The 72,089-nt window shown below is 38.0% G+C and overlaps 3 protein-coding genes across 3 annotated transcripts; 1 reads left to right on the forward strand and 2 right to left on the reverse strand.

The window, feature by feature from the left end:
* Nucleotides 1–1,991: 1,991 nt before the first annotated feature.
* On the reverse strand, nucleotides 1,992–2,951 carry LOC142438243 (olfactory receptor 6K3-like). The gene has a single exon (XM_075540775.1). It carries the CDS (start codon nucleotides 2,949–2,951, stop codon nucleotides 1,992–1,994), a length of 960 nt encoding a protein of 319 aa, XP_075396890.1.
* A 34,233-nt stretch (nucleotides 2,952–37,184) lies between these two features.
* On the reverse strand, nucleotides 37,185–38,135 carry LOC142437132 (olfactory receptor 6K3-like). The gene has a single exon (XM_075540421.1). The coding sequence runs from the start codon at nucleotides 38,130–38,132 to the stop codon at nucleotides 37,185–37,187; it is 948 nt and encodes a 315-aa protein (XP_075396536.1). The 5' UTR covers nucleotides 38,133–38,135.
* A 17,395-nt stretch (nucleotides 38,136–55,530) lies between these two features.
* On the forward strand, nucleotides 55,531–56,490 carry OR6K6 (olfactory receptor family 6 subfamily K member 6). The gene has a single exon (XM_075540422.1). It carries the CDS (start codon nucleotides 55,531–55,533, stop codon nucleotides 56,488–56,490), a length of 960 nt encoding a protein of 319 aa, XP_075396537.1.
* Nucleotides 56,491–72,089: the final 15,599 nt, after the last annotated feature.

Here is a 72,089-nt window from a genome sequence, read left to right on the forward strand (position 1 = left end):
TCAAGCATGTATTAAGTCCCCTTTTATTTTATGCCTTTTGTTCCATGACTCCTAGAAATTATTCAAATGTTATCTATTTAAGTATTTCTCAGAAAGGACCCAAACATACTTCTTTGTTTTTTGAGACAAATTAGGATCTTAAATATCACTAAGAATTACTTTTGGTGTTATTTAGTTGCATTAATATATTTATAAGACCCCTGATGAATGGTTGTTCGTTGCTCTTGAAGTGATTCTAACTCGTGGCAACCCCGTGAATGCAGAATAATACTGTTGTGCTGAGATCCACATGGCTGGCAGTTCCAAGCCACCAGCATCTCTGGGAGAAAGCCTGGGCTTTCTACTCTCATTAAGTGTTACAGTCTCACAAACCCACCGGGCATTGTGATGAGTCAGCCTTGACTCAATGGCAGTGAGTTTGGAGGGTGTACTTGTGGTATAGAGTCTTCTAGGTGGTGAATTTTAGAAGCCAACAGTCATGCCTGCCATCTGCCTGCTCCTAGCAAGCCTATAGGACAGGGTAGAACTGCCCCTTAAGTTCCACGAGTTCTCCAGCTTGTTGCTTTCATTTATTTTGAATTCCTTTGTATGAATGCAGTCTGCATACCAGAGCCCCTGTGACTTGTAAAATTTCACAGGTTCTTTAATCCATTCCCTCCACCCAGAGTTTTCAGTGGATATTGGATCTTAGCATCTGTTTCTCCATGATTTGAATAATTTCTTACACTTTTTTTCTAGATGTTCAACTTAATTCTTAGGCTAGCAGCTCCTCGCTCTTTGGCCAATATCTGGGTGCTCAGTACATCCTTCAGTTAGATATCGTCTATAATCACACATGAGGAAATGTTTAAAATTGTGGAATCTATTTTGGGCCCTCTTTTTTATCCCTTTACCCACTCCACAACTAGGTTTAGTGATATTTTGGTGCTATTTTATTTTGTTTTACTTTTCCTTCATCAGGGTATTGATTCCTCCTTTGTTTAACATATAATTTTGATCATAGAATGATGACCTGTAGACAAAACTAGTGCTCTAGTTGCTGCAGCCAGAAAGGCATTTTTACTTTTGCTTTTCTTTAAATGAATAAGCTATGTGATAATTCACAGTATTAAAGTGAAATATTAATTTATCATGAATAACTTTGGCAAACATATGTATAGTTGACTCTATATATTATAGCTTTAAACTTCTAACAATGTAGACATATGAGTATAAAAGTTTATCAAATCTAGATTCAATTATTTATTTTAAATGTGTGATGGGCAAAAATTTTAAATACACGGGTTTAAGTTATTGTCTTAATACAAAAGGCTAAGTGTGCATTGTAGAATATAACCTTTGACAACTTGGCAAAGAACATATTTTATAGGAGACAAAAATGAAGGCAATGAATTGTGGCTCAAAAGTATAATTAAGCTGTTCTAAGTGTGTGTGTGTGTGTTTAAATATGTTACTCTTTATTATAGCATTACTGAAAAGCATACATAGCAAAATACTACTAATTCGTAACAAATAATGAGAACACTTGTTTTACACTTGTTCTACTATATATTATCTTAAGGAGTGACATAATTTTCATAATCATAATCAGTCCTAATAAAATTTATTGCATGTTCATGTTTTTATAGATGATAGAAAAAGGATACAGAGAGGTTAGTTAACATCTCAATCTTAAAAACAAGTATATGGTAGCATTGAAAAACTAACCTTGACTGAATCTACAGATTTTACACTTTAACCATTATATTTTAATATATAATTATCAGTACTAGTTATTATGATAATAGACTTAATTTTCATACAATGTAATGGCTTAAACATTGTTTCACAGATAATCCTTCCTATTCTAATGGGATATGTATAAACAAAGCCATGTGCACTCTTACGCATAGGAAGAAATAGAATATTAGTTACAAAATATCATTGTAACAATGGATGAGTTATATGTGGATTTTATGGTTCATTGTGTAAGTGTGAGAGGTCCCTATGAGCTAACAGAAACTTGCAGATGCACTAGACACCTTCTGAGGCCAGAGAAGCTTCTTAATCGCAATCTTCATGTCCTTGTTTCTCAAGCTATAAATGATAGGGTTGAAAAAAGGAGCAAGGACGGCAAACATCAGTGCAATGGCTGTATCCAGCATTGGTGGGAACGTGGCAGAGAAGCGCAGGTACATGAGTGACACACTGCCATAGAACATCAGGAAGACACCAAGATGGGCAGCACAGGTAGAAAAGGCTTTCCGACGGCCCTCGAGAGAGGGAATCCTCAAGATCACAGTGATGATTCTGACATAAGAAAGAGCAATGATCAGGACTGCGAAAATTATGGCAATAGCATGGATCACATCTTCAATCAGAATCATGGAAGTGCTTGTACAGGCCAAGCGCAGTACAGGTTCAAAGTCACAGAAGATCTGATGGATTTGATTGGGGCCACAGAAGGGCAGTGTGGAAATCCATACAATCTCTGGGAGCAGCACAATGAAGCCAAAGATACAGGAGCCTGCAGAAAGCTGAGCACACAGCCGGGGGGTCATGATGGTCGGGTAACGGAGAGGGTTACAGATGGCAACATACCTGTCGATGGCCATGGTAGTCAACAAGATCCCTTCTGAATTACCAAGTGAATGGAAAAAGTACATCTGCAAGAGGCAGCCAATCAAGGAGATAGTCCTCTGCTCACTAAGGATGTTTGAGAGCATCTTTGGGATGGTGGCTGTGGTGTACCAGATCTCCAAAAATGAGAAGATGCTTATGAAATTGTACATAGGATTGTGGAGATGAACATCCAACCTGACTGCAAAAAACACAATGAGATTCCCAAGGACAATGAATACGTAGATGACAAATAAAGGGATGAAGAGAAGTAGACTGCTAGCTTTACCCTGAGGAAATCCAGAGAAGAGAAACTCCGTCACTGTCGAAGTGTGATTGCTTCTCAGGGTCATCTCAGCTGCTGTAGCAATCATGGGTGAAAAACAAGAGCATATCTTAGATAGAGTATCAGCAGTCAGTTCATTGGCTCATTTTAGACTCTAAGATGAGAGTCAAATGGAGAATACGCTTTAGATAGGTCAATTATCTCTGTTTATTCATTGACTAAACAAATTTCACGTAGTGCTTTCTATATGACAAGCCCTGTTGACCTGTTGGGTAAGCACTGGGCTACTAACCAAAAGGTTGACAGTTCAAACCCACTAGTGTCTCTATGGCAAATAAATAATGGGGCAATCTGCTCCCATAAAGATTTATAGCATTGGAGACGCTATACAGGGTCACTATGAATCTGCTCAATGGCAGTTAGTTTGATTTTGGTTTGATGTTCTAAGCACAGTTACCATCTTATTGAAGTCAGCACTGAGGAAATTAGACCTTACTTTAAAATTCTAATGAAAGTAACAAATAAAAAGCAAATAATATATTAGTAACACTATGTTTATAAACTATTAAGGAAATGAAGTAGAATAATAATGATAGCTTTTTATACACATTTTATAAATTGTTTAAAATCACTACATAAATTCTCTGAGAGTTCTTGGCTACCAATTAGAAAATGAAAATATTTAGTCCTCTTCCCCAACCTAAATAGTTATGAGATAAATTTATGCATCTTTCTGAATAGTTTCTGATTTCAAAGAGACTATTTAATCAGATCACAAAACTAATGAAAGTGTGGTTGGAGAAGAGAGCAATTTTGGCACAAATTCAATTAAACGCTTGATAGAAAAACAAATGAAAACAAAAGCAAAGAAACAAAAACCAAACCTCTATTTCCAAACAGAAATTCTAAAGTAATGCATTTTGTCCAACACAGAAAGAAGGAACCTATAGGAAAATTGAGCAGAAGACTTTCAGAAGTACCGAGAAGATTCAACAAGTGAACTGTGAGTTATAGCTTCAGAACCTGACTGGTGAAATCTTGTCAACCAGTCCTCTCAAGTATTAGTCTTATCATTATGTAAGTATGGAGAACAAGTAGAAATTATAGATAACTTCCAAATCGGCACTTATATTGTTTATACTCTAGTAAAGGTCACCAGGCAATGAGAAAATCTTAGAGATCTGAGGTTCCGTTACAGTTTAGGTTGTGCGTGCTACCAAATACCTTGGAATTGACATGAAGTATTAAGCTGCTATCTTTAAAAGTAATATGAGGGAAAAAAAAACAAACAAAAAAAGTAATATGAGGAAAGTCATTAGTACATAGGGATTATCAACAATCAATTAAGAAAACTAATCTAATGGTGAGACAAAAACTCAACTTAGGAGAAATATTTAGAAAGGGAAGGAAGTTTGATAAATAAATTCTTTTTTGAGATAACATGAAGTTATTACAATGAATTTCTCATTAATTCAAATTAAAACAATTGATTACTAAAAAAGTCAGCAAGTTGTAAGCACCTAGTAATAAAGCTCTTTAAAAATAATGCTAATAAAAACCAACACTTGATTGATTATATTGTATGCCAGTGGTTTTCTGTAAAACAGCAAAGTATTTCAGTTGAGCCAATACAATTTAATAATGTATCCATACACAAAGTTAATTTTTAAGTCCGTGGAGCTTGAAAGTGATGAGTGCTATTTGAAATTCCAAACTAAAACAAGTAACTATAAATATAGATGCAGCCAGTGAAATATTTGGCACATATCGTACTTTTGAGTGTTCTCATTACAAAAAACAAAGTACATACCTGGAAAGAACTCTATAATGAATATATTTATATGTTACGATTGCCTCATAGATAACTTCTGGAGAACCAAGAGTCCAAAGAGAATTGGATAATTAATTTTACACGTGTTAATCCTCAGGTCTTCATAAGAATATTATTACAACACAGAGAAATGCTATTGCTTCACCAATATTAATGTGTAACATATCAATGTGTATCTATTTATTTGCTGTTTACAGGACACTTGGGAAGAGATGTATCACAATTCTCTAACTGCTTGCTTTTTTGAATATTCTTTACCAGCACCACAATGCAAACACATGAATTCTTCTCTGGTCTTTCTTACTCCATGTCAGACTTTCACATCTCTACGGGGCAATTGAAAATACCATGGCTTAGGTGAAATGCACCTTAGTCCTCAAAGTAACATCTTTGTTTTTCAGTATTGTAAAGAGGTCTTGCACAGCATATTTGCCTTATGCAAAATGTCTTTTCATCTCTTGACTACTGCTTCCACGAACATTGATTGTAGATTCCTATCAAGACAAAATCCTGGGCAATTTCAATCTTTTCTTCATTTAGCGCGATGTTACATATTAGTGATTTGTGAGGATTTTGTTCTTCTTGACATGGAGTTGCAACCCATCCTGAAGACTTCGATCCTTGATCTTCATCAGCAAGTGCTTCAAATCCTCCTCGCTTTCAACAAAGTTTTAACATCTGCATATCTGTCTTCCTTAATCTTGATGCCACATTCTTTTTCATATAATCCAGCTACTCTGATGATTTGCTCAGCATATATATTGAATAAATATGGGAAGAGGAAACCACACTGCCGTACACCTTTTGTTATGTTAAACTGTGCAATATTCCCTCATTCTGTTAGCATAACTGCCTTTTGATCTATGTACAAGTTTCCTATGGGCACAGTGAAATGTTCTTGAATTCCCATTCTACTGAAAGGTATCTTCAGCTTGTTATGATCTACACAGTTGAATGCTTTGGCATAGCAAATAAAACACAAATAAACACCTTTCTTGTATCTCTACTTTGAGCCAAGCTCAGCAATTATATCCCTTGTTCCATATCCTTTTCAAATCTACCCTGAACCTCTGGCAGCTCCCTATCAATGTCCTGATGAAACTGTTGGTACACATCTTCAGCAAAATTTTACTTGTCCATGATATTAATGTGATGTTCTATCATTTGAGCAATCTGTTAAGTCACCTTTCTTTGGAATGGGTACAAATATGGATATTTTCCAATGAGTTGGCCACCTAGCTGTCTTCCAAATGTCCTGACATTGATGTGTGAGTGCTTCCAGTGCTTCATCCATCAATTAATGGAACTATGATTTTGGCTAATGTTTTCAGTGTAGCTTGAACTTCTTATTTGTTTCCAACTTCTGCATTCCAATAGACAATAATTATCAATACAATTTGATTGCACACTTTTTAAATTTCAGACTGAAAACATTGGTAGAATTATTCAATTTATTTATCACTAGCTTTGGTGCTTGGTTCATAAATTTGAATTATAGATGTATTGATTAGATTTTCTTAAAGGCAGATAGATAAAATCCTATCACAGACTGCATTATATTTTAGAATAGAATTTGGAATATCTTTTCTGAAATACAATGTCTTTCCTCTTGCTTGTGGTCATTCCCAGCATAGTAAATCATATAATTTTACGATTCAAACTGGCCAGTGGCTGTTCATTTCAGCTCCCTAACATCGAGGATATCAATCTTTATGCATTTCATTTCATTTTTGATGATTTTTCCTAGATTCACACTTTGTATATTCGATGTTCTTCCTCCATTCATTAGGCCATTAGTGTCTCTCAATGCTTTGTTTCTATGTGCAAGGCTTCCAGTGGCTACTTCCTCTGAAGTGGGTAGCTGATTCCTTCTGTACAGTCAGTTCTTAGCTTGGAAACTCTACCAAAACTTGTTTACTTTGGATGACTCTGCTGTCATTTGAGATACCAGTGACATAGCTTTCAGAATAACAGCAACACATAAATTACCCCAGTACAACAAGTTGGCAGACAAATAGTGTAATGAGCTATTAGAAGCAAAATAAAAAATAATAATATCTCCACAATAGCACCAGAAAAAATAATAAATATTTTATTAAATTTCAGAAGCATGTATAGAATGTATATGATAAAAACTTCAAAACACTGATGAAAAAAAACCTAAGAAAGATGAAGAGATATGGTGTACCTGATAAATCTGAACATCAACCTTACTGGTATTGAGTCTATCCCAACCTAAGGAGAGAGTAAAACCACTTCTTAGGGTTTCTTTGACTGTCTTTACTGGAGCCTCATCTTTTTCTCATAAACTGTCTGGTGGGTTTTAACCACTGATGTGGTGATTAGCAATGCAATTCATAACCCACTACACCACCACATCTCATAGTGAACATCAACACTCAAAAAGTTAAATTCATCACCACCTGGTTGATTCCAACTTATAATGACCCTATGCAAATAAATAAATAAAAACAAATTCACTGCCATGGAGTTGATTTCTCCTCATAGGGATAGAACGGAATAGAACAGGATAGAACCGCACCTGTGGATTTCAGAGGCTGTAATTCTTTATTGCACTAGGAAGCCTTATCTTTCACCATCAGAGTGCATACTGGTTTCAAACTGCCGACCTTATTGTTAGCAGTGCAACTTGTAAACACTATGCCACACGAGTTCCTCATATACATGGATAGGAAACCTAACATTGTGAAAATATCAGTTCCCTATAAATGATCTACATATTCATCCAATGTAATCTCAATAAAAATCCCAACAGGCTTTTCTTTTATTTAGATATCAACAAACTAATACTAAAATGCATATTAAAAGTCAAAAGTAAGAGAATACAAAGCACTCCTTAAAGGAGATCAAAGTGGTAGGATTCACACTAATTTTAAGACTCATTACATAACTAATCAAGACAGCTTGGTATTATCAAAATAGTAGACATGTAGATCATTGCAACCAAATAGAGGGTACAGAAATATTTGCTAGTTGCTAGTCCATCTTCAATGGACTTATAGATATCCCAAGACAACAGAATGAAATTTTGTCCCTTCTACACTATTCTCATGGTCAGATTCAGATTGAGATAAGGTATATTAAAAACAAAACAGCAAAACTGTTGTCAATCTAGATTATTTCAATTCATGATGAACTCAAGTATGCCAGTGTTCTAATGGTTGACTATTTAGAAGTAATTACCAGGCTTTTCTTCAAATACACAACATCTCAGTAACAGCCAAGAACACCAACTGCACCACGAAGGGAAGGACTCGGTAGGGTTCCAACACTTTCACATACATATGCATTCAGATGTCTTTGCCAACACCGTGATTCAAAGACAGTCTTCTTTGAATTCTTGGTTAATTCTTCTTCGGTCTTCTTGGTTAATTGTCATTAGAGACTGACAATCATTCTTTCTATTACTTGTTAATTCAGTGAAAATGAAAATCACAATGAGATACATCACATACCTCAATAAGAATGACTACGAATAATGAAAGGAAGTCCGATATTGGTGAGTTGTGAGGAGGATAGGGAACAATTGGATCACCCAGGTATGTATCTCTGGTGATGGGAATGCGAGTTTCTAGCCACTGTAGAAAAGCGTTTGATAGTTTCTAAAATTTTAAACATAACAGGGAAAGTTCAACTACAGGATACAGAAATGACATTCCTAAGTTATTTCCCCAGAGAAAGAAAAAAACTATGCTCGCTTAACCTTTGTATGCAAATATGTGTAACATCTTTATTTATAAAACTTGAATTTCATTTCATTTATAGCCTTCAACTGGTAAATTTATAAAGGTATTCTACTAAGCAGAATTTCCTGAATGTCAGTAGGTTGTTTTTGTTTTTTTGGTGGGGGGGGGGGTATGCAATAGGAATGAATGAACTTTAAATGAGTTGTGCAGTCACAATCAGTTCTAGTGCTCCCTCCTCACCCCCACCTTCATTAGTTACTCTGGAAATCCACTTTCCTCCCTATTGCCCACCCCCACCCCTGCATTCCCTACAACCCCTTGTATCAGTTATTCTCACTATGTGTCTGGATACAGCATCTTAAGTGTTAAAAGTTTGTATTCACCTAAGATTGTTAATAGGGTAACTATGTCTGAGAAAGAAGAATATCAAAGAAAATGGCTAAGGACATTTGAATTTAAGGATTCAAAAATCTGACATGGGGAGGCAAGAATGTGATAACTGCAGAGCATTGATAATTGTGTGAAAAGAAAGGCTGTAGAGAAAAGAATTTTATGTTTAATGAGGTATGTATTGAAGTGTAAAAATATTGACATGGAATAGATACCATATATCCAGGATTTAGAGTTAAGAAAGAATTGTATGGCATGGGAAAATGTATGACAATAGTAAAGAATTATGAGAAAAGACATTAGATGAGTCTATTACTATGGTCCTCTACTGACCTAATCACATATTACACTGGGGAAATCTGTTGCAAAGGCATCTTTAAAGTGCTGAAGAACAAGGATGCCATTTTTAAGACTAAGGTGAGCTTGACCCAAGTCATGGTGTTTGTGATGGCCTTATATCCATGGGAAAGTTGGACAATGAAGAAGGAAGGCTGCGGGAGAATTGGTACATTTGGATTGTAGTGTTGATGAATAGTATTGAAGGTCTGTGCACTACCAGAAGAACAAATAAATCTTTCTAAGCAACAACACTGCCAGATGTTCGTTACAAGTGAGGATGGCAAGACTTTGTTTCACGCACTTTGGGCATGTTACCAGGAGACAACGGTCCTTGGACTTGGACATCATGTTTCCTAAAATACAGGGTCAGCAGAAAAGGAAGGAAAGAAGGAAGGAAGGAAGCAAGGAAGGGAAGAAGGAAGGAAGGAAAAAAGGAAGGAATGAAGGAAAAAAATTAAGGATATGAATTGACAAAGTGTCTGCAGTAATTGGCTCAAATGCCATCACTGTGAGGATGGTCCACTGCCAAGCACTATTATGTTCTGTTGTATATAGAGTCATTAAGAGTCAGAAGTGACTCAATGACACCTAACAACAAATGGCTCAACCTGAGCTAAAAGGGAAATTCTGCTAGTCAGTTACCAAGGTAAAATATTTTAGGTATTAGCAGAGAGATTGGTTTTAGTTGGAAAGGCAGTAGAAATACCTGGAAGTATAGGAAAAGTTATTTTCCAGGTAAACAATGACCTCAGGGGATACATCATATACGAGAAAAGACAGTGAGGAATAGTATTACTTGATAATAATAAAACTATTGGAGAGTCTACTAGAGAGAACCTGTAACTTTTCTGTCAGTTTATTGTACTCTGGCAACTTGCCTGTAGCTGTGAGTTTGGAAGGTATAATACCAGCTTTTCAAATACAAGCAGGGCTCCCCATAGTCAATAGATTCAGCAAAGCTTCCAGACTAAAATCAGTGAGGGAAGGAAGAAGTTGTCTACTGTAGAGAGAATAGCCACTGAAACATCATGAATAGCTGTGGGGAAATTGTCTGAAATTTGGTACCAGAAATGAGCCCCTTAGGTTGGAAGGCACAAAACTACAACTAGGGAAGAGCTGCCACTTTAAAGTATAATTAACCTTAATGATTTAGATAAACAGAAGCTTTTAAGATTTAATTTACAGATAGGACACAATTCAAAATGAGAAGAAACAGCAACAAATATCCATTAATAATTGGAATGTGGAATAGATGAAGTTGTAATCTAGAAAAAATTGATCAATATCTTAGGCATTAGAGAGCTAATATGGTCTTTCTGAATTATTGAATGTGGACATTGTGAATTAGACAAACATGGTTTACTATGCTGGGGTTGAAAAATCCCAGGGTCACATTTATCATTGAAATAAATATTTCAAAAAATCCATCTTGATGTACAATGTCATAAGTGATAGGATAATGTTTGCATTCCTAAAAGGAAGGCCAGTTAATACTATGAGTACTCAAATTAACATACCGGCCAATGATGAAGAAATTGATTAATTCTGCCACCTTCTACAGTCTAAAATTGGTAAAACATGAAATCAAGATGCATTGATAAATACTGCTGATCAGGTTATGAAGTACAGACAGAACAATTGAGGGAGGAATAACAGTTGGGAAATAGAGCATTATTGACAGAAACAAATTTTGCAAGGAAATCTTCATAGCAAATACCTTTCTTTAATCACACAAACAGTTATCTTTATGTGGAACTCACAAGATGAAATACATAAGAATCAAATGGTCTACATATGTATCAAGAAACAGTAGAGAAGCCAACATAAGGCCAGAGATAACTTTACAATAAACCATCAATTGCTCATTTGAAATATCAAGTTGAAGATGAAGAAAATTAAAACAGGTCCACGCGAACCCCAAGACTACCTTGAATATTTGAATCTCATCTGAATTTAGAGACAGCTCAAGAACAGGTTTGATGCATTGAACATTAAAGACAGAAGGCCTGGCGGGTTGTGGGAGGATATCAAGAATGCAGTATATGAAGAAAACAAAATGCCGTTACAAAGACAGAAAAGAAAGAAAATATTAAAGTGGATGGCAGCAGAAGCTTTGAAACTTGCTCTTGAAATAGGGGACCTAAGCCGAGGGCAAGAAACATGAAAAAGTAATGCACAGAAGCATTTTAAGAGAAAGGCGTTGTAATGCATTATAAAACCACATATATGAAGGGTTTCATAGGATATTGTTGTTGATTTCATTTATTGAGATGGTCTTTGCAAATATGTATAGCGCTTTTCTTTTCTTAAAAAGTTACTCCAGCTTCCTTACACCTAAAACCTAAATTGTGGTTTGAGAGCCTTAAATTTTATTTTAAAAGAGGAGAAAAAATGAAATTGAAATGGACTTGGAGTCTCCAGTGACATAAAAATTCATCTCAAACAAACAAAAAGTAATAATGCATTGCACAAAGATCTGGAGTTAGGAAAAGCAAAAGCACCCTTCACATATATTCAAGCTGAATGAACTGAAGAAACATTCACATCTTGAGTTGGAGCACTGAAGGAGTCTATGGGCAAAATATTAACAAGACAAGAAACATTAAAAGAAGATGGAATGTACAGATTCATGCCACCACGAAGAATCAGTCAACGTTTAACAATTTCAAGAGGTAGTATATAATAAAGAATTAATGATATTGAAGGAATAAGTCCAAGTTGAAATCAAGGCATTGGTTAAAAAAAACCAAAATTTCAGAAATTGATGGAGAACCAGATGAAATATTTCAAAAAATCAATGCATCAAATTGATGCAGTGCACTCACTCCCTGGAAGACAATCACTTGGTCAAATGAGTGAAAGATATTTACATTTGTGCTCTTTACAAAGAAAGGTTACACAGCAGAATGCCAAAATCATTGAATAGTATCAGTAATATCACATGTAAGTAAAATTTTGCTGAAGGTTCAAAATGGCTGCAGTAGCACATTGTCAGGGAGCTGCCAGAAATTCAAACCAGGTTCAAAAGAGGGCGTAGAATGAGATATGGCTGAGAGCAGATGGAGCCTTGCTGAAAGCAGAAAGTCACAGAAAGACATTTTATTGACTATGTAAAGGCATTCAACTATGTGGACTGTAAAACATTATGCAAAGATCATAGCAAACATTATGAGGAATGGGGATGTGCTTTATGTGGAACCTTTACCTGGACCAAGTGTTAGCTGTTCAAACAGAACAAGTAGATACTACATAGTTTTAACTCAGGAAAGGTGTGCGTCAGGGTTGAATCTTTTAACCGTACTTATTCAATGAGTATTTTGAGTAATTTGAGAAACTGAACTATGGTATTAAAATAGAAATGAGGCTCGTTAACAACCTGCAATATGCAGCATTGCTTGCTAAAAACTATGACTTGAACCACTTGCTGATGAAGATTAAACACTGAAGTCTTCCATGTGGATTACAACCCAATGTAAAGAAAACAAATGTTCTTACAACTATGCCCACAGACAGTATAGGAAAGATTGAAGCTGCCCAGTGTTTCATTTCAATTGGATCCACAATCCACATTCATGGCAGCAGCAGTCAAGAAATCAATCGACAGGATTGCATTAGGCAAATCGGTTGCAAGTATTAAAGAGCAATTAGATGTTACTTTGGGGGCTAATGTAAGACTGACCCGAGGCATGGGTATTTCCAATAGTCACATATGCATGTGAAAGCTGGACAGTGAATAGGGTATTATAGTGCTGGAGATGCTTGTTGAAAGTGTCTTGGACTGCCAGAAGAACAAACAAGTCTGTCTCGGATGAAGGACAGTCATTTCAAACATATTAAGAATCAGGGCTGCCCTGAAATCCACAGAAATATCAGATTGGCCTAATGCTCCAGGGAAAAGAATCAGATTGTGGTGAATATTTGAATGAAAGAGAAAGAAAGGAAATAAAAGATTTGAAAAAGTTTTCAATAAAGGATGAGGATCAAGCTATTAATACATACTTTAAAATAAGTAAAGGAGCAGAAAACAACACCTTCCCAGTCCCTAATACACAAATAAATAAGAAGATATAAAGATAAGGGTCAAAGAAGATGAAAACTATATTTGTAGATCACTTTAAAAATAATTGCTACCTTTGTAGATCAATTTAAAGATAATTACTGAGAACTGAGACGTTTTGGACATCCAAGTCAGTCACAATTAGTTTCATGTTGAATATGTCCTATTTCCTCCCCCCACCCCAAAGTAACCATTGTGTATTTTTAAAAAATAGAATCTGGGTGCCAAAATCAGTATTCTACTCCACAGAGATTGAGACTCCAATGAATAATAAGCTGCTGTAAACTTTGAGATATATAGACTTTCTGAAAAGTATACATATAAATTTCATCAGGTATAGAACTTGTGTTCAATTTGATTTATTGCCCTGAAGTAAAATTTTCATTTAACAGGCTTCTCAGACATATTTGGTCTCTCTTTATTTATGACCTTATTTAGTATAGATTTCTTGGGCATGGCTCCATCAGGGACCACTGTATGGTAATTTACTTGATTCAAGTTAATTTAGAGAAATCAGAAGGTGTGAAAGTAAAGGAACAACATCATTAATGGGGAGAGGGATATATTCATTATTCAGTTCTTCACACCTCAGAGGGAACACATTTTCAATAATTTTTTGCCCTAGAAGCACATCTCTCCCCAAACCTCTGAGCCTGACAACATTCAGCCATCTATGTAATCTCAAATGTGTCCCCAAATAATATTTTTAAGTCAACAGGAGTGCACTAGCTAAGTGTCCTTTGCTTAGCAGGAAATTTACTTTCTGCTTGTCACAAGACAAGGGACAAAAAGAACATTCCAGAATGGAAAAGCAAGAACAAGTAAACAGGCATGACCTGCGGTAGGTCTTACCTCTGTGCATCTTCTTACAGAGGCAATGGAGCTCCTCTTTTCCAGTTCTTGGCGCTTAAGTTGCTTTCGTCTCGTAGGAAAGACTGTTATACCTGTCTCCAAAGATTTCTTGGGGAGATATTTCTACTGAGAGATTTCCATTTCCCCATGGGTTAATTAATGGAATTCTCCTCTGATTTTTTTCTTATTAGTCCTCTTTCATATTTTGGATTTTAATAAAATATAGATTTGATTAGAAATGGGTTTTATGGCTATGTTTATTTTTATTACATTTTATTGTGAAATAGGTGGAGGTTTTACATTTCAGCTCATCAAATTTATATTAAACGATTTGAACTGCTTAACAACAATGCCCCCCCCCCCGCCAAAAAAAAAAAAACCCTACCTTATACCTTTGATTTCTTATACCTTTGATTTCTCTTCTTGTCTTGTGAATTACTATCTCCCCCTTCACTCAGGTCAATACCTGTCAACCCTCTAAGGACTATACTTAGGGAGAACTACTTATAATAGGTCAGGAATTTATATATATTTTTATCCTACTATCCTCTGGAACCCTCATGGCACTGTCAGGTAAGCTTTGGACTAGTGAATGCAAGGTTGATAATTCAAACCTACCAGCGGCTCCATGATGGAAAGATGAAGTTATCACTCCTACAAAGGTGTGCAGCCTCTGAAATTTCTCTTAGGGTCGCTATGAGTAGGAACCAATTCTAGGCAAAGGTTACCACCTGAAACGTCAATGGAATTATTCAAGATATGCTTAATCTCTGTATTATATTATGAACCATAAATTTGACTCTGATCCATAGAATCTCCATGTATAAGAGAAAAGATAATGCCAAGTCTGGCTCTGTCTTTAGAATTATTGCAATGTTTAAGCCCATGCTGCCTTGTCTTACAGCACTAATATTTCCATTGTTGACATGGATATCTTCTTCCCTCACCTTTGGGCTGGACCCTTATCTTTATAATACCAAAGACAATTGTCCTGTGTATTTGGCTTTCTTACCACATGAAGTAAACAAAAATTTTCTTTTTCTTGAATCAATTTCCTCAGACTCCAAATTAATGATTAGTGACATAATTTTGTGTGTGTGGGGGGTGGGGGGAATGCAGGGACATTTAGTGACGTATGAGTTAGAATCAACACAATGGCAGGGAATTTGGGTTTATAATTATTGTAACATTGAAAGGGAAAAAAAAAGAACATTCCAGAATAGAAACGTAACAAGCACAAGTAAACAGGCATGACCAGTCGTAGGACTCTCACTTTGCACTAGTTTGGCAGAAACAATACTGAATTTTTGTTGCGTTTGGTGAGCCAATTGATACAATGGCACTTGTAATCAGGGCTAGACAGTCTCCTAGTGTGGAAATCACAAATGTACATTTCTTACACTCTTTTAAAAAAAATCATTTTATTGGGGGCTCTGACAGCTCTTATAACAATTCATATATCCATTGTGTAAAGCACATTTATACATATGTTGCCATCGTTATTTTCAAAACATTTTCTTTCTACTTGAACCCTTGATATCAGTTCCTCATTCCCTCAGCCCACTTTACCACCCTCATGAACCCTTGATAAATAATAAATCATTATTATCTTCATATCTTACACCATCCACGGTCTCCTTTCACCAATGTTTCTGATGTACATCACCCTGGGTCAGGGAGGGAGCTATAAATAGATCATAGTGATCATTCTTCCTTTCTCCCCACACCTTCCCTTACCCTCATCGCTACTCCCATTATTGCTCCTGAGTGAACAATAATGTCCTGGATTATTTATCTATACTGGATTCTGTGTGTGTAGAGCTCTTATCTGTAACTGTGTATGTACTCCGGTCTAGCCAGATTGGTAAGGTAGAACTGGGATCATGATAGTGGTGGGAAGGAAGCATTAAAGAACTAGAGGAATGTTGTGTGTTTCCTTGGTGCTAGACTGCACCCTGGCTCGCTCATCCCTTCCTTGTGACCCTTCTGTGAGGTAAGGGCCAATTGTCTACAGATGGGTTGTGGGTCTCCACTTCACCACCCCTCATTCAAATGGATATGACTGTTTGTTTTGGGTCTTCTGATACCTGATACTTACTTCTACTGATATCCTTGATCACACAGATTGGTGTGCTTCTTCCATGTGGGCTTTGTTGCTTCCCAGCTAGATGGCCATTTGTTCATCTTCAAGCCTTTAGGACCCCACCTTACTCCTTTTTTTAACACGCCTCTGCATAACAGTGTTTTCTAAGCATCCATACTAATGTTCATTCTGTCCATAAGTATAAAAAATTCTATGGAACTATACTTGTGATAGGTATTAATTTCATAAAAACTCATTATATGTTTCATTAAAATGCTACATTTTTATCCCCTTGCACTTGTAACTTCAGCAAACAAACATCTAACATAAAGAGAGAAAGTGCTGCAAAATCAGAGGGCGATAATATGTCATTCGTTTCCGCTTTGAGCTGTGTCCCAGAATTCCACAAGGTTTTATGAGAGAATTGAGCAATTCCTTAAAGTGTTCGAAGAGCTAAAATATTTTCAGAACAATTATTGCAAATTCAGCAGAAGTAGAAAGGGTTTTTCAGAGATGAACATAATATGTTTAAAGAACAGAAATTGCCTGTTTTTAGTATATCCAACAAAATGACTATTGCCTAATTGGGTTATCTCCAAAAATTTGTGATCCTACTCTTACAGTGAAAATATAATTAAGGATAAATCACACAGCAGATGATGTTTGGATAAAAACAAAGAATATTTCAAATAAGGCTCCCAATCAAGATGTAATATGGAAATATCTTAAATAATGGTTTTATTGCTTTCTGTCTGGTATTATTTAATAATTTTCATTAAATTCTAAAGTATTTCTTACAACACAATCTAGTGTTGTGTATCTCTTTTATTTTTCTTATTTAAGTATTTACATGAAATAATAAACTATCTTTTAGTATATCTTTTTTCTACTTAAAACAGTCATAGGGTAGCGAAGCAGCTATTAAATTATTTGAATTCCACCACTGAGCATAAATCTAGCATGGAAATTAAACATAGCAAAAAACAGTTTAATTTTAATAATAATGATTTTTTAAAAATTTAAGTGAATACAACTGTAACTATGAGTGGGCTCAAAATGTTCATGGAAAACATTTATTATGAAAGCATGAATTTTCACTTTTTGGCCCCTAAATAAACACACACTAGCTTGTGATAATAAGTTTGAATAGGATCTACTTTGAGGAATAGACGTTTGAAAAGAGCACCTATCAGAACAATATGAAGTCTGATAAAATTGAAGCAAGAATGAACACTGAATTATGGTGAAGCTTGGGTAGGAGAATGACAAATCATTGATCCATTATAAGAAATCAATGCTTCAAAAATTCAGAACTTTACAAGTGAATCACTCATTTTAAGCGATAGGAGAGACAATATCAAATGTGTAGCCTGCCCAGGCATCCCATCCACATAATGTTTCAAGGAAACAGTCTTGTTCATGCCCTAATTGAAGAAGATGAACAATTAATAACAGAAACAAGAGAAAATACCATAGACACCTCAACTTAAATAATTCTGACTGAAATATTAAAATTAAATAAACTTTCCAGTTGACAAGTGCCAAAATTGTTTTGCTCAGTCCTGCAGTAGACAAGAGTAGAACTTTAAAAGGAAATTTTAAACCAGTAAGATGAAGATGCTGAAGCATTTCTTCTAAGAGTTGTAACAGGAGATAAAATATGACCTTAGCAACACCATCCTGAATACAAAACACAAAGTTACAGCTACCAAAAGGTAGAAGTGGTCCAGTCAAAATAAGAGCTGGTCAGGGAAGAGTAAAGGTTATGGAAAGTTTCTTGGAATACTCAAGGAGGTTTTCTTGTTAAAATTATGGAGTACCAAAGAACGATAACATCTGCCTATTTTAAACATGTTTAGAGAAAGTTGGTCAAAGGTTTATCAGAAAGACACTCAGGAAATCTTCACCAGAGAGTCTTTCTCTATCACAATACTCCTCTTCATTCCCCTCATCTAACAAAGCAGTTTTTTTTAAAGAAATTAGATGGGGAACCATTCATTATGCATCCACTTTACAGTTTAGACTTAGCTTCTTCTGGCTCCCTCTCCCCACCTCCTAGTCTTAAAAAGAAAATATTTAAAGAGTGCCCACATTTCTTCTGTTTACAATGTAAAATAGACAACAATGACATGGCTGTAAATTCCTAGGACACTCATTTCCTTATAGATGGACGGAAACTGGTGGCATGGATGTGATGCGGCTTATGCTAAGCAACAGTTAGTTTATGTGTAGTTGACTGGTTCGAGACTACCCCATGCGCTAAGCATTGACGATACTTTCAACAGTACGTGTCCTCCTTTGGTAACCACTCAGACCAGCATTTAGATTTGGTGGAACAGGAGACTGGAGGGTTTCAATGGGTTTTCTTTCTTTTTTTTCCTTTTCTTTGTGGAGTGTGACTCACACGGGGACAAACATACCACAGTTGTGTGGCCCAACTCCTCAGAATAGTGCCCATGTATATGACCCTATCTTCATTTCCCTCTCTCTCTGCACATTCTCATCATAGCCTTCCCTGTCTGCTTCTTTTAGTACAAAACCATTTTGCTTAGTTTTTTTTTTCTTTCCTAATAATGGTATCATGAAGTATTTGTCTTTATGAGACAGACTGACTGTGCTGAGCATACTTTCTTCCGAATTCTCCAATGTCAAGGGACATTTGACATTATCATTTCCGTGATTTAGAAATGCATAATCTCTCTTTATATGTTCCAGAGTTTATTTATCCATTCTTCCCCAGAGAGATTTGTCATTTACGTCATCTTCTATTGTCATAGATAACACAGTAATGCACATTGATGTGCATATATCTGTTTGTAGTTAGTTGTGTAAAGTATACACTGAGTGGGGTCATATATTATATCTATACTCAATTGTTTAAGGAAACATCTTACTGTCTTCCATAGTGGCTGCACAACTCTACATTCCCACCAGCATGTATGAGTATCCAAAGCTCTAAACATCGTTTTTAGGATTTGTTGTTTTCTGTGTGATTTTTAATTTCAATTTAATTCTTGATACTAGTGTGAGATGGCATCTATATTAAATTAGAAAGACTGAAGAATCGATGCATTTGAACAATGGCGAAGCGAAAAATATTGGAACGACCACTGATTGCCAAAAGAACAAGCAAATCTATCTTGGAAGAAGTATAGCAAGAGTGGTGAACCGTTTGTCTCACATACTGTAGACATATTGCTAAGGAGCGAGCAGTCCCTGGAGAAGGGCATTATGCTTGTTAAAGTGGAAGGACAGTAAAACAGAGGAAGGGACTTGATGGTACGGATCAACACAGTGGCTGACACAATGGGCTCAAACACAAGAGCTATTGGGAGGATGACAGAGGACTGGGTGGGTTTTGTTCTGTTATAGGGTCACTGTGGCAACTCAGTGGCACCTAACAACAACAACAGCAACAACAATCTATTATTTTGTCTTCTGTAGTGTGGGTGTTTTTCCTTATGGTCCGTGTGCATTTTTATCTTGTGTTAAGACCTAAATGTTGTCCCTATTTTTCCAGTTGTGATCTTTACAGTTTCAGGGTTTATATTTCAGCCTTTAATCGATCTTGAATGTGTTTTTGTATATGGTGTGAGCTATGGGTCCTGTTTCATTGATGTGAAAATGAAGATACAATTTTTCAAGCACCATTTGTGCTGGGTTTTAGGTTAGAATTGCATTTAATTTATAGTGTCCTTTTGGTAATCTTTACATTTTCATGGGCTTTCTAATCCTATAAAGAATTACATTTTGTCTTTTGTTGCTGGGGTTTTTTTGCTTGTTTGCTTGATCTCTCTGTATGATTGTATTGTGTTTTATATGATCTTATGTATATGAAATTCAGGATAGGTAGATTTATAGATACAGTAACTCGATAGTGGCATAGCAGAGGAAGATGGGCAGAAATGTGGATCTAACAACAATGAATCCAAGCATAAAATGTTCTGAAATAGTTTTTTGTGAGGAGTTCACAAATATTCTTAATTTCACTTAATGACTACAATGTATGTTAGGTGAAATATATGCCAATAAGATAATTTAAAATTCAATAAATGAGTTAATTTTTTTCAGTTACTCTCAGAAACTCTCAGGGGCAGTTCTACTCGGTCCTAAGAAGATGCTATGGATTGTCATTCACTTGATGGTTGTGAATTTGGAGATTTGTTTTTGAAATCTTCCTATCCATGAACATGAGATATTCTTCCATTTATGTAAATCTCATTTTTAATAGAAGTATTGTGTAGTTTATTTTGTATAAGTCTTTATTTTTATTTTTGATTATATTTATTCTTAAGTATTTTATCTTTGGAGTACTTATTATAAATGGTACATAAAATTTAAATTTCCTTTTCAGAGTCTTTTTCCTTAATATGAGAGAATCTTATTGATTTCTGTATGTTGATCCTATAGCCTGCTACATCGTCAAATCTTTAAATGAGTTTTAGTATTTTTTAAACAAATTCTTTGGAGTTTTCTACATATAACATCATATTATTTGCAAATAGCAAGAATATTGCTTCATCTTAGCCAATTTGAATGCCATTACTTTCTTTTTTATAAACAGTTTTATCAGTTTATAATCCAAATATCATACAACTCAGTAGTTCAATCATATCAAGAAGTTTTGCACAATCATTGCCACAGTCAATTTTAGACCATTTCTTTTTGTTATTAGCCTCAACCTTATTTCCACCTAACTTCCTTTCCCATACCTGCCCCCCAACCAGGAATCTTCAAACCCATTACTGTCTTTATAGACTAATCCATCCTGGATATCATACACTGAAGCACCACAACCATGGTTTATGTTTAGAGAGAATTCACCAGAGCCTTCATCGACATGTATTTCCTCTTCAGCATTTATTTTATTTTTAACTTTTAGATGTGTCATAAAGGAGATCAAACCAGATGTTTCATTTTTAACAATTCATATCATTTGATGTCTAATAGCTTGTCCAGGATTATATTAAGTAAAAGTGATGATAAAGGGAAACTCTGTCTGATTCCAGTTGGGAACAAATATGCTTTCAGTGTCTCTCCATTAAGGGAAATGTTGGGCATTGGTTTTGCATGTATGGCTTTAATGTGGTTGAGTAATTTCCCTTCTATCCCAATTTTGTTTTACTTATAGAGAGAATAACAATGATTGTTTTCAGATATAGAGCCATCTTTTCATACCTGGTATAAATCTTACTTCATCAAAACTTTAAAAAAATGATTGGCTGTCTTTTGTCAGCTAGAATTGTTCAAAATGTTAGCATCAGTCTTCACATAAGAGAGATTGGTCTATAGTTTTCCAGAATACTGAGTGATGTCTTTACCTAGTTTTAGTATCAGGATCATACTTTTTTTATAAAATGAATTTGGTGGGGGAGATGGAAGAAGATGACATCTAGTTAGATTCACCTGCCTGGAGCTCCTTCTGCCAGACTAGAAAATTGGGAAATAAGGTGAAGGAGAAGGGAGGTGGAATCCTAAAATTAGAATTAGGGTACTAGTGTCTGTCCTGAACCCCACTTTTAAAAATTTATACTCATAAAGTGAACCAAGAACATGCTAAATCACTCTAGATTCAGTTTGCTGGGCTCATGGGTTCCAGCTGAGCAGCTACCAACACCCTAGTTTGGCAGCCAGAGCGATTTCCCCAGGCTAATACTCTGAGGGGGACATAATTTCAGACACAAGAAGAACCTCTGAAAGCTAGTCAGAGCTCCCCCACACTGTTAGCTGCCTTGAGCTCATAGCCTGGGGATCAGGGTTGGCAGGTAGCCATAGATTTGGAGCAATTGAAAAAGAAGTAAGAAATTTACCAGAGTCAAGTTGAGGTGTGGCAGAAAAATGAGGATATAGTCATAGCCCAGTTGCCCAAGAAGAAAACAACCTCTGATAAGCTGAATCTCCTCCTCTGGGGATCAGCATGACAGCCACCAAATCAGGGCACTCAATAAGCCCAGTATAAAAAAGAGAGAAAAAATATTTTCCATTAAAAATGGCAAATCCTGGGCTCATTGTTTAAATCCAAGGCAACTGAAAGAACAAGTCTTTTATCTTACATTAGCATAATAAGTGAGCCCTTGTTAAGGAAGGCCAGAAGTTAGCTTCAGAGCCCAGAGGCTGTCAACATAACAAAGACTCCTTGCAGCAAACCTCAGTTTCAGAATAACTTAAATCAATTCCAGCTGGCCAGGGGTCCTAAAATAAAACCTCTGAGCTATCAGAGCATCAGGGGTCCTGGCACAAGCTAGCACAATAAGACCAGCTCCTCTCTCAGTGCTCCTCCACAGAGTTGGGGAGGTCCTGTCTGTCCTGGGTCCCTGCACAGGGCTGAGGGAACACGTCCACGCTCTGCTGCAGCGCTGCAAACAGAACACGTCAGCTTTCCCAGTGAACTCCAGCGCTCAATACCAATGTGGGAACCACTGACTGGCCTCTGCTGTGATCTTCATTCGAAGGTAATTCTGCCCAGGGTCTATGGGACCCTATACCAAGCAGGGACACCACCCCACTACCTTGAGGCAGGGTTGGAACTCCTCCAGCCCCACGGTCAGGTGATCAGGCCTCAGTTATCTCCTTACTTATTACTTTTTTTTCTTTCTTTATTCTCTCCCCTTCCATCTTTCCCACCACAGTCGGTCTCAATGGGCCCAGTTTGTTTTTGTTTGTTTTTTTTTTCCTATATCCTTTCTTCTTTCTTCTCTTTCTCTCTTTTTCCTCTTCTTTCCCTCTTATTCCTTTTATATGCCACTGTTGGCTTCTGGGCCACTACCCTCCACCTAGGGCAACTCAACCCCAATAGCAGGGGACCTCCAGCCTGCCCTCTATGGGAATGCTGCACACCACACAAGGCAGCGGTGACAACCCTCTGCAGTGCTCTGTGCTGCTGAGGAAACCTCAGTCTGGCCTCTATGGTGACCTTACCAACCAGAGCAATTCCTCCCAGCACCGGTCACACCCTGCACTAAAAGGGCACATGAACCTGCCACCTTGAGGCAAGGTTTAAACCACTTTGGCCCCACATACAGATAATCAGGGATCAGCTATCTCTTTACTCATTTTTCCCCTCTCTTTTACTTCTTTTTCCCACCGCAGTCAATCTTCGCAATCACAGTTGTGGTTTTGTCTCCTTCTTTTTCTTTCTTTCTTGTTCCTTCTTTCTTCTCTATTTTTTTCCTCTTCTTTCTTTCTTCTTTTGTGTTTCTCTCCCCAGACACTCTTTCCATCCACATACCGTTGCTGGTTTCTAGCCCCTTAACCTCTGCGTAGGACAACTCAGCCCACCCAGTGGGGAGAACGCTAGCCTGCCCCCTGTGACAGTGCTGCACATGGCACGTGGCAGTACTACACATGTTCAACTATCTCTTTATCTGATTTTCTTCTCTTTTTTTTTCATTTCTTATTCTTTTGCTTTTTCTTCATTATCCCCCTTCTTATTTCTCCTCTCTCTTTGCCATGACATCATAGCAGATTCAGTTTTCCTTTTTTATGGTTTAATTTTTGGGGCTGTGTTTACTTTTGCTTTGTCTTTGCATTTTTGTGTGGCTGTGCCCATGTTAGTTTTTAAAATTTTTATTCTTGTATTTGTTTCTCCTTTCTCTCTCTTTTTCTTCTCTTTCCTTTCATGAGCCACTACCAGCATCCAGGCCACACTCCTCTGCCTAGTGCAACTCTGACGGCCCAGTTGAGAGAACTCCTGTCCACACTTGTTGGCTTTACATGCATCTGGGGATATAAAGCCCATCCTCCACCATACCCCAAGTGTCTGGCTGATCTCCCCTTCAAATGACTGGAGGAACTCTGGCCTACAACCCAACACCCTACAAGTAACTGGGGAAACTCCTGGCCACCATCTGTGGTGCTCCACACTACTATGGGAACGTCAGTCCAACCTTCATGGTAATCTTTCTGACTATTGGTAATTCTGCCTGTCATTTATGGTGCTCTACACCAAGGAGGGTACACCCACATGCAGTCCATGGCTCTTCAGTTGCATAGGGAAATAACATATGCCACCTTAGGTGCTCCAATCACCATGAGATACACCACTACGGCTTACTGAGAGATCAAACAATGAAACACTACACTTGTGGACCCACAACAACCCAGCCAGTATCCCATGAGAGGACTATCTAACTCAAATTCCAAATAATGGGATACTGGTAAGTTAGGGTAAGAGTGAAACCACAGGAAGATAAATCAGTAGCCAGAACCCCAGTGAAGCTACCTGCAGACAGTTTGTATAAGTAATCACACGAGTCCCCCAGTGCTCTTAGACATAGGAAGATGGTGCTGGGATCCTCTAAAACAACATGTAAATAGCACCCAGCACCCACAGCCTCAATGAAAAAGCAGGAGAACCAGAAGAAAATGCCTGAAGTAGTCGTGATCTTAATGATGTGCATAGAAGAAGCAGATATTGACCTGCCACAGACATAACATTTCATAATGTTGCTTGGAGTCATACAGAAGATGAAGGAAGCAATACAGAAAAAGGATGAAATGATAGAGGAGATAAAGGCAACACATCAAAGGGAAATAAAGAATTAAGGGATAAAATAACAAAATCCAGAAAGAAATGAACAGACTTTTCCAACAGACTTGAGGAGACAAAGAATCACACCAGTGACCTAGAGGATATCCAAGCAGACCTCAAAAAAAAACAAACTGGAAAAGCAGTCAAATAAGACAGAGAAGCTGAAGAAAATCTAAGAGCCTTGTTTGATCCGATGAAGAGGAACAATATAATAGGACTACCAGAACAAGCCACAACAGTGAAAATAGCAAGGAAAGTCTTAGAGGAAAACATCCCCAGCTTAATAAATGTAAACCAGGCAACCATTCAGGAGACTGAAATAGCACCAGCCAGACTAAATCCCAAGAAGTCTCCAAGACACATAATAGTTAAATTATCCAACTATGAGGACAAGGAGAAGATCGTAAGAGCAGCTATGGGAAAAACAAATAGTCACTTATAAAGTTACCCAATAAGAAAATGTTCAAACCTATCAGTGTACATGATGAAGAAGAGGAGGGATTGGTGTAACATATTCCAGAAACTGAACAAAACTAATGGAAATCTGAGAATACTATACCCAGTCAAATTATCTATTAAGATAGATGGAGAAGTAAGAGTCTTCCCAGAAGAATAAAAACTCAAGCAATACATAAAAAGAAACCCAGTCCTACAAACTATCCTTGCTGACCCAGTCTGAGCAGACGATCAACACTCACCAAGCTCAAATAAGCGACAATCACATAGAACAACTCCATAATAAATATCTACATGCCCAAAAAGAGACTCGTGGAATTTGTAAATCAAACACTCCAAAAGATGAAAAAGGAAACACAAGCTCAACAATTACAGTAGGTGACTTTAATACACCTCTCTCTGTAAAAGATAGATCACAGGGAAAGAAACTCAACAAGAAAGGTACAGATCTAAACAGCACAATTGGATGACTTGATGTGATAGATATTTGCAGAGCTTTCCACCCAAATTAAAAAAAAAATCATATTCTTTTCAAGTCCACATGGCACATACATGAAGATAGACCACATGCTGGGACGCAAGTCAAACCTACGTAAATTCAAGCATATAGAGATTATACAGACATCTCTTTTAGATCACTGTGCCATAAGGCTGGAAATCAACAAACAGACAATGAAGAAAATAAGGGCAAACAATTGGAAGATGAATATTTCTCTTTTTCAAAAGGAGTGGGTATTACCCAGACCAGAGAAGAAATCAGGAAGTTTCTAGAAACCAATGAGAATGTAAATACAATGTTCCAAAATCTTTGTGATACAGCAAAGGCATTTATCAGAGAAAGGCTGATAGCAATACATGCACACATGAAGATGGAAGAGAGACTGGTGGTTGATATGCTGGTGCAAAACATAAACCAATTAGAGCAGAGTCAACATAGCAATCATACTAATAGCAAAAGGAAAGAAATAATAAAAATCAGAGCTGAGATACAGGAGAGGGAAAACAAGAAAACTAGGGGGTGGAAATTAATGCTGCTGAAAGTTGGTTCTTTGAAATGATTCACATAATTGATAGACCTCTGGCAAACCTAACATTATACTAGAGGTCCTAGCTAACAACATAAGACCAAAAAAGACATCAAAGATATTCATCTGGGAAGGATGAGGAAAAACTATTATTACTCGCAGACTATATGATTTTATACATCAAAACCCCCCAAAACTCCACAAGTGGAATGTTGGAAGCAATAGAGGAATAGAGCAAAGTGACAGGATATAAGATTAACAAACTGAAGTCTATGGGCCTGCTATACACATCAGACACTATCACAGAAGAGACGATTAAAAAGGTAGTACCCTTTAAAATAGCCAAGAACAAATTGAAATATCTAGGGATATACATAACCAAGAGAGCAAAAGATTTGTACAAGGAAAACTAAAGAACACTATTACAAGAATCCAAGACTGACCTCAATAAATGGAAGATATCCTATGCTGTTGATTGGAAGACTCAATATAATAAAGATGTCAGTTCTGCCCAAGAAACTATATATGTTTAATGCTATCTCAATACAAATACCATCATCCTACTTCAAAGAGTTGGAAAAACTGATGACCAACTTCATATGGAGAGGGAAGAAACCCAGAATTAACAGAGTACGCCTCAAGATTTACAAAGTAGGAAGGCTTGCTCTACCTGACTTTAGCATGTATTATATGGCCACAGTGGTCAAAACAGTGTGGTTCCAGGATTATAACAGATATTCAGACCAATGGAAAAGAACTGAAGACCCAGAAATAAAAACATCAGCATACAGGCAACAGATATTTGATAAGGGCCCAAAAAAGTAAAATGGGATGTGGTTGCCCTCTTCAGTAAGTGTTGCTGGAAAAAATGGATCTCTACCTGCAGAAAAATGAAGCAAGACCCTTACTTCACTCTAAGCACAAGAATAAACTCAACATGGATCACAGACCTGGAGGTAAAACCCCAAACAATTAGGGCCATTAATGAGGGAATTGGGACAAACCTGATAACCTTGGTGCAGGGAACAGATAGGTTATTTGAAATAGGGAAGGACACAATACAGAGGAGTCACAAATTGACAAGTGGGATATACTAAAGATAAGTCTCCTGTGTACATCGAAAGAATTCACCAAGAGAGTAGTAAGAGAGTCCACAGATTGGGAAAGTATCTTTAGCAATGACACATCGGCCTTTTTACTAAGTTCTATAATACTTTGAAAGCTTGCAATAAGAAAATAACTAACTGCCCACTGAGGAGGTGGGCAAAAGACCTGAAGAGAAGTTTCACAGGATCAGAAATCTAAATGGTCAATAAACATATGAGAAAATATTCCCGATAGTTAGCCATAAGAGAAATGCAAATTAAAACAGCAATGAGATATCACCCTGAAAGAGCCCAATTAAAAAAATCAGAAAGTAAAAAATGTTGGAGGGGCTATGGTGAGATAGGAACTTTTTTTCTCTGCTGATGGACCTGTAGATTTGTATAGCCATTATGTAAATTGATTTGGCAATATCTAAAACAGATGGAGATTGAGCTGCCATACGACCCAGCAATCCCCCTACTGGGCATATACCCAGAAGAGGCAAGAAACAAACCATGGCCAGACATCTGTGCCCCAATGTTCATCATGGCTCAGTTCACAATTGCAGGGAATTGGAAACAACCCAAATTTCCATCAACAGATGAATGGATCAAAAAACTGTGGTACATACATTCAATGGAGTACTACATGTCCCTAAAATGCTGTGATGAACACATGAAGCACATTGCCGCATGGGAATAACTGGAGCAAATCATGCTAAGTGAAGTAAGTCAAGCACTAAAGGACAGGTACAACATGAATCCACTGACCTAAGCTTAAACAAACAAACAAACAAACAAAAATGAGGCTTAGGGGAAATCTACTAGATACAACATCCTTGAGGTAATGTCCAGCAATTATGGCAGGGGCCAAACCCAATCCAGGGATACATACAGCAGCGAAATAAATCAGAGGGGGAAATAAAGAGGGAAAAAAAGAAATGGGTAGGTGGGGAGCAGGGCACTAATCTACCCAAGGGGAAGATATTGCCTATATCTCCACAGGAGAAGGAGAGTGAGGCGAGGCTTCAACCTGATGCCCCAAGACATGAATAAAACATACCGGCATGTGCCAAGGAACCAAAACAGAGGTCTGAAGGGCCGACTCCAATCCAAACTATGTGGACATGCCCTCACTCAGAACAATGCATATCAGAGGACAGCACTGGGGCTACAGCTTGGGGAGAGAGTCCTATCAGATTAGAACACATGGAAGAATCGCTAAAGGATGGAGAGAGAGGAGAGGACATCCTGGCCCACCAAGCCCCAAAGACGCAGTTCCTGCTAGGGCAGACAACACACAGGGAGGAATGTAGGACTTGCCCCACCACAGGACATGGTGACCTTCACTTAACCATGCCACTGTAGGGGACAGCACTGGAGACAGTGCGGGGATAATGTGCGGTCTGGCCCTACTATGCTGGGCGAGGCACCAAGGGCATGCATTAGAGCAGCAGTGGGGCAGAGTGATGAAACCCCTGGGAAATACCAAAAATTGACTTGGGAAGCAGAATGTGGCACCACATCGTACTCGACTGCAAAACACTCATAAAGGCCAACAGTCTTTGAACTATTTATAGGCTTTTCCATTTTTGTCAGTGGATTTCTTTTTCTTATTGTTATTTCGTTCTTGCTTTCTGCTGTTGTTATTGTTTTGTTGGTTTTGACTTCCTTTGTCATTTTATATGGCTTTGCCTGTTTTTTTCACTTATTAATGTATCTGCATCTATCTAGATAAGATTGGCAGATAAATAATTCAGAGATAAAAAGAATGGGATCAATGGTTTCAGGGAGGGGGAATACAGGAGAAGGGGAGGTGGGAAAAAGGAAAGGTGGGGGCACCAACCCAGGGACAAGGGAACAACAAGTGAACTCAAATCAATGGAAGGAAGGTCCTAGGATGTCTAGTGGGGCTTAATAAAGGACAATGTAGCAGCGAGGAATCACTAAACCCAAATGAAGGCTGAACATGATGGTGGGACAAGAGGGAAGTACAAAGGAAATAGAGTAAAGAACCAGGAGGCAAAGGACATTTATAGAGGCCTAAATATACAGGCATGTATATATATATATGTATGTATGTATATATATGTATATATATATATATATATATATAGAGAGAGAGAGAGAGAGAAGGGAATAGAACTATGTACTCATATCTATATATATTAAGAATTAAGGTTAAAGTTGGAGATGAACACTGGGCCTTAACTCAAACACTCCCTTAACACAAGAACACTTTGTTCTAACAAGCCAGCATTTCTGTGATACTCATCTTTCTAACATGATCGCTGAAAACAAAATGGGTGCATAAGCAAATGTGGTGAAGAAAGCTGATGGTGCCCGGCTATCAAAAGATATAGCATCTGGGGGATAAACAAGGGGCCATCTAGCTCAGGGTAACAAAGCCAAAATGGAAGAAGCACACCAGCCTGTGTGATCATGAGCTGTCAATAGGTTCAGGTACAAGGCATCTAAGATCCAGAGAAAAACCATACCTTAGGCAAATGGGGGGAAGGGGCATGGAGTCGAGATCCAATGCCCACCTGTAGATAATTGGACATCTGCTCAAAGAGGGGTCACAGGAAAGAGATGATCCAGGCGGGGTTCATTATAGCACCAATGAAACACATAACTTTTCTCTGGCTTTTTTGTCCTTCTTTCACCCCAATAGCATGACCTCAATTTTACCTCACAAATCAGATTAGACTAGAGTATATTCACTGCTACAGATAAGAGCCTGCAAAACAGAGAATCCAGGATGGATAAACTCCTCAGGGACAACAAGGAGAATAGAGATACGTGGAGGATTAGGGGAAGGTGGGGGGAGAAAGGGGGTCTGGATCGCAAGGATCAATATATGACCCACTCCCAGGGGGACGGATAACAGAAAATTGGGTGAGGGGTGACAGAGAATGATGTAAGATATGGAAAAATACTCTATAATTTATCAAGGGTTAGTGAGGAAAGTGGGGTGGGGTTAGTAGGGGGAAAATGGGGAGCTGATATCAGGGGCTCCAGTGGGAATTGAATGCTTTGAAAATGATGATGGCAGCATATGTGCAAATATGCTTGACACATTTGAGGAATGTATGGATTGTGATAAGAGATATAAGAGCCCCAATAAAAAAGTATTTTAAAAAATTAATTTGGTAATACAGTATACTTTCCTATATTCTGGAATAGTTTGTATAGAATCGGTGTTAATGCTTTTCTAAACATTTGGTATAATTAGCCAGTAAAATTATCTGGACTTGACCAGATCCTGTTACTTGTGTTATAGGTCTCTTACAGTTTTCAATATAATCTGTGTTAATTTAAATAGTTTATTTGCTTCTAGAAAAAAATTCCATTTCTTCTAGGTTTTCAAAATTGTAGGAATATTTGTTGTAATTCATATTTTTAATTTATCTTTTTTATTTCAGTTGTTTTTTCTTTTGCAATGTTTCCCATTTCATCTCTTAATTGTAATATTCAATGTTTTCCTTGTTATGTTAGCAGTGATTCATCAATTTTGTTAATCCTTTAGATGAACTTGGCTTTTTTCTTTTTAAATTCTGTTTTCTGATCAATTTATGTCTGCTGTCACTTTTTCTATTTATTTTCTTGTGGTAACTAAGGGTTTGTTTTGCTGGACTTGTTCTAATCGTAATTGGATTAAGGTGTTTATTTTTTGCTCTTTTTTTGATGTGACTGTTACTATAAATTGCCCTCTGAAACTACTTTTGCTTTGTTCAAAAGATTTTGGTGTGCTGTTTTTTCACTATCATTTTTGATAAATTTTACATAGCACTCTTCAAGGACTCAATGGCTTTTAAGCAAGATGTGTTGCCATTGTCATTTTCTAAACATTTACTTTCTATTTAGCCCTTGGGATCAGCTCCTCTTTTCCCCTCCTTCCCCTCCTAGTTCCCCTTGTAACTCCTTGATAAATTATAAATTAGTATTATTTTGATATCTTACACCATCCGCATTTTCCCTTCACCCACGTTTCTGCTCTTTATCCCCCTGGTGGTGGGGTGGGGCACGAGAATGCCTTATCATCGTGATTGTGTTCCCTCTTCCTCCCCTCCTCCCTACACCTCCCCCTATCCTCCTGGTCTCCCTAGTCCCATTTCTGTTCCAGAGAGGTTTATCTGATGTGTATTCAGCTCTATCTGTATCAGTGTATATGCTCCATTCTGAAAGGAAGGACTGGGGTCATGATAGTGGGGGGTAAGAAAGCCACAAAGAACCAGAAGAATATTGTGTGTTTCATTGCTGCTATTCTGGGCCCTGTTTGACTCATCCCTTCCTTGTGACCCTCTGTGAGAAGATGTTCTATTTTGATTTCTAATTGAATAGCATTGTGATTTGTAAAGATGTTTTCTAGTATCTTGATTTTTAAAATGTATAGTGTTCTCTATTTTGTCTCTCTAATTTATAATATCTATTACAATGACTATACCTAACTTGCAGACATTACTCATGATTAAAGTGTTCATTAAGGAAGTTAACAAGTGAGAAATGCTCAGGGTAGAATTGTTTATCAGGAAATGTTACAAAGTTCTTCCAGCTTTGCTGATGAATGTTCAAAGAGACATACCACTCCACTGGAAACTTCAACTGGAAGGTATTCAGCTCAAGTTCCATAAATCAGCAATCCCAGCACCCTGAATTAAGTGCCCAGAGGCACCCCATTCCTGTAAGCCTCAGCCTGAAGACACTTAGCTCCACTTCTGTGAGTCAGCAAGCCTAGGTTCCCAATTTTGTGTCCATAGGCACTCCACTGTGTAAGCCAGCCTTCATGAGAAAAGCATTCAGCTTTATTTGTTCTGTGAGTTCAGAAGACCACAACTCTGACCCATGCTGTGGCTCCTCATTCTTCTCCTGCTCCTCTTTTACACACTTCACTCCTGGCGGTTGCTGGAAATGAGATCCCTCTTCCTCCTGCTTACCAGAAAGCTCATTTTATATACAGCAGGATGTCATTGCAAGGCATCCTTCCTATTCACAATTACTCACAGGCAAATCCCCTCTTTCCAGACCCATGCTGAAAAGGGTCATCTGGTGAGAGCTAGAACCCTGATGGTGTAGTGCTTAAGTGTTGGGCTGAGAAATATATGGTCAGTGGTTCAAAATCACCAGCAGCCCTGTGGGAGAAAGACTGGGGTATCTATACCTGTAAACAGTTACAGTACTACAAATCCCCAGGGATCTCTGGGTATCAGCATTGACTCAATGGCACTGAGGTTTCTTTTCTTCTTTTTTTTTTTTAAACAATTTATTGGGGCTCATACAATTCTTTTCACAGTTCATACATATACATACATCAATTGTATAAAGCACATCTGTACAGTCTTTGCCCTAATCATTTTTTTCTCTTTTCTTCTTTTACATTTTATTAGGGACTCATACAACTCTTACCACAATCCATACATATACATACATCAATTGTATAAAGCACATCCATACATTCCCTGCCCCAATCATTCTCAAGGCATTTGCTCTCCACTTAAGCCCCTTGCATCAGGTCCTCTTTTTTTTTTCTTTTTTTCCCCCCTCCCTCCCCATTCCCCCCTCACTCATATGCCCTTGGTAATTTATACATCGTTGTTTTGTCATATCTTGCCCTATTCGGAGTCTCCCTTCCCCCCTTCTCTGCTGTCCCTCTCCCAGGGAAGAGGTCACATGTGGATCCTTGTAATCAGTTCCCCCTTTCCAACCCACTCACCCTCCACTCTCCCAGCATCGTCCCTCACACCCTTGGTCCTGAAGGTATCATCCACCCTGGATTCCCTGTACCTCAAACCCTCATATGCACCAGTGTACAGCCTCTGTCCTATCCAGCCCTGCAAGGTAGAATTCGGATCATGGTAGTTGGGGGGAGGAAGCATCCAGGATCCAGGGGAAAGCTGTGTTCTTCATCGATACTACCTCACACCCTAATTAACCCATCTCCTCTCCTAAACCTCTCTATGAGGGGATCTCCATTGGTCGACACTTGGGCCTTGGGTCTCCACTCTGCACTTTTGAGAAAGATTGGTAGAAAAGTCACTTTAAAGAATTCACAGTCCTTACACTTGCTTTGTATCCTAACATCTGATCTATTCTGAAATACATTCATAAGCACTAGGAAAAATATATTTTTGTTGTTATTGAATGAAATGTTTTGAAAATAGTTAAGAGACCAAGTTGATTAATTATGTTGTTTAATTTTTGAGTCTTTGCTGATTTTCTTTCCTGATTATGTCTTTCCTCAAAAGTGATGTATTAAAATCTACTACTGATATTGTAGCATTGTCTATTTGTCTTTTCAAATCGGTAAGTTTAGTTAACATATTTTGAGAGTCTTTCATTGGGTACAAGAATGTTTATTGTGATTATGACTTTTTGTTAAATTGTGGCTTTCATCATTATATAATGGGCTTTTTATCTCATGATTCTCTTATCGTTTCAGAAATTAATATTGCTAATCATGCTTTTTAAAACTACTGTTAATTTTAATTTTCCCCATAATTTGATTATTAATCTAGTTGTATCTTTATATCTGAAGTGTGTCTCTTGTAAGTAGCATATTAATGGGGCTCTGGTGGTGGAGTGATTACTTGCTTGGCTGATACTCAAAAGGTCAGTAGTTCAAAATCACCAGCCCTTCAATAGGAGAAAGATGAGAATTTCTACTCCCATAAAGTGTTGCAGTTTTGAAAATCCACAGTGGCAGTTTTACCCTGTCCTGTAGGGTCACCATGAGTTGGAATCAACTGGATGGCAGTGAATTGGTTTTTAAGAATTCACTTACCCATTCTACTAGCCTCTATCTCTTAATTGATGAGTTTAATCCATTTCCATCCCAAGTTGTAATTAACATGTGCAATTTTGTTGCTGTAATTTTACTGTAGTTTTATGGTGTTATTGGTTACTTTGTTCATTGTAATTTCTGTTGACTTCATTTAAGTTTGGGATTTTCTTGTCAATTTTTCTTTGTTCTTTTTGTTTTTATCTTATTATTTAGTAGTTTTTATGGTTTTCCTCATTTTATTTTGTTGAGGTTTTTATCATTTTCTTTGGTATTAATAAATACTTTCCAAAATTAAGTCATTGTGCTGTCTTTTCTGAACCACACTATTACTTCACCACTCATCTATTTAATAACTACTCTGTCCTCTATACTTTATTGTTTTCATTGAAGAATATTACCTCTGATTTTCTATTTTGAATCTTGTAATTTTGTTTCACTTTCTATATTACGTGAGTAGGATGATTTCTCCAGAATGTCTTGTTGGTTAATTTTAAGTTGCTGTCTGATGTTGTTGGCTATAGGATTCTTGGGTGGCAGTTCTTTTCTTACAAAATTTTCTATATACTCTTCCATTGTCTTCTTGCTTGTGTGATTTCTTTTCAAAGTATTTGAAATCCTATTTCTATGATTGCCTTTATCAGTGATTTACTCTTTCCCCCCAATCTTGATCTCAGCATTCTTTCCTTTTCATTGATATCAGAAAGGTGACTGTGTTCTGTTATGGTGACTTTCTTTGGTGGTTAATTCTGCTTGGGGTTATTTGGACTTTTGGAATAATTTGTCCTGTTCTGTCATAATGTTAGAGAAGTTGTCTTCTAATATTTCTTGGATTATTTTCTCCATGTTTTTTGTCTTCCTGTTCAGGAATGTTTATCAAACATAAATTGTTCCTACTGATATTGTACAATAGAATTCTTAGGTTTTACTCGGGGTTTTTTTTTTGGGGGGAGGGTGGCTTTTAAATTATTTTTTTCTTGTATTTTGGCCTCAAGATATTTATCTTCAAGATCACCACTGTGTGCTTCCATTGTTTCAATTATATTGTTTTGTTCTTTTAGGATGTTACCCAGTCTTTATATCTCAGTGTTTGTCTTCTGGATTTATATTTGGATTTGTTGAAATTATTTCTAGCTTTTCATTTATTTTGTTAGATTATTCTTTTAGCACTTTTCTGAATTCTTTTTCTTCTGTGTTGTTTTCCCCTCTCTGTGTTATGTTTCTCCTCCAACCATTTAAAGCAGATGAAGATCAGTATTCTAAACTCCATTATGTGACGATCCAAAGCCTTTTCCTTATCTGAGATATGTCCTAGAAATATTTCTGCATGTAGGCCACTTGATGTTATCTTCTTTTCCTATGTTCTCCTATTAACAGAATCTTTATTTGTTTCTGAGAAATGATGTTGTTTTTATTTCCCTTTTTATTGTTCAGGTAATAAAAGAATGAACAATAATCTCTGTGCATTTTCTATCATTCTTGAAGGGTCAAGAGTGGCTGGCTTGTGTAGCAATAGGCTGCTCTGAGCTGTAGTTGATGACAATCAACAGATAAATATGCACATTCTGTCAAGGTCCCCGTCATAAATTCAGATCTGACATGTTTTAGGTGATGTAGGCCAATGACCAACATAGCTTGGAGGGAGAAAAAAGACCATATCAAAAACACTTTTTTCTCTCTCCTAACTTATTTTTACTGAATCTGAAAATGCCGACTGTGAACTGAACAGTGTGCTGTATCTCTTTAAGTGTCGGGATTGTAAACAGTTGAGGAACCTCAAGTTCCCTGAAGCCAATTTTCCCTGTGCTGGCCCAGCAAGTTCCCCCGCCTCCAGTGCAGATTTAGCCAGTCTCGCCCTCCCCAGGACAGGCTCTTCACCAGTACGTATGCCAGGAAGAGGTGCCCCTGTCCTCTGTGGGATTGGTTTATGTCTCAGGGCCCAGGCAGGTGGGGAGAGAACAGTCAGCTCACCTGTTCCCTTCTTTCAACACGATGGACCCATGCAACAGGGAAAGGGGCCACCTGCATGTGTTGAGAGAGAGCCATTCATTCTCCTTTACCCCTCTTCTAATGTCTCAGACCCAGGTATTGGTGGGAGGGGTTGCTCAAGGTTTAAGCAGGAGTGGCGAGTGAGTTGTTAGCTCACCTTCTCCCCTCTTCTGTTACTGAAATATTGATGGGCGGAGTCTTCCTGGCAGCATCTTGCTGGCACAGTCAAACCTATGTTATAATCCTGGGGCATTTGGGGTAGGTATCCTCCCTGTGAACTCCCAGGCTGTGTCTTCCCAGATCTTTGATCTCCACAAGAGATTTAGAATGCAATCTTGCCTATTTTCTGCTTATTTAAAAAACCTTATTCAGAAGCAGAAAATACAGAGCATTTGGCTAGGTAGTCATGTTGCCCCATCCCTTCCAAATTTTGTTTTAATTTTTATCTTTTGATTCCAATGTCCCATAATATTTTTGTAGTCCCTTTTTATATCTTTATGTAATTGATAAATTTAATTTTCTTGGTCCCAAGCCTAAAATTTATATCTATTGAATTTCCAAACTCCCAAAAGTGTTAGCTCTGGTATTTTCAGAGCGATGAAATATAACTCATAAAAGAGTTGATAATAACAGCAAATCACAAGCATCAAAAAGTCAATAGTTTAATATACACTGTCACTGTAATATATTAGAAGATAATCTATACAAAGACATAATTTGTGAGCAAAATATTAAACAGCCAAACTTCTTGCCTAAGCTAAAACCATATCCCTTATGTGCACTTTATAAACCTTTTAAAAATAAAAAAATGTATTGTAAATATAGATGAAATATTAGATAGGCAAAGTGCATAGACACACAAGTAATACATACAATGACCCTTTGGTTAAGTATACTTTATTTATTTGGAGATGGTTATTGCACACTATTTGGCATTGCAAAATGAAGAATGTATTCCATTATAATCTGAAAACAGACTATAATGTCCATAGTGTGTTTAAGGTCCGTAGGTCTAGAGAGATTTCCTCTATCAGAGCATAGATTAGAAACATGAAAGTTAATATCTGATTGACAACATGTGAACAAAATAGGCACAATAATTTAAATAACTTATCTTTTAATATATTAAACTTATATAGATGCTGAGCTCTCCTGGAAACGATGTGTGTGAGTTCCATTTAACTTCTAGAGACGTTGAGCAACTTTTGAGAACAGAGGATTTTCTTAATGGCATCTTTCATGTCTTTGTTCCTCAGACTATAGATTATAGGGTTGAAAAACGGAGCAAGGACAGCAAACATAAGTGCAATGGCCTTGTCCAGTAGCGGTGGGAAAGTGACAGAGAAGCGCAGATACATGAGACCTACACTGCCAAAAAAGAGCAAGAAAATTGTAATGTGGGCTGCACAAGTGGAGAATGCCTTCTGACGGCTCTCACCTGATGGAATCCTCAGGATCACAGTGATGATTCGCAGATAGGAAAGGGTGATGATGGAGACAGAGGTCAGGATAGAAATAGCATGGATTACATCCTCAATAATAATCATGGATGTGTCTGTACATGCCAAGTTCAGCACAGGTTCAAAGTCACAGAAGAGTTGATGGATTTGGTTAGGGCCACAGAAGGGAAGGGTGGAAATCCACACAATCTCTGGCAGTAACACAAGGAATCCAAAGATGCAAGAGCCAATGGAGAGCTGACTGCACAGCTGAGGGGTCATAATCAATGCATAACGGAGGGGGTTGCATATGGCAACATATCTGTCGATAGCCATCACTGTTAAGACTAGGCCTTCTGTGACCCCCAGTGAGTGGAAGAAATACATCTGCAGAAGGCAGCCAATGAAGGAGATGGTCTTCTGTTCACTGAGTAAGTTGGAGAGCATCTTTGGAATGGTCACTGTGGTGTACCAAATCTCCAGGAAGGAAAAGACACTGATAAAATTGTACATGGGATTATGGAGATGAGTATCTAGCCGGACAGCAAAGAAAATCATAAAATTTCCAACAATGATGAATACATACATAAAAAATAAGGGGATGAAGAATAAAAGGCCACCGTTTTCAAATTGAGGGAAATCAGAGAAATGAAACTCAGTTACCATACTATAATTTTCTTGATCCATGTTTTCAGATGTGATGTTTCATTTGTTGGCTGATGGAATCAAATGCTTCAAAGTACATTTAAAGGTGAACTAGAAACTTCCTTTCTGCCAATTCAACAGGTCTGAAATAAAGTTGATTAAATTAAATGTTCTAAAACATACTACATGGATTGCTTTGCAAATTATAAACTGATATTGCCAACTAGTTTGGGTCAGTATTTCATATGCTGTTGAAGGTTGAAAGAATGGACAGTGTCAATGGTGGTGACTAAAGGGGACAAACGGAGTAGAAAGAGAAGTAAATAAGAAGGGGGTGAGGTATATCCAGCACAATTAAACTCACATAAGTGACAGGAGCAAGTTGGTCCCACAACTATCTACCTGCCCATCAAACAAAACCGGAGAACCTGTTCACAGAGCCATATCCTCGGACTTATTTGCCTGTACCCTACCCATGCTGCAAGAATCTGGGTTTGGGACTTTTAAAACCATCATTAATAAAGAAGAACAAGAACAAAAGCTCACTGCCCTCAATTCAATTCCAACTCATGGTGACCCTAAAGGATAGAGTACAACTGTCCCCATGTGTTTCTGAGACTGTCAAGATTTCCTCTAGTCGATGACTTGGCCCCCTAGGGGCTACTGGAAACATCCAGGGCTCTGCAAAAGCAGATGCCTACACTTTTTCCTGGATAAAATTTTCAATTGCCAGGAAGCACGGAGAAAATTTTTATTTTCCTGAAAAATAGATGGACAGTGGGCCAAATGGCTTTGGAAACCTATGCACAGGAGTAGAAAATCTCATGTTTATACTACAGAGCAGCTGGCTGGTAATTTTGAATTGTTGGCTTTGCAATTATCACCCCAATGCATAACCCACTACCACCATGAGAGGTTTCCTTTATTAAAAATTAAATTAAAAATGTATTGCTCAAATGGAGCTAAGGAAAATATACCTAATGTATGTGTGTGTTAATCTGTTTCCTAAAGGTTGTTAATAAGGGTTAATCAACATTTGGAAAACCAGTAGTCTTCAATCAGAGTCAGGTTTTATAAGTGTTAACTACCAGTATCCTAATCAACTTAATCTCAAAACTCACTGCCATCAGAGGATTCTGATTCATTCCCCTGTGGGTTTCAGAGATTGTAATGCTTTACATGAGTGGTAAGCTTTGCAATTCTCCTCTTGGGGCCTGGTCCAGGGTTTGAACTACTGATCTAAGTTTAAACACACATTTCAAAAAGTGTGAAAGTCTCAGCCTTCAAGACCCTATGGAGTGCAGTTCTATTCTGACATTCACCAAAGTTTTCTTCAAGTAGCGTAGAGCATGGCCTTTAGCTTCAGGATTTTTAACATTTCAAACTGGATGCTTCCTTGATAGAGAAAAGGAAGGTGTCCTGTGTGTAGTGGAAGGATCAACATCATTCTTCACCTAATTGAGAACCACTGGCACAGAGAATATTAGAAAGATATCTGTGTTGGTGAATAACAAGGTGGTGAAGGTGTGTGGCTTGCCTAAAATCTATCTACATCTTAGCTTAAGTTGATGATGAGAACAGAATATGTCAAGAGGTTTATAAAGCTTTGGAGGAGGCAGTAGTCCCAGGATCTATTTATTCCTGTGTTCTTCCCTTAAAGATTCAGCACCTAATCTTACCAGAGTTTGCCATTTATGCAAGTGATAGTTTTGGTATTATTATTCATTATTATCTTTCATTAATTTTACTAATTGCAGAAAGCATATAAGATAGAAACATAGGACTTAGATGAGTTGCTAAGAAGAGGTTTTCTAATGTTTGGGCTTGTATGTGCATGTGTGGGTGGGCACATGCTTGTCTAGTAAACACCTCTGTGTGTATGTCAGTATTATAGCACTGGCTCTTATTGTGTTAACTATTTGATAGAGAGGGTACTGGAAATGGCAACTCTGAAGGAAGGAAGCCACTGATAACTACCAGAGAGTTAGACAGGTGTGCAAGGCCAATAGATAAAATCGATAGATAACGTTACTTTGAAATCTGAGGATGAGCAGCTTTCCATCAACAGAAATTCAGCTTGGCACATGGCAACCAATTATTTTATATTTCTTTTTTATTTGTTTGCTTAAAAATCGATGCAACATATTTAATCTAACCTGGAAAAGCAAAAATATGAAGGGCAAGATATCTTTCAGTTTTCCTTTGGGAAAATATCTTTATAGAAAACAGGGATTCACAAGGGGAAAATCATGTTCTGATCATTTTTGACTAAGTTATTCTTAAATGAACTCATTTTCAAACTTGTCTTGCTGCAACCATAATCTACTCAGCTACCCGCATCATCTTTCTAAAAGAAGAGCTGTCAATTCTCTGTCAAGAAATCTTATAATGGTCCAGAGGGACTTTCAGAATAAAATCTGAACTCATAAGCACGGCAAAAATATGAAATATGTGAAACAGTTAAAATCATTTTGACATCCTCAATACATTTTAGCTTTATTATTTTGACTCTATTTCCAAAGTTTGATGGAAAATAATACCCTTAGAATGTTTGGACTCCTCTTTCAGAGGCAGTTGGGAGATGAGTAGGAAATGCTCTTAATACTCACGTGTCAGTGATTTGGGGAACTAGAAAAGGAAACAAACACAAAAGGAAAAATTGACAGGTTTTCAAGAACTTGAGTCTTTAGGAAGGAAAGAAGATGAATTAGGAAGGCAATTTGATGCAGATACGTGTGCCCAATATTATATGGAACATGACTCCTCCTATATTTTCCAGAGAGAGGATACTCCTGAGGTTCCATGAGTCAGCTCCACTAGTTTTCCTATTTATAAGGATTATTCCGGATTTCACTAAATAAAAGAATTGCAACCTAGAAAACAGCAATAAGTGGAGGTTAAAAGAGTGATAGGGCTGATGGTCTAGACAAAACATAGTAGATAATTTCTCCAGAAAACACCATCTCTTTTCCTAGGAATCAGATTTCCCAAAGCCCCAGCCTCGATGTACAGCACTTTCATTTTTGTTGTTATTTTCTTTCTTTCACACAGTGGGCTAAAGATGAGATTTTTCACTCCTGGAAAGATGTGTGGTTTCAGAAACCCTAAGGATCAGCTCTACTCTGCTCTACAAGGTCATTAGGATTTGGAATCGACTTGATGGTGATGAGTTTAGTTTGGGGGACTCACATGGCCTCAGACCTCAAGATTTCCACAAGTCTATCTCCATTTAAGTACAACAAAATAAATTATGATCTTCCCCATTTTATAGCAAAAGAAGGCAGTCACTCCTCCCTTAAGGTACAGAACCAGCCCTGACTCCACACTCACCTCTATCAAAAACGGAGAGGGCCTCTTCTCGTGTCCCAAAGGTCTTCATCGCCATTGCTCTGTAGTGCAACACGTAAGAAGGTTGTATTCACAGCTCTCTGCTTCTCAAGGAATAGCAGACTAGGAAACACGGTTTCTTCTGACAAGTCCTTCCACAATGCCTAAAGGAAACAAACTACATCCCCCATGTGGTTAATTAGGAGAAAATATGCTGCTCTGTTCCCATTTATGAAGCTGCCACACTAAAATGAGTTCAATCTCTAAGTCAGGTCAGAAATCCGACGAAGGTAGAAACTTGATTTTTCTTTTTGCAAAGGGATTAAAGAATTATTAATATACAAGGTACCTACTGAGATTGGAAAGATATGGAAACACCCTCCCTAGGCATGAAGCTAAAACACCTTAGCTCAAAGACAGAAGGATCTGCCTCACTATTCATTGAAGCAGCTTCAGATTAGTTCAGTACTAACACAGCACAACTGTGGTGTCTATTATAGAAGATTCTGCCAGCAGCTGCCCAGCTGAATCTCTTCAGAAGGATCCAAGGGACTGCTAGGCACTACCAGCAGTGGTGGTAGGGATAAGGGACTCTCAATGAGATTTCACAACCTTCATATTCCCAGTGGCAAATGCCCCCATGGAGCTGTACTCAGGATTTGAGGGCAATCTTTGTTGCTACATGAAAGCTGTATTGACGAGCAAATCTGAGTCAACTCCTAAAGGGACCTGTGATTTGAAAAGCCCCCTCCCCCAATAATGAATGGGGAATATAACCATCAGAATACATTTTCCTCTTTAAAAAATAAGATTGGGACATACAGATGCACAAAGCTAGAGAGAAAAAACTATACAGCAAATAACACTTTTCTTTCCTTGCAGAAAGAGGTGCACAGAGGCACAAAATTTAACTATCTCATGGAGTAGATAAGAAGTCTTCCCATCTTCTGATCTAAGTAACATTCTATCTGTACTTCTTCCAAATAAGATGTTTGTTAGTCTGGCAGTTTGTGGCCTTTTCAATATTGTTTCCTGAAAATAATTCAAAAACATCACATTTTCTTTCATCTTCCTGTCTAGCTATCACATGCATCTGAGGTGACTGAAAATACCGCAGCTTGCATCTGCTGCACCTTGGTCCTAAAGGTGACACTTTTGCTCTTTAACATTTTAAGGAGTTCTTGGACAACAGATTGTCCAGTGCACTATGATGTTTTGTTTCTCAACTGCTGCTTCCATGAGCACTGATCGTGGATTCAAATAGAAAGAAATCTTTCACAAATTATACTTTTTCTCTATTTTTCACAATATTGCTGATTGATCCGATTGTGAGGATTTCTATTTTCTCTATGGTGAGGTCTAATCCATACTGTGTACTGTAGTCTTGATATTCTTCAATGAGTGCTCCGAATCTCTTTTGCTTTCAACAAGCAGGTTTGTGTCATCTGCACATTGCACGTGTTCATGACTCTTCCTCAAGTCATGAAGCAGTGTTCTTTTTCATATAGTTCAACTGGTGGCATAGTGGTTATGTTTTGGTCTGTGACACACATGATCAGCAATTCGAAACTACCAGAAGCTCCATGGGAAAAAAGACTGGCCTTTCTATGCCCGTAAGCAGTTAGTCTCAGAAATTCACAGGGGTTACTATGAGTCAGCATTGACTTGATGGAAGTGAGTTTAGTTTTACACACACACGCGTGCGCACACACACATACACACAAATTGAGCAAATATGTTAATAGGACACATCTTATGCACATTTTTCATGATTTTATTGAAGCTGTGTAGTATTCCCTTGTTCTGGTCAATGAATAGCCTTTTGTGCTGTGTACAGATTCAGCATGAGCACTGTTAAGTATTTTTCTCATTCTTTGCAACGATATCTGTAATGGCAGTTGAATGACCGTATAGTCAACAAAACACAAGCTATCTGTTTGGTATTCTCTACCTTCGCCCATGAGCCACCTGACATCAGCAATGACGTCCCTTATCCTAAGCCCTCTTCTCAATGAGGCTTAGCTTTATCATAGTTCCATATCTATGTACTGCTGCCACAATTTTTGAGTTTTTTCAACAAATATTTATACAAATAACTGTGATACTAATAATGTTTTTGTTGATTCTCACATTCTATTGGATCACTTTTTTAAAAAAAATGAACCAAAATTAATTGCTTTCTGTCAGTTGGGCTGCTGTCTTTCATATTTCTTGGCATTGGTAAGTGAGTGCTTCTACGATTGCAATGAGTTGTTTACACACTACTTAGAGAAGTGGAATTCCATAAACTCCTGTATTCTGCTTCTTCACTAACGCTGACAAGTTTGCTTGCATATTGGCACAATGGCACTGTGCTTTCTCCCCTTGATGCTTCTTATGTCCTTCTCTTAGCTTGAAGAGTCCCAGGCCTGGCCTTTTCTTTCTTTTTTTTTTTAAGCCTCCAGGTCTTGGCACATTTTGATATAATATTTTACATGTCTCCTTGATCTGCCCTTTGAAACTTCCTGTTTGGTTTTTTATTTCATTCATTTTAGCTACTCTTTGTTCAGAGAATATTAGGGAAAGGTTTTCTTGTGTTTTAGATGCAAAATCACCCTACTCTTTGGATCATACCAAACTATGGATACCATTGAGAGGAATGGGAATTCCAAAACCACTGTTGTCACATGGAACGTGTGCATGAACCAAGAGGCAGTCATTTGAACTAAGCAAGGGAATACTGCATAGTTTTAAAATAGCAAAGGTGTGTGCTAGGGTTGTATCCTCTCACTATACTTATTCAAACTGTTTGTTGAGCAAGTAGTCGGAGAAGCTGGACTATATGAAGAAGAATGTGGCATCAGAATTGGAGTATGGCTTAGTGACAACCTATGGAATGCACATGATATTTGGTGACCGTGAGGAGGACTTGAAGCACTTGTTAAGATCAAGAAATGCAGCCTTCAATATAGATTACAACTCAATGTAAAGACAAACCCACGTCCTCACAATTGGACCGATAGTTAACATGATAAATAGAGAACAAATCGAAGTTGTCAATAATTTCATCTTGCAGTCACTAAATCAAATGATACATTAAAGTGGGTAAATCTGCTGCACAAAACTCTTTAAAGTCCTCTACACAAGAACACATTGTTCTAATGATCCGGCAATCTGTGATGCTCACTAAGGTAGTTAGTTTGTTGTGCCAACCTGGCCAATAAATGTGGGGTTAATTGAAGGGTGGAGGGATAAATGGTCTCACTGAACTTCGCCTTTTGAGTTTTCAGGTCTCTTGATCTCTAATGGTTGGACCAGGGTGCAGCTGCCTTAGTCAGTTCCTTGCTTTAACTGGCAAGGATCACTTCCTGCAAGATATCCCCAAGGAGAAGTCACATGGACCTACCCCGATGTAACCCTGGGTGCTGGAGCACCCATGTGGAGTCCCCTGCCAACAGTGAGATGCTTACACGTTCACTTACTCAGCTTTCCTCCTGCAGTTGGCATCAGTGTGTCTGTTTTGTGATATGGACGATTGTTGGACATATGGGTTAATGGGTTAAAGTTGGGCTTTGAGGCTTGGGCAGTGCTGGGTTGGGATGTTTTCTTGATGTGCACTTAACATTTATATAAAACTCTTATACATCAGTTTCTGTGGATTTATTACTCTAATGTATCCAGACTAACACATTATGGTACCTTAGGAATGGGGTACTAGAGAAACAAAGCATAAGATGGAGAGTAGATGTTTGTTTGACCTCTCCTTCATGGTAGTTTTTCTTCTTTGTCTAGTCAGAGGTCAGATAAAGCCACACTTTGCTCGGTTGTTTCCTGGGGAAAATAAGGGAAATATGAAAATAGAATGCTTGTAAGCCCACTTGCTTTTCGCCATTAAAGTTTGGTCTTTAGATGGGTTTAGGCCATGCCTGCAAAGAAAGATTTGAAAAGATATGTCCCACCCACTGCTTTGGAGTACTCGGGAAACAATGGTCTTTGTCAGAAGCTGGAAAAAATCTGGAACCATGAAGAAAACTCCCCTCTAGGACTGAATGTTAAGGGGAGCCGAGAGCAGACTGAAATGCTTGCTGGGTGACCACCTGGATCTACTTGTTGAGTGGAAGTGAAAGAAATGAAGCAATAAAGAAACTGGTTGAGTTTGGCCACTGACACCTGTGGACTTGGTTTACAGGAAAAAGAGGAGAAGATGAGAGTGAATTGACTGGTCTAAGGTTCCTGACCTATCTTGAGGTGACTAGGCTTGTTGAGTATTGGTGAGAGCCCATAGTATAAAGCCAAGGGGACCCATGGGCACCCTGAGGAGGCTGAGTGAGGCAGCCCACATTGAGTTGATCAGAACCTGACCAGATGGAGATTTTTGAGCCTGTGAACAGGTGCACATTGTTGCTGACTTCATGGATGGCCTGTCTGGATTTGACTTTGCTTATGGATGCAGACTTCACAAGGTTTCAACTGGAATGGAGACTCTTCATGTAGAAAAATATGATTGTCTTCTCAAAAAACTGGGTTGATATAAGTGGGCAGTATATAAATTGGATACTCAAAATTGGGGCTATAAAGGCATGAAGTGGATGACTTACAAATTTTCATAGGTGGGGTAACATATTCACAGGATTATAGGATTAAGGTGCAGGTGTTACTAATTGCAATTGTCAAGCTAACGAATTATATACAGGTGCCAGGTTGGCAAGGGGTGCATTGATGTCATTAGTTTATTGTGTCAACTTGGCCAATAAAAACATGTGGGGTTAATTGAAGGGCAGAGGGATAAATGGCTCAGTGAACCCCGTCTTTCGAGTTCTCAGATCTCTTGCTTTCTGATGGTCAGACCAGGGTGCAGCTGCCTTAGCCAGTTCCCTGCTTTAGCTGGCAAGGCTCACTTCCTGGAAGACATCTCCAAGGAGAAGCCCCATGGACCTACCCCGATGTAGCCCTGGGTGCTGGAGCAGCCGTGTGGACACCCCTGCCAGCACTGAGATGTTTACACATTCACTGACTCGACTTTCCTCCTGTAGTTGGCATCATTGCGTCTGTTTTGTGAAATGGAGGAGGATTTTGTGGATTGGTGTTGGACATATGGGTTAATAGGTTAATGTTGGACTTGTGGGCTTGGACATCACTGGGTTGGGATGTTCTCTTTATGCGCACTTAACATTTATATAAAACTCTTTCTTATACATGAGTTTCTGTGGATTTGTTGCTCTAATGTACCCAGACTAACACACTCACCTTCCTGACACTATCACTGAAGACAACATGAGTGCATAAGCAAATATGGTGAAGAAACCTGATGGTATCTGGCTATCAACAGATATAGCATCTGATGTCTTAAGATAAATAAGCAGCCATCTAGCTTAGAAGCACCAAAGCGCACATGGAAGAAGCACACCAGCCTGTGTGGTTATGAGGTGTCAATAGGATCAAGTATAAGGCATCAAAGACCCAGAACAAAAACCATACCAATGTGAATGGGGAAGGGGTGGGGCAGGGTGCTAACAGGCCCAGAATGGAGACTCAAAGGCCATATGCAGACAATTGAGCATCCCCTTACAGAAGGGTCATAAGGAAGAGACGAGCCATTCAGGTTGCAGTATAGCAGTGATGAAACATACAACTTTCCTCTAATTCTTTAATGTTTCCTCCCCCCACTATCATGACCTCAATTCTACCTTACAAATCTGACTAGACCAGAACATGTACACTGTTAGAGATAAGAGCTTGCCTAACAGAGATTCCAGAACAGATAAACCCCTCAGGACCAATAATGAGAATAGAGATACCAGGAGGGTAAGGGGAAGGTGGGAAGACAAAGGGGGAATTGATCACAAGGATCAACATATAACAACCCCCCAGGGGAGTTGAACAACAGAAAAGTGGGTGACAGGAGACAGTGGATGACGTAATATATTAAAATAATAATTTATAATTTATCAAGGGTTCATGAGGGAGGGGGGAGGGGAAAATGAGGAGCTGATATGAACGGGTCAAGTAGAAAGAAAATGCTTTGAAAATGATGATGGCAACATGTAGAGAAATGTGCTTGACACAATGGATGAATATATGGTTTGTGATAAGAGCTGTAAAAAGAGTCCCCAATAAAAGTATTTAATTAAATATGTTAAATGTTAGTATAAGTTAAAAACAAACAAACAAACCCAACTCTTTAAAGTATTGAAAAGCAAGGATGTCAGTTTGAGGACTATGGTACGCCTAATCCAAGCCATGGTATTATGAGTAGCCTCATGTAGATGTGAAAGTTGGACATTACATAAGGAAGACCCAAGAGGAATCCATACATTTGAAGTAGGTTGCTGGGGAATAAAAGTACCCTGGGCTACCAACAGAATAAACAGATCTGTTCTGGAAGAAGTCCTCCTTAGAAGCAAGGATAGTGAGACTTTGTCTCAAATGCTTTGGATGTGTTACCAGGAGAGACCACAGCTGGAGTAGGGCATTTTCCTTGATGAAGGAGGAGACCTCAAGAAGATAGACTGACACAATGACTGCAACAATGGTCTCAAGCATAGGGACTGGGTGGACGGCACAGCACCAGCCAGTGGTTCCTTCTGTTGCTATGAGTCGGTGAGGTATAAGCAAGGTGGTAACTTGTTTCTTATGGACTTGTTTTAGTTTTCTTAAGCTTCAATTTGAACTTGCATCTGAGCAATGATGGTCTATTTTCCACATCTCAACACTGGCCTTGTTTTGTTTAGTGATATTGAGTTTCTCCACTATACCTTTCTGCACATGCGGTTAATTTAATTTTAGTGTATTCCATCTAGTGAGGGCCATGTGTATAGTTACTGTTTATGTTGCTGACAAAGTGTTTGTAATGACCATGTCATTGGTCTTGGAAAAGTCTGTCATACAATCTTCCACATACTAATCCTTCTTTGTTTCTGTGGTAGTTATATAATCTGCTGTCAATTTGGGACTTGAGAGGATTAAGAGTGAAGTTTAGTCTGTCAGTCAGGTCTCAGTCAATGAGGTCTCTGTGTGGGCATGGCCTTCTCTTGGGAATTCTGGGAAATCTGGTATTACCCCCTTGGAGGAAGAAGACACCTCTCTCTCTCTGCTCCCTCCCTGGGATACATTGCATCTGACAAGACACATGGAACTGTGCTAGTGCCATGAACTGGAGAAGTCACATGGACCTACCCTGATGCAACCAGACCTCTGAAGCTGGAGAAGTTACATAGAGCCCCTTGCAAGCCCTGAGATGTTTACAACACTACTGTATCCAAAGACTTTCGACCCACTGACCTGTGTTCGTCCTGCATTCGGCATCATTGCATGTGTTTCATGAGTTTGAAGAGGAGTTTATAGATTGGTATTGGACTTGGGGGCTAATATCGGACTTAAGGGCTTAGACTACACTAGGCTGTGATGCTTTCTTAATGTAAAATTACCCTTTTTATAAAACTTTTTCTTATACACAGTCTCCAACTTTCTCCTTCTAACCATTAAGAATTTGAAATACCTCTGAATAAACACAGCACTCACTACCATAGTATCGATTCCAACTCACAGTAGCCCTATTGGATAGGGCATAACTGCCCCTGTGGATTTCCTAGACTGTAAATGCTTTTAGGAGTAGAAAGCCTCATCTTTCTCCAGCTGAGCAGCTGGTGGTTTTTAACTGCTGCCCTTGCAGTTAACAGCCCAACAAGTAACCTACTCTGCCACGAGGGCTCAGATTAACCACTAGAACCTGGAAACCACAGGGAAACGAATTCTTCCCTAGAGCTTCAAGAAAGTACACGCTCTTCATGATGCTTGATTTCAAGACTTACAACCTCCAGAACTGTAATTTAATATAGTTCTGCTGTCTTAAGTCACCAAATTTGCAATAATATTTGTAGCAGCAAATACATTTATCATCTAATTTTATGCTTTAATATTCTTTTCTCTTTTCTTGGTTTTTGAGGGCATAAAGGAAAAATCTAAGTCTTTCTGACTAAAGCTAAAGGATTAAAGTGAACTTCGTTTTTGTGGACTGGAGTGGAATGGAGAAAAGTCATGTTTATTCTCTTCATGTCCTACGATTGACTTGTTGTTGTTCGCACCATTGAGTTAATTCTGAACCACAGCGACCTTACGATGCACAACAGAATGGAACACTGTCTGGTCCTGTAACTTCCTCATGAGGTTTCCTGTGCTTGAGCTCCTTGCTGCAGCCACTATGTCAACCCATCCCCCGGAGGCCCTTCCTCGTTCTCACTGCTCGCTCCTCTACTTTACCAAATAGGATGTCATTCTTTGGGAACTGGTATCCCCTGACAATATGCCCAATGTATGTAAGACAAAGCCTAGCCATCCTATTATCTGGATGTGTATTATTTTCTAGAAGACATAAATCACTAAAGAAATGCGTTCTTTGTAGTCAAGCCAGGATGTGGAAGACATAAACTCCCAAACTGAGGTTTAGCACAGATGCATTGCTCTTAGTTCCTCTCATGATAAAGATATGGAAAGAAAGTCTCAAAACAAACAAACAGAAACAAACAAAAAAATAACTTTACATGGTCAACTCTTTATCTATAATGTCCTAGTGAACCAAATATATTTTATTTCAACAAGAGATTTCTAAAACATTGGTGCTAATTCTTATCATTCCAGTATCAAAGAAGTCTTCCACTAATTTTGACATTTTAATGAGCTGCTCTGAAAAAATACATGTTGCAAGCTTTTTTATTGTAATTATAACTTTTCTAGCCCCACTGAAAACCTTTCCCACTGCTATCCTTTCTTATTTTTAACCTCACCCAAAAATTAACCAAATTTGGATACTATAATTCTTTGTTTAATGAGCTATAGCTCTATGAGAAAGTTTTAGTTAAAGTCATAAATTTTCACTTGTCTAGCCTGGTGGCTTTCTACATCCAGAGATAATGATTATTCCTTCCTCTGAATAAATTTTTTTGAATTCAGTTTTTATAGGTTGAATAGATTCTTCCCCCAAACTGAGTTATTTTTCTTATCATTGACTATTATCTTACAATCTATATAGTATTTCTACTTTGTATGTTTGGTTGACTGAGGAATTTTCATATGCATATTAAGCATATATTTTGAATTATGTGTTATTTTTTTGAACCATGAATTTTGAACATTTAGTTTTTAAGCATCAATATATTTGAAATCCCATTCTTTATTTAACACCATCTTCATACTTCATGGATGTGATAGCATTATTTTCTGTTGTTGCTGTTAGTTCTTGTATATCCTAAATGTTCTTTCATATGTCTATGTGTCTATTTTTTCATATGTCTATGTGTCTTCATGGACTATTGGAACGCTCCTTTTCTTGATCTCTCTGACTCCTGCAAAGTTCCTCTTCATTGTGTCCCAGTGACCTTCTGATAGTACAGATCTGATCTTTGCACTCCCTTCCCAAAATTATTTTTTCTGGTGCTACTTATCTTCAAGACATAACCTAATTTTTAAAGCATGATTCTGAAGGACGGAATGAAAAGGGCTGTGAAAAAGAGTAAAACTTTTGACAAGAGAGATCTACATCATAGCTGCAACAATGAGCTCAAACATAGCCTAATTCTGTGAACGGCTCAGGCTCAGGACCAGGCAGTGTTCAAGTCTGTTTTGTGTAGGGTTGCTATGAGTCAGCATTGACGCAGTGACACCCAGCAACAACCACAATGATAATAATGTCTCTCTATATTTCTCTCTTTTGTCCCTTATCTAGTGATTGTTCTTCTTCCTTTGTGCTTTGTGTTTATGTTATATGATGCTTGCAATTCTTGGAATGTTGTATCATCATCATGTTTTTATCTCTATTTGGAATACTTTGTTTACGTGGCCAAGTTTTACTTATTATTAAGATTTAGCTTAACTGTCATTTATTCTAGCAAATATCCACAGATATTCTCCTGTTTCCTATGTCCAAAATTCTATATCATTTTTCATCTCTATGTATCTCTCTTCCAAAATTGAAAGATTTTGTTATAAATACCTCTAGCTATCTTAAATTACTGAAATAACCTCTTAATTCCCTATAAAGTATTCTATTTACTAAGAGAGGGCTTCAAAATGTTCATGTAAACAGGAGATTTTAATATAATGAAAATTTTCAAGAACCTTTTTAATGTCCCTCATATGCTTTAATCTCTATATTTTCCATGCTTGAAACTTCAGTGGACCCACACCATTTTATTGTTGCATGAGTCAATAGACAAATAAGTTGACATGTCCTTGATGCATTTCCTCAGTGCTTAATCCACCCTTATCCCTTTCAGTTTGATTACATTATACTTCTGATTTCCAACTGAGAATTAGGTTCTGAGCAAGGGACTAAATATCCAGCAGAAAGAACACATGAAACTTACAGAATTGCCAGAAAGAAAGCAGAAAATAAGTGTTAGAAAGATAAAGTTTAAATAAACAATAAAGGCTATCATTGAGCTGTTGATCTGAATGAATTCAAGCATAAAAGTTTTGTTTCTAAAAAGTGGTTCAATGAAGCTAATTACAGTAAGTCTTTAAAAAATGGGTAGAAATAGAATGGGAAATTAACTAATTTTAGTATGAAGGATCCATGATAGCACAATAATTAAATGCGCAGGTGCAAGCTAAAAGGACAATGGCTCACATTCACCTTTTGCTCCACAGGATAAAGATGTGGATTACAAAGGTGGGGCTGTTCTACTCTGTCCTAAAAGGTCAGACTACAGTTGGAATCCATTCAATGGTAATGGATCTGCTTAATCTTTAAGCGATTGATTGAACCATGTCCCCATTTTGTAGGTCAGCTGACATTAGGTTACGAAGCAGCTGGTAGCCTTTCTAGATCCTATATATTTACTAAAGGAGCAAATGAAACTCTCTCTCTCTCTCTCTCTCTCTCTCTCTCTATATATATATATATGTATATATATGAACAAAGGAGTCTTCAAGAGGATTCCAGTTTACAGTAACCATCTAGAAAGGGAAATTATCCATAGAGTTTCCAAGGGTGTACATCTTTATGGAAATGGACTGTCACATATTTTTCCAGGGGAATGGCTGGTGTATTAAAAACATAGACTTCTCATCTATTAGCTAATTCTGAACTGTGCCCATGTTAGGCAGAGTTCTCTAGAGAAACAAAACCAGGACACTAATAATTGTGGATATATGTATATAAATAGATAGATAACATAAGAAACAATTAACTAACTATAAAGCAGTACAAATGGCTCAGTGCAACTCATTTCCGTGAGACAGCTAGTACACTGGCAGTCCTTCAAGTCCTGAGGGATGTGGGGTAGTCCTTCATGGAGCAGTTCAGGCTATCCGGCCACAGGCACCAAACAAGGCTGATCACCAGTAGTCAGCCAGATGACAGGGTTCGATAGTCCCCAGCTCAAGAGATGTACCTTCCAATAGTGTGGCACAGCAGGTCTTGAAGGAACCTCAAGTTACAGCGACACAGTCCACAGGTTAAGTGTCCCACAGGTAGTGTAGCTTGCAAATGGAGGCACAGAACAAGTACGGCAGCCGCACACACTTGTCTGATGATCAAAGAGCAAGAGAGAGAGAGGCGAGGTTCCCTGAGCCATTTATCTCTCCACCCTTCAATTAATCTCACATGCGTTCATTGGCTATGTTGACACAAGAAACCTACCTATCTCAGTGCCACTGAGCTCTTTTACATTTAATATGTTGGTCTTGTTAAGTGCCATTTTGGTCTGACTCATAGCATATGAAAGGAAACACTGCCTAATGCTGCACGCTCCTGACGCTTGTTTTTATGTTTGAGCTACTGTGTCGATCATCTCATCTCAAGCCTTCCTTTTTTCTCGGCCCTTCTACTTTACCAAGAGTGATGTTTTACTGAAGGAGCTGGTCTCTGGAGTCTCGTCCCGTTTGCCTCCAAGGGGAATTCTATCTTTACTTTGTTTTTTGGCAGCTGTGGTACTTTGAATAATCTCCCAAAGCACCAGAATTCAAACACATTGATCCTTATTGGGTCTTCTTTAAAATTAATATAGATATGTATTAATATTATTAGTAGTAATAATAAGAGTATCACATCAGCAGAGGAATGTAAAATGTGATGAGAATGAGTGAAAGGCTGACAAAACCAGTTTTTATTGGTTGTGTACTTCAGAGAAGTATGATTCGGACTGAAGTCTCTTCTGACTCCTACAGATATTTCGGATGCTACTGCCCAAAGCTATACTTCTTTACGAGAAAGAAGATTCCCTAGCCAGAAGAAAGTTTTTGAAATCTGAACCTGGGGAGCATTCAATTTATATGTGCTGCTTTTATTTTAATTTGTCCCTTAGAGGGGAGTGTGAGATGTGTTATTTTCCTTGAGTTCCTGCATCATCTACAAAGAAGCTCCCAAGATACACATTTCTCTATTTGAGATATTCCCTCAAGTGGCTTGAGAAACACCAATACCTCATCTGTAAACTAGAAAAAAAAAAAGCAGGTACTGTAGAGATTATATCAGGCAAGGGTAAGTTTCTCATGATGTTGGGAGAGAGCATCATCCCACTGAAGCCTCTTCTATGCCCCTTTCTCCTATGGTACCAGTGTGATCCTTGATTTACTTTCTTAACTTTTGTGAAACCAGCTATTGTCCTAGGTTTCCAAGGTAAAATGTCCTCCAGAGATTGGATAAAAACGCATAAAATTAGAATTTGTAACATTTCCTCATAGACTGAGTAAAATCCTATATTTAACAAAATATTGCACGAATGTAGAAATGAGAATAATGACATCAGAAATAACGACAATACATGATGTATAGTGCTATTCATAGGTACAGATACTGATAATAGTTCATTTCTTTCTAGTAGGAAAATTCTAAGTCGAAAGAATTTTGGAGGTGTGAGAGTGTGTAGAGAGGAGGGTTAATGATTTTGCTCAAGACCAAAATCTAATCAAAACCTCTTTTCACTTTACAGGGAGTATTTATTTGTAGGCTCAACTTTTTTGACACTGCTAGTGATCTATGTTCTTAAGCAATTTTGACCTTTTAGTTTTAAGGAGATAGTATAAAGTTTTATGAACCTACATAACGTATTGCTCATAAATTTATGGTAGCGATTGTCCTATAGCAGATGATTAATCAGTACATGTGTTAATTGAATGAATATATGTGTGTTGAATAATGAGACCAGCCTTGCTAATGAGAATCACCCAAACTGAAATAAACAAACTAGTCACCCTGTTGGCTTTTATGAGCCCCTTCCCATTGGATTTGTCTTCCTTTTCTCACATTAACATATTTTCCCTCTTGTCTATGTTTTCCACAAGGATTACACAGTAAGTATGTTCCTTTTTAGTTGTTATTTTTTCTTTCCCCAAACAAACTCTTGCCTGATTTCAGACAGTAGACAACAGCTTATCTCTGTGATGCATCTTTCCCAAGATTCTCATAGTCATTAGAGAGTGTTTTTTTTCAACTGAGAATAATCTACTTCCCTTGGCTCTTAGATGTTACCTTGTTAAGATGGATGGGATGTGGAGGAATGAATTATATAACTTTTCAAAATTTAGTGGCCAGAAATCAAGTGGAAGTTGAAAGACTGGCAAGATTCTTAGTCTGAAACATTATCAATTTCAACTATTAGTGAATGAGTTGGCAAAAGTAAAATACAGAGAGGGCAGTAAATTATCCTGGGATCTGTGTGTTTTCCATATGATGAGGTACTGATATGGTACTAACAAACAAACAGAAATATGTCAAATAGATAAAAATGCATACTCTATCCAATCTCAGGTAACATGTCAAGGAAGGAAATTGCCTGCAAAAAATGAATAAATAAAAAATTAAGGTTTCTGGTGTAGTCTTTGTATTTTATTAGTATTATTGCTATGTTTTTTTCTGAAGCGGCAGAGTGGAGGATGCTCTGGAAAATGGGTACTACCTTTAAAGAGTAGGGCTCAGAATTACAAGACTGAGCATTTTTAGATCATGCCATTTGTGTGTTGCTTTGTGGTTCCATTGGAGATGCTGGTAAAATTGCAGGTTCAAAAATAGATGAATTTTTAATTGGGCATATTGAGGATTCAAGGGTCAGTCTAAGTAATTATGGAAAGTAATTTTAAATGGGTAACTTTAATACTACCTCCAATAATTTCTTTGTCTTCTTCACTCCCTTCATAGATGCCAGGACTGATGATCAGTGAAAATCAGACCAGGGTGACTGAGTTCTTCTTCTCTGTTTTCCCACACATACATGAAGGTGGCCTCTTGTTCTTTATCCCTTTGCTTTTCATCTATGGGTTTATCATAACCGGTAACCTCATGATATTCATTGTCGTCCAGCTGGATGTGGCACTTCACACTCCAATGTACTTCTTCATCAGTGTCCTCTCCTTCCTGGAGATCTGGTATACCACAACCACCATCCCCAAGATGCTCTTCAACCTGGTCAGTGAGCAGAAGACCATCTCTCTGGCGGGATGCCTCCTGCAGATGTACTTCTTCCATTCCCTTGGCATCACGGAAGGCTGTGTTCTGACAGCAATGGCCATTGACAGGTACATAGCTATCTGCAATCCTCTCCGTTACCCAACCATCATGACTCCCAAGCTGTGTATTCAATTGACAACGGGGTCCTGTTTCTGTGGCTTCCTTCTTGTGCTCCCTGAGATTGCGTGGATTGCCACCTTGCCTTTCTGTGGCTCCAACCAGATCCGGCAGATCTTCTGCGACTTTACACCTGTGCTAAAGTTGGCCTGCACCGATACATCACTAGTGGTCATTGTGGATGCCATTCATGCAGCAGAGATCCTGGCCTCCTTCCTGGTCATTGCCCTATCTTACATTCGGATCATCGTGGTAATCTTGGGGATGCCCTCGGCAGAGGGCCGCCACAAGGCCTTTTCCACCTGTGCTGCCCACCTTGCTGTGTTCCTGTTGTTTTTTGGTAGTGTGGCTGTCATGTATTTGCGATTTTCAGCCACCTACTCAGTGTTTTGGGACACAGTGATTGCTGTAACTTTTGTTATCCTTGCTCCGTTCCTCAACCCTCTCATCTATAGCCTCAGAAATAAGGACATGAAAGATGCCATTAGGAGGCTTTTCTTTTACCAGAAGAGGGCTGGTGGGGCTAGGAGATAGATCTATGTACAGGAGTCTCTGGAAAGTCTTTTGGAAGTTTTTAGTTGTTGTTTATTTTCTTATTTATAATTGTGTTCTTTTTATTGTTATTGCTCCTTGTTCTATTCTCAGGAATAAGAATGAGAAACAGTTGTGTCCAGACTATAGGAGGCAAATAAACAATCTGTTTACACCATTGACCTTACAAAGCTTGTGATAGCTAAACATAGTGTGTATTTTACCACAGGTTCGCTTTCTCCTCACACTCAACCATTTGGACTCTGTGCTTATCATCTATAATCCTATGTGCTGGCCATTTCAGAGAGTAAAGTAGAAGAGAAATCTTTGAAGGACATGATAGTTCTGAAAATTGTTACAGTTCATTTTCCCAATCACACTTCCAGCATTGAATTCCTCTATTATTGGACGTTTTAAGCTAATAAAGTTGATTCCAATAATTCTATTTACTTCACAAACTGTGAGGAACAATGAGATAATGATGCCATCTCCCTGTGATAGAATTCTAGGCCAAAATGGAGTGATGTAAGCAATAGCAGTAATTATATCTCCCTAGAAGGTTACCATTTAAAACCATATTTTAACATATACAATAACTTTCAAAACTTAAAATACTCTAAGTAGCCATCATTATTTAAACTTTAAAATTGAGGTAGAAAAAAGTTTAATTCCTTGCCCAAGTTCCCCTAGCTAGTTAGTGACAGAGCTGAGACTTAGACTCATGTATACTCCTTCAATCTCTGTACCCAACAAATATATTGCTTTGAATATTCTACTTGCACTTTAAGAAATTATATCACATAAACTTATTTCCTCAACTTTTATGAAGCTTTAATAGTCCTTAAGGAGATATACGAGTCACTGGCATTTACTTTTGTGAATATCCCTGTTCTCGGGTGATAATGGTGTCAAGTAAAGACTACTGAACTAAGGTTTCAAGGACAAAAGTCTGAACCTACTTCTATCATTAAGATGTGCCATTTTGGATTCTCTGACTTTCAGTTTCCTCGTCTGTAAAATGATTAAGTTGGATTAGGATGATTCCTTATACTGTTTAATCATCATAATTTAATATTCAGAAAATCTAGGAGTTAAAACCAGGAAGTTAAACTTCGAAAAGTTTCCAAGAAAATTATAATGTTCGTTCAGCTTTAGAGAACAACGGGATCAGGCGATCAATATGATTACTTTCAATCCTATACCTCTTTGATATTCATAAGATTTTGAATATGCCTTTTCTAATTTATTCCGATAAAAATCCTGTGACATATTTTTCATACCTTTGATGGAGACACAGAAAATATAGAGTTTCAATAGTTCAAGTTCAAACACTTAATTCCGCCTGATGCCATAACTAGGCTCTTGAAATTGCTCTGGTCTTCTGTACATTGCACAGCGCTTTCATCCTTTGCCATTCACTGAACTTTAAAAAATTCCACTTATGAAATATACAGCTCTCCTCTGCTTCTTTAATGCTTCCTCCCCTGATTATCATGACCCTGATTCTACCTTACAAATCTGGCTGGACCATAGCAGGTACATGGGTACAGATAAGAGCTGGAAATACAGGAAACAGGACAGATAAACCCCTCAGGACCAATATTGAGAATAGCCATACCAGGAGGGCAAAAGGAAGGTGGGGGGGTGGGGGTGGGGGGGAAGGGCAAATGATCACAATGACCTATCTAAAAACCCTCCCAGGGGGATGGACAACAGACAAGGTGGTAGGGGGAGACATTGGACAATGCCAAACATGAAAACATAATAATAATTTGTAAATTATCAAGGGTTCATTAAGAAGGGAGGGGAAGAGAGGGAGAAAATGAGGAGCTGATGCCAAGGGCTCAAGTAGAAAGAAAATGCTTTAAAAACAATGATGGCAATATATGTGATTGAGATAATGGATGTATGTATGGATTGTGATAAAAGCTGTACGAGTCCCCAATAAAATGATTTTTTTAATTTTAAAGGAAATTGTTATTTAGTAAGTAATATATGATCACTAATTACGATACCGAATGTAGTGAGAATGTTTACTTTGCCAGGTTTCCAGACCACATAAATAACAAGGGTGTGTTGCTACTGTGTGAAGCACTGTGTGTTCAGAATGCACTATGGACTACCATACCAGCAGTGTCAGCTTTGGAAGACCTTGGGTTTGGAGGCTCACAAAAGCAAGAGTAAGTTAAACAAAATGCAGCAAAATCAGGAAAACACACATCAAAATGTGAAGCGATTGTTTCCCAACACAGACCTCATCACAGTCTATACATTTCTGATGGAGGTGTTTCCACCTCTCTAACATTTCCCCGAAGAATTCTTTTTTTTTTTTTTATTAATGCCACATCAAAATGGCAGGGTGGGCATCATCAGGGGATTCAAATCATGTTCCTTTCAAATGCTCTTTGAGTTTGGGGAACAAAAAGAAGTCCCCAAGGGCAATATACAAACTGCTGTGTGGGTAGGGCATGTTCTCCCAGTCAAGCAATCTTAAGGCAGAGTTTGACACTCTCGAAGACTGAGTGACCATATTGGTTGTCACATGCAAGAAAAATCTGATGATCAACTTCCATCGCCGTTCTCTCAGCCATGCAGTTTTCAATTGCCTAACTCTTCTTCATAGACAGCGTGGTTAACCAACTTCAGTCTTTTGAAAAAGATTACCCCCTTCAGATGATCTCGCTGCAGTGAATTTAATTAACCTAGCAGATCCCCTTGGAAACCACCATTTTTATCGAATCTCTATTTGTATTTTTAAGGTTCCCTAATAAGACTAAAATAAGCATATATTTGAGAGAACTTGTTTGTACCCACCCATGGATCATAGAGACATGTTTAAACATATTTTGTTTGAAATAATTCTGTGTATAAGGCATGTGGCCATTACATAATTCCATGTCAACTTGATAAATAAGAATGAAGGGGTGGAGTCTAGCCTGCCCATCAGGTCACAACTTTATGCCTCCTAAGGGCATGGCCTTCTGACGCCTCTCTTCCTCCCTGGAGGCGGGACACACACTCTTTCGCTGCTTCACATTCCTGTTGACAAGCCACATGGAGCCATGCACATGGCAGCCAGAGCCCTGGAGGTGCTTCCACCACCATTGGACCTACTGGCTTATTATTTCCCTGCATTTGGTGTCAATGCATTTGCTGTATGGATCTGAGTAGAATTCATGGGGAAGGGCTGTCAGTCATCCAAACAGATGAGTTTGAAAAATATTTCCAAGAATGGAATCGCAGACTTGACAAATGTATTAAATGTATGGAGAGAACTTTGAAGGTGATAAGGAAAACTCAGGGTTTTTTTGGTGCCCTTTAGTATGTATGAATTAGATCCCTAATAACAATACTTTTTTACTTACCCTTATAGTATTGTTACTATTAAGAATGTCAGTATCCATCAAATTCACCTTTGTCCTTATCATGAGAAATGATGGTCCCAGTCGACATATTGTACCCAGTCCTGTCATTATTTTAGTTTTCCTAAACCTTCTTTACTTTAATAATTTTGATTCAATCCTTTTAGGCTGTGCATGTAGTCTTGCCCTCTCATGTCTTAACCTTACATGCTGTTTGTTTACACAGGGATATTTGTTTTTGCCACTGTTTTCCCTGCTTCTCAATTTGAATACATACTATTGAAATCCTCGAGAAAAAACTGTCATGTTGATAGTGCCATAGGGTCAGTACTGTTGTCAGCCCTAATATTTGCTCCTTCTTTCATGTGACTTCTTTTCTATCTTTTCATTTTTATTGCTGTTTAAGGTGTTTTGTTTGCCCCAAATCTCCTATCAGAATGTACCAAAACCAAACCCAACTCACTGCCATTGAATCAATGCTGACCCCCTTGCGAATTTCTACACTGTAATTGTTTATGGGAGTAGAAAGCCCAGTCTTTCTCCTTTTTCTGCTGGTGGTTTCAAACTGCCAACTAAGCATACATAACTTTTACACTACCAGTGCGCCTAAGAGCACACAGTTAGCATAAATAAGATCTAATCATTCCCTGAATATAAAAATTCTTGATTTGGGATTTTACAGCTTAACTGCAGGCTATTACACCAAGCTCCTGAACCAACTGATTAGCATACTAGGTTGGCTGAGAGTGCAATTATTTTAATACTTGTAAGAGCAAAGGGATGAAAAATAATCAACCTTCATAAAGATGACAATAAACACACTCAAAAACTTAAATTCAACTGCCATCAAGTTGATTCCAACTCACAGTGACCTTACAGGCTGGAGCTGAACTGTCACTGTGGGTCTCTGATACCGGAAATCTTTTCAGGAATAGATAGAGTCATCTTTCTCACAAACAGTGGCTGGTGGTTTTGAACTGTGGACCTTGTGGTTAGCAACCCAGGGCTCATTGCCAAAAGGGTTCCCTGATGGTGAAAATGAAAGCAATATCTGTATCAGTTTTAGGAAGTACAAGGAGAAGCGATGAAGCAGAGCCAGTCTGTCCTTCAAGTGGTGTGATAGTAAGGTTTATTGTGCCAACCTGGCCAATAGGAACAAATGGGATTAATCAGGTCACAATTTGATTGGAAGGCAAAGAGATAAATGGCTCTGCCAGGCTCGCCACTGTCTCTTTTGCTTTCTGATGAACAGACCAACATGCTGATGCTTTAGCTACCTCTCTGTCTCAACCTATGAGCTACACTACCTGTGGGCCAAGCCAACCCATGGATCGTGTTGTTAGAGCTTGAGGATCCTTTGAGACCTTCTTTGCCATGCTGCTGGAGAGTACATCACTTTGGCTTGAGGCTGGTGGATCCTGTTGCCTTGCATTGCTTGAGTTCCATATCTCATCTGGACCTGCTCTAGTAAGCTCCTGAGCTACTGACTGATGCTGAGCCACCCTGTTGTTTGCTGCCTGTGGGAAGACTCTGCCTGCTTTGTCTGAGGGAGGACTCTGCTGTCTGCTTCCTTGACCTTAAACCCGGCAGCCCACATGAGTCGAAAGACTTCCAGTATATTAACTGTTCCATGAAAGTGAGTTGAACTGAGCCCTCTATACTGCTGCATGGATTAATTAGCTGTTGTATTCCTTCTCACTGTATAAACCATATACCATATATATATATACATACTCATAAGTGGCCTGGTTTTGTTTCTCTAGAGAACACTGCCTAACAGAGGTGGGAAGGCGTAATTCAAAGTAGTCGATCTAAGATAATAATAATTTAATTGCTTTACTTCTAAGCCATGCCCTTGTTTATTCCTATTCTCAGCTCAAGTTCAATGACTTAAAGGTCGCATATGGCAGTGGACTGGCCAATACTTCGTCCTGTAGTAATAAGGTCATTATGAATCAGAATAGACTTGATGGCACCCAAAAGAATTGTCCGACATAAGAAGAGTTTCTATTGGTAATAATGTCCTTCTTTTGCTAAAGATTCACAAGGGGGAGCATATAGGTATATGCTCCACCTTTTCGAGTTTAAAATTACCTTAATTTATCTTAAGTTGGAAGCTATCTAAAAGTACATCCAGTTATTTTTGCCTCTCCTTTAGGAACCTCCACAGCATATTTGATAAAAGGTAACCTAGCCTCTGCTCAAATTTTTAACAAATGCAGCCTCTTCCTATGTTAGATAAATCCAGTCGCCATGACGTTTTTTCCCTCAATGGAAATTTTATGTGGTCATGAAGAAAGAGGGATTTCAACCCATGCAATCTATGTATGAATCTACACAGTCTAAACCTCAGTCTTCCCATCTGTAACATGATATCTTTCAGAGTTGAGAAGATGAAATGCGATAATGTATATAAAATACTTATCACAGTGTCTATTATGCATAACAAATATTGGTTATTATTCATTAAAGGTGTTTTATTTTTCTTATTATTGTTGTTCTATTCTGAAAAAAGAATTCCAAGGCTACATTGGTATACTCTTTCATCTTTAATATTTGCTTTCCAAAACCCTCTGGCAAACACTGTTACCGATACTTCATAGTGTGTTGCAGAGGTCTAAGAACTAACATATTTATATAAATCTTCTATCACAAACAAAATAACATTTTCATGGTGCACAGGGTCTTCTTTCTCCAGGTAGAAACTTTCCTTTTCATAAGAATCCTTTTAATTTTCTAATTGGAAAGCCATCAATCCTATAAGTAAGTGTCTAGGTAAAAGAGTCTGAAATTTCCAGAGCATGGAGATTACAAGGATGAAAGATAGCCTCTCCTTGTAAAAATCTAATTTCTTAACAAGAGAGATTGAAGCCCCTGGGGACAAAGCACCATCTCTCATGAGGCACAAGTGTTGGTTATTCAAGATTCAGGTGTAGATCAATTTAGGCAAACATGGCCCTAAAATAGAGGGCCCTAGTGGTGTTGTAGATTAAGTGCTGGGTTGCTAATCAAAAGGCTGATTGGTATTTCAAACTCAAGAGAAGAACAGCATGCTCCAATAAAGATTTATGCTTTATGCTCAGTAGAAGAAAGGTGAAGCTGTGTGCTCCAATAAAGATGTACAGTCTCACTAACCTCGTGGAGCTGTTCTCCTCTGTTCCATATTGTTGTTGCTAGGTGCCATGTGTACAACAGAAGGAACTACTGCTGGGTTCGGTACCATCCTCATCATTGTCCCTACATGTGAGACCACTGTTGCACCCGCTATGTCAATCTGTCTTGTGCAGGGTCTTCCTCTTTTTGCTGCCCCTCTACTTGACAAAAATGATGTCTTTGTCGAGAGACTGGTCTCTCCTAATAACATATCCAAAGTCTGTGAGACAAACTCTCTCCATCCTTGCTTCTAAGGAGCATTCTGATTCTACTTCTTTCAAGACAGATTTGTTTGTTCTTTGGCAATCCATGGTACTTTCAATATTCTTCTCCAGAATCTTAATTTAAATTCATTGATTCTTCTTCTTAAGCCTTCCTTATTCAATGTATATGAGGTGATTGAAAGCACCATGGTTTGAGTCTGGTGCACTTTCGTCCTCAAATTAGCATCCTATAGGGCTGCTATAATTCAGAATCAACTTCGTGGCAGTGAGCTGGGCTTCTGGTTTAGTCTTTAAATGAATGGTTGGTTATATGTGCTTTAAAAATAAACACATATTTAATTGTTTACTTTGCAAATTGGACTGTCTCATATTTATTTTGTATCTTTAATTAATGTCCATATTGGGTAAAAAATTTAGGAGAAAAAATTTGTTTTGATGTATATCTCTTTTCTCAACTCATCTCTTCTTTTTTCAACCTAAAATTACTATGCTCAGAGAATATAAATTATATGATATAGAAGCAGGATTTCTTTGTTTAATTATTCAAACTTAATTAAAATGCATATGTAATAGAAATGCACGATTTGCTATATGTTTGGTGTGTGTCAACATATGCATATGTATAACTAAGCTTATTAAATTTGATTTTTCAATATATTTACTCTTATTATTTGTTTGGTATACCATATATTCTCAAGTATAAACCAACCCAAACATCAGCCTAGGCACCTAATTTTACCACAAAATCTGCATAAAAATGTGCTGAAACACTCAGCTTATACACGAGTACATATGGTATATTCTATTTTCTCTCATTAAAAAGAAAACAAAACAAAAACTGCCATTGAGTTTGTTTTGACTCATAGCTACTCTGTGGGAAATGATAAACAATAGCAAATAGCCTCTTATATTGTTGTTATTCAACAATTTTAGCTTAATATTTTACAAAGAGCTTTTAGATAGAGTTGATAAAAATTATATTTTACAAATTCAATTCTGTACTCAAAATTACTATTTTCATTTCCATAGAATTTCTGTTGTCTCTACATCACTTCTTTTCTTGCTGAAATAATTTTTAGTAACTATTCAAGGGTGGGCTAATAAGAGGTAAAATATCTTGAGTTTTCTATGTCTGGAAGCATCTTTATTTTCTGTTCACTTTGAAAAGATAACTTGTTGGGCAGCCATCTAAGTGAAGAGTCAACACAGCAGAAGCACACCAGCTTCTTTGGTTCAACCATGACAATAATAAAACCCTGCAAAGGGGAAAGTATCAGAGCTTAAACTGTAAACACCAATTTATGGAAGGCTGTGGAAGTCCGAGGGAGGCCTAAACCCACTTGCCGAGTATATAGTCAGATAAAGCCTCTGGCAGACCCCCTCTGCTATAGGCAAGGGACTCAACAGCTTTCCTCTTAGGCTGAAATCATCGTAACATTGATACTTGGTCAGTTGACCTCCCTTTTGACCCAATCTAAATTTGTTCTTAGACACAAGTATCTCTTGCTTGTTCCACAAAAAAAGTTTATTCCCTGACTGTTTAATAATTGATGGTGGACTTTTCTTTCTTACTTTTTTTGTATTTTTATCTTTATGTTATTATTTTATCCTTGCCTTTTTTTTTTATTTTTGTTTCTTAATGTTCCTGTTGGGTTTCCCAGTTTGTGAACTACAGAAGGAGTAGATGCGTAGAGATAGTAACAGATGCAATGATTTATCAGGGATGGGAAGTGGGAGAAATAGGGAGGATGAGGGAATTTGGGGAGTAAGCAATGAAGGAAAGAGTGGGGAGGAAACAGTAGAACTGATTGTGATTATGTATATACAATTCAATTTAAAAGTGAATTAACCATGGAAATGTATGACATGAGAATTCTACAGTAAAACAACAACAAAAACAATAAAACATGAAATAAAAATAAAAGAAACTAAACTTGACCAATGGTTACCCTAGGTGAAGGGGAAAGCATTGTTACATAGCAGGCATTGAGTTTATATCAATGGCGGTAGAGTTATATCAATGGGGGTATCCTTGGAAAAAGGATATCAATAATGGTTGTACAATGTGAAGAGTATAATCAGTGGCAATGATTATGCAAGTTGTGGAATTGGAGAATATCCTGGTATGTATATTTTTGCCAAAAAAATTACATGAGTAAGAATGACTTCAGGAAGAAGAAAATGTTCCAGAATTAAATATGGCAACAATTGTACAACTCTTCATGATCTGTTTGAATTATTGAATTGTATGACATGTGGATTAAAAGCTAACAAAACTATCACAAAAAGGAAAGCGACCCCATTCTGCATCATCCTCACAACTGTTCTTAGTTTTGAATGCGTTGTTATAGCCACCAAGTCAACTTACCTGATTCGGAGCTTACTCATTTTCTCTGCTTCTCTGCTTTAGTAAGCATGATGTCCTTCTTCAGTTACTGGCCTCTCCTGACAACAGGTCCAAAGTTTAGAAGACGAAGTCTCGCCATCTTTGCCTCTGAGGAGCACTCGGACTGTACTTCCTCCAAAACAGACTTGTTTGTTCTTTTGGCAACCCATAGCACTTCCAATATTCTTTGCCAACGCCACAATACAAGCACATATATTCTTCTACACTCTTCCTTACCTAATGTCCAACTTGCACATGTAAAAGCGGAAAGTGTAAATATCATAGCTTGGTTTGGGAATGGCTTAATCCTCAAAGTAAGATCTCTGCTATTCAGCACTCTAAAGTGGTCTAGTGTTACAGATACATTGGTTGTGGGTTCAAGCCAGACAAAATCCTGGACAACTTCAGGATTTTCTTCATTTAGCATGATGTCACTTATTGGTCCAGTTGTGAGGATTTGGGCTTCTTTGCATTGAGTTGTAATCCACACTGAAGGCTGTAATCCTTGATCTTCCTCATCAAGTTCATCAAGGCCTCCTCACTTTCAGCAAGCAAGGTTGTGCCATCGGCCTATTGCAGGTTGTTAACAAGCCTTCCTCCAACCCTGATGCCACAGTCTCCTTCATATAACCCAGCTTCTTTGATTATTTGATCAGCATACTCATTGGATAAGTTTGCTGAAAGGTCACAACTCTGACACACACCTTTTCTGATGTTAAACCACGCATTATTCCCTTGTTCTGCTTACACAACTAGCTCTTGATCCGTGTTCAGAGTGAGCACAATGAAGTGTTCTGAAATTCCCATTTTTCTCAAGGCTATCTATAATGTGCTGTAATCAATGCCTTTGCCCATCGTTTGTACAGTGTTCTGGAATTCAAATTCTTCCCAAGTCTGTCCATAATTTGTTATGGACAATTCCTTTGCACAGTTAAATGCTTTTGTGTAGTCAAGAAGTAAACATTTTTCTGGTATTCTCTATTTTCTGCCAAGATTCATCTGACATCAGCAATGATATCCCTTATTGCAAATCCTCTTCTAAATCTGGCCTGAATTTTGAGCAGCTACCTGTCACTGTCGTGCTGCAACCACTGTTGGATGATCTCCAACATTTTACTGGCCAGTGAGTAATAGCATTGCTCTACAATTTGGGCATTCATTCTGGTGGTTCATCTTATTTGAGGATGGGTAAGTATACAAAGCTCTTCCAGTCAGTTGGCAAAGTAACTGCCTTCCAAATTGCTTGGCATAGATGAATGAGTGTTTCCAGTGCATCATCAGATAATTGGAGCATTTCTACTGGTATTCCATCATTTCCTGGAGCCTTGTTTGGGCTGATACCTTCAGTGCAGCTTGGACTTTCTCCTTCAGTACCTCTGGTTCTGGATCACATGCAATCTCTTAAAACGGTTGAATGTAAACTAGTTCTTTTTTGGTACAGTGATCCTGTGCATTCTCTCCATCTATTTTGATGCTTTCTTTATAATTCAATCATTTGTTTAGAAAACCTTTCAATATTGCAACTTGAGGCTTGGATCTTTCTTGAGTTCTTTCAGTTTAAAATATGCTGAGTGAGTTCAGCATTCTACATTCCAATTGCCATAGGTGTTGGCAGCTGTTGGCAGGTATTATCATCTTGAGGCACGCTCCATCATCAAATGAAGGTATCTACGGTTTTACTTCTACAGGTCCTACTTCATCCACGCGATTATGAACAACTCTGCTTTGGGGAGGCAGCTTTGCCTCAGTCTTACTTTCAGTTTCTTTTTGAACTGAGGGGTGCTTCTGCTGACATGCTCTCTAATAACATTCGGCTAATATCCATAAGGTTTTCATTGGCTAATTCCTCTGAAGTACACAGTCGATTCCTTCTTTATATGCTGTTATTAATTTTGAAACTGTTGAAATCTGTTCACTTTGTGTGACCCTTGCTGGTATTTGAAATGCCAGTGATATAAGTTCCAGTATCACAGCAAAAATAGCAACACACAAGCCACTATAATATGAAAATCTGACATAAAAATGGTGATATATATGATATGTCTGATGATAAATAGATATAGATAGATAGATAAATAGATAGGTAGGTGTAATTATGCGGGAGAAAGATGAGGCTTTCTGTTTCTATACAGAGTTGCAGTCTCAGAGAGCCCCAGGGGCAGTTCTACCTTCTCTATAGAGTCACTATCATTAGGAACCATCTTGATGTCAGTGAACTGAGACATATGTATGTATAGATACATAAACACAATCACACATTTCTTATTCCTCCAAGAAAAATCTTCTAGGCTGAAGATACTGATTAATAATTTATTCCATCTTTTTCAGATGTTTGTGTTGACTAGAATATGAGTTGTAACATGACTAGGGTATAAGTTCTCTCTAGCTCAAATTAATTTTTCATGGTGAATACTTTTTCTGAATGTCAAAAGATGATGAAAAACTGAGACTGTTTCAAGATTATAAAGTTCATTTATAATTCCTTTTGTACCTGTTTGCTAATAAGTTTTTGCATGTGAAGAAGAAATTGGCTTGAAATTCACTTTCCCTTTACCATGTTATCTAGTGATGAGTTAAATGTGGAAAAGGTCTATCGATCGCTCTACATCTAATATCAGAACTACTGAGTTACCAGGATCCCTATTTGATCTTTATACATGTCTCTTGAAACCAGCTTATAGATGGCATTTCAAAATCTGCCTGAAACACGGTCTTTACTTTTAAAAACAGAATATAGTTTATATGTATTTATGCATATATATGTATATACACACACTTGTATACAAAAATATATGAACAGGGAGAAAAAGAGAGACAAAAATGTTATTTCACTTATTGGTGTGCACCCTGGTGCAATGATTAATCAATATTCTACCTAAAAACATTCCAATTGGAACAGAGAAGCAGAACAAGCTGTTCATTTTAGGAGGCTAGGCCAGGGAGCATGACAGCAGTGGCGGCTGTTTAGTGGTTGTTCAAATTATCCAAGTTTCCAAATGATATTTGTAGCAATTGCTTCTAATGGTATTAATCCCAGCATTGCATGCATTAGTGCTGCATTCCTGAAGATGCACAACAGGCATAAAGCAGCGGAGACAAAAGCATAATGAGTACATCAAAGAAGAGTTCTTTATTTATTGTCTTGACATCTACTTTTTGACAACTGCTTGTCAATCTTACACAGTGGTCAAGAGTGCTGGAGGGGCCAATTCAACTCCAAAACAACAAAACCAAACTTGCTGCCATTGAGTTGATCCTGACTTACAGGGGCCCTACGGTGCAAGGGAGAACTGCACCTGGGTGTTTCCAAGGCCGTAGCACTTCACAGGGGTAGAAAGCCCCGTCTTTCTTCCACAGAGTGCCTAGTGGTCTTGAAATGCTGAGCTTGTGGTTAACAGCCCAACTCATAACCCACTATGCTACCAACACTCCTCAACTCTAAGCAGGGGTCAAATAGTAATTAACTTTCCAAATTCTCCTTTTAACCATCAAAACACAATAATGAATGTGTGGTAATTTGATTCTATTTGAATGTGGCTGACTCAAATCAATATGGCTACAGTCTTGTTCACAACTCTTAAGAATTGGCTTTCCTGGGCCAAGATACATACAAATCAGTTATAAGGTCATGCACAGAACTAACAACCTTCCTCTTGGGCATATTTTCACTTGTCACCGTGATTAGTATGACTCATTCAATGAAGATACACCAATTTGGGTTTCAGTAAACAACTTTCAGTGAACAATATATGTGATTAACTAACCAAAGCCAAGGGCATGATATTGACTCATCTAATCTCTAAGTGGTTATCCTTAGATATTTACATTTTCAGCTGGGTTTTCCTTGCTCTCAAATAGTTCACAAACCTTTGATCTCTTATTGACTAATTGATCAGATTTTTCTTCTAATAGTATATAGATAACAATTGTGATTATCAATAAAAATGGGTTTATTACTGTGAGAGGCTGAATAGTAAGTCTTTAAAATGTTCACATTCTAATGCTTGGAACTATTGATTATCTTATCTTACACTAAAAAGGGGGCTTTGGATAGATAATCCTGGGTTACTCCAGCATTCTCAATGCAGTTACAAGTTTCCTATAAGAAGTAATCATAAGTGGGGGCATTATAGGAGGCAATGGGACTGTGTTAGCACGTTGTGTAGGTAAGAGAGAGGAGAAAGAGAGGGAGAGCGAGAGATGAAGATGCTAACCTGTTGACTATAAAAAATAGAGAAAGAAAGATGGATCCAGGCTAAGGAATACATATAATCTCTACTTGTTGACAGATTCTGTAAAATTGGTTCTGCTTCATATCATCCCAGTATACAACAGAACAAACACTGCCTGTCCCGTGGTCACATTTGTTGCTGTGTTTGAACTCATTATTCCTGTCACTGTTTCATTCCGTCTCCTTGAGGCTCTTGCTCCTTTTCACTGGCCCTCAGCTTTACAGAACACTGTGTCCTTCTCCATTTCCCAAGTGCGTGACATGAAGCCTTGCCCTCCGTCCTTCCAAGAAACGTTTGGCTGCACTTCTTACTAGATAAATTTGTTTGTTTCTCTGGCAGACCATGGCATAGTCAATATTATTTTCCAAAGATATCAATTCTTCCCTCTTCCTTGCTCATTTTCTAGCTTTCAAAGGTAGCTTAAGTGATTTAAAATGCTATGACTTATGTGAAGGTCACCTTCATTCTTAAAGTGACTATTTTTATGAGTTACTTTTCAGCAGATTTTCTCAATAAAATATGCCCTTTAGTTATTTTGACTGCAGCTTCCATAGATATAAATGTAGAACCAAGTAGAATATACGAAAAATTCAATATAGTCTCCATTTATCATTATGTTGCAAACTGATTCAATTGTAGGAATTTAAATCTCCTTTATGTAGAAGTATACTACATGCTGTAGGTTATAGTGCTTAATCTCCATCAGTAAGTACCTCGAGTCCTGTTCACTTTCTTTTAAAAACAAACAAGCAAACAACCACAGTCTCTCTAAATAAGATATCTCACTGGGCTCAACACAACACTTTCTATGCTTCCTATTGTGTGTTCTTTCTGCCAGCTGAGAGAAATCCTTGACCTATAACTTTTCTGAATGAGTGTAGAGTATGCATAATCCGTAGTGTGGCTACCCAATATTAAAAAAAATATTATGGGATTATGTAAATGATGAAATAGTTTCCATTTACAAGGTCTCTGGGGCATGCTGAAGGTGGACTTTGGGGCCAGGGCGTGGTGCCCCAACAGACGGGACTGGAAAACACTACTAAAGGCCAACAAATGATCCTTGAACTAACTACAAGCTCTTCTTTCTTGTTGAGTTTTATTTTGTTCTTTGTCAGTGGTTTGTTGTTGTTGTTTTGTTGCATAGTGTTGCTTGGTTTTGCTCTGTTTTGTTTTTTTGCATGTTATTTTCTCTGCGGGTCTGTCTAAATAAGATAGGCTGGATGAACAATCTGGAGGAGAAAACATGGGACAGACAGTTCCGGAGGGACATGGGAAAAGGGGAGGTGCGGGGAAAGGAAGTGGTGTTAACAAAGCCAGGGACAAGGGAACAACAAGTGATCCAAATTGGTGGTGAGGAGGATGTGGGAGACCTGGTAGGGTATGATCAAGGTTAAAGTAACAAAGAGGAATTGCTGAAACCCAGGTGGGGATGGAGCATGATAGTGGGACAGGAGGAAAGTCAAGGGAAATAGAGGAAAGAGCTGGAGGAAAAGGGCATTTGTAGAGGTCTAGATAAAGACATGTACATTTGCAAATATATTTATATATAAGGATGGGGAAATATATCTATGTGCCTATATTAATAGATTTACTGTTAAGGTAATAGAAGGACATTTTGGGCCTCCACTCTAGTACTCCCTCAAGGCAAGAATACTTTCTTCTATTAAATTGGCATTCTATGATGCTCACCTTCCCGACACAACTGCTGAAGACAAAGTGGGTGAGTAAGCAAATGTGAAAAAAGCTGCTGGTGCCTGGATATCAAAAGATACAGTGTCTGGGGTCTTAAAAGCTTGAGCGTAAACAAGCGGCCATCTAGCTCAGAAGCAACAAAGCCCACATGGAAGAACACACCAGCCTGTGTGATCACAAGGTGTTGAAGGGATCAGTTATCAGGCATCAAAGAACAAAAAATCATATCATTGGATGCACACCTCCATGATACGATTGCTGAGGACAAACGGGTACAGGGGCAAATGTGGAAAAGAAAGCTGATGGTGCCCGGCTATCAAAAGATATAGAGTCTGGTGTCTTAAAAGCTTGAAGGTAAACAAGCAGCCATCTAGCTCAGAAGCAACAAAACCCACATGGAAGAAGCACATGAGTCTGTGTGATCATGAGGTGTTGAAGGGATCAGGTATAAGGCATCATCAGAACAAAAAAAAATCTTATCATAGTGAATGAAGGGGAAAGTGCAGAGTGGAGACCCAAAGCCCATTTGTAGTCCACTGGAGATCCCCTT

This window comes from Tenrec ecaudatus, chromosome 1 (genome assembly GCF_050624435.1).
Source record: "Tenrec ecaudatus isolate mTenEca1 chromosome 1, mTenEca1.hap1, whole genome shotgun sequence".
NCBI lineage: Eukaryota > Metazoa > Chordata > Mammalia > Afrosoricida > Tenrecidae > Tenrec > Tenrec ecaudatus.

Coding starts and splice junctions, on each gene's coding strand:
- LOC142438243 (XM_075540775.1), bottom strand. CDS start 2,951: ATGACCCTGAGAAGCAATCACACTTCGACAGTGACGGAGTTTCTCTTC.
- LOC142437132 (XM_075540421.1), bottom strand. CDS start 38,132: ATGGATCAAGAAAATTATAGTATGGTAACTGAGTTTCATTTCTCTGAT.
- OR6K6 (XM_075540422.1), top strand. CDS start 55,531: ATGCCAGGACTGATGATCAGTGAAAATCAGACCAGGGTGACTGAGTTC.